This window comes from Camarhynchus parvulus, chromosome 3 (assembly GCF_901933205.1).
Source record: "Camarhynchus parvulus chromosome 3, STF_HiC, whole genome shotgun sequence".
In the NCBI taxonomy this organism is placed as follows: Eukaryota; Metazoa; Chordata; class Aves; order Passeriformes; family Thraupidae; genus Camarhynchus; species Camarhynchus parvulus.
The window spans coordinates 51,888,283-51,959,621 of record NC_044573.1 but is presented as its reverse complement, the minus strand read 5'-3'; the positions used below and the strand labels follow the sequence as shown (position 1 = coordinate 51,959,621).

The 71,339-nt window shown below is 45.5% G+C and overlaps 1 protein-coding gene across 5 annotated transcripts; it reads left to right on the top strand.

The window, feature by feature from the left end:
* Window positions 1-19,786: 19,786 nt before the first annotated feature.
* Window positions 19,787-65,519, top strand: TAGAP (T cell activation RhoGTPase activating protein). Of its 5 annotated transcripts, none has more exons than XM_030945517.1 (12): window positions 19,787-19,859; window positions 27,537-27,625; window positions 56,980-57,021; window positions 57,449-57,533; window positions 57,622-57,696; window positions 58,284-58,350; window positions 59,765-59,937; window positions 60,984-61,145; window positions 61,581-61,690; window positions 62,377-62,572; window positions 63,098-63,215; window positions 63,405-65,519. In XM_030945517.1, the coding sequence occupies exons 5-12, from the start codon at window positions 57,667-57,669 to the stop codon at window positions 64,580-64,582; spliced, it is 2,034 nt and encodes a 677-aa protein (XP_030801377.1). In that variant the 5' UTR covers window positions 19,787-19,859; window positions 27,537-27,625; window positions 56,980-57,021; window positions 57,449-57,533; window positions 57,622-57,666; the 3' UTR covers window positions 64,583-65,519. The 5 variants fall into 5 exon arrangements, with proteins under 5 accessions (XP_030801377.1, XP_030801375.1, XP_030801376.1 ...); XM_030945515.1 differs by having other exon boundaries at window positions 19,793-19,859; window positions 57,643-57,696; XM_030945513.1 differs by lacking the exon at window positions 19,787-19,859 and adding an exon at window positions 20,048-20,164 and having other exon boundaries at window positions 57,643-57,696.
* The last annotated feature ends 5,820 nt before the right edge of the window (window positions 65,520-71,339 follow it).

The window sequence follows — 71,339 nt, the reverse complement described above, 5'->3', positions numbered from 1 at the left end:
CTTGTTCTGTCCCATGCTACATTTGCCAAGCCAATAATTGCACCTTTCCTGAAGCACTGTCTTAGCTGAACAGTTTGGTGGACTGGAGAAACTTCCACATTCATGTAACAATACTGGGCAGTTGGACCTTGACACTACTTACTGTGGAGCTCTTCAATCACATGAAATGGCAGTCTGCTCTTTCACCTCTCCTTGTGGAGTTTTCTGACTCTCCTCTCATGTGTGCACTGATGTATCCACCAGGCCTGGAGACTTGAGGGACTGCAGCTGCCAAAAATCGTGTATCCTACACATCGTCACACACTGTCTGTATAAATAGAGCATGGAAGTCACACATGGCTTTTATGAGTAAGGTGTTCTGGTAGCTATTTTTGAATGGCACTGAGTCCTAGAACCATTCAGCCCATTTGCTAAATGTTTACAAAGCACTCATGCTATATGCAAAAAAAAAAAAAAAATCTGCAATGACCTGAGCCATCGGACTCTGTGCCATCTGTCATGGAGGACTGGGAATGTGAGGATGCTCCCATCTAGAGCTCCAAAACAGCAAAACTGAATTAAGGTATTTTAAGGTCCAGAAAAGGGCAACGAAGCCGGTGAAGGGTCTGCAACACAAGTCCCATGAGGAATGGCTGAGGGAGGTGACGTTGTTTAGCCTGGAGAAGATGAGGCTCAGAGGAGGCCTTATCGCTCACTATGATTCCCTGAAAGGAGGTTGTAGCCAGGTGAGTGTTGGCCTCTTCTCCCAGACCCTAGTGACAGGACAAGAGGACATAGTCTTAAACTGTGCCAGAGGAGGTTTAGGATGGACATTAGGAGGAATTTCTTCACAGAAGGGGTGATTAGACACTGGAATAGGCTGCCTAGGGAGGTGGTGGAGTCACCATCCCTGGAGGCGTTTCAAGGAAAGACTGGATGTGGCACTTAGTGCCATGGTCTAGTTGACAAGGTGGTGTTCAGTCGCAGGCTGTGCTCAATGACCTCAGGGGTCTTTTCCAGCTTAGTTGATTCTGTGAAGGTAGCCCCTGCACCTAGAGATAGACCCAACCTGGCCGCTCCCTGCCCGTTCCTTGTGCTGCTGTCAGGGGTACCCAGGTGCCATGGCACACTTTCACAGTTAGACCAGCACCAAAGGCAGCTGTGCCTGGTGTCAGGGGTACCCAGGTAGCTGTGCCTGCTGTCACCGCTCCCTTGCACCCAGCTCTCATCACACTCACACCACACCTGAGCCCAGCTGCCCCTGCCAGCCTTTCAGCGCTGCGGTGCCCGACACAGGGACAAGCGACGGGCGGTGTTCTCTGCTCTGCAGGTCCCGCTAAGGATGCACGGCCTGAAGTGCGCCTCTGGCACCCTGCCTGCATGGCCCTGCCAATCCCACCCTCGGGCGCTGCTCCCCTCCACAGCAGCAGCGGGCGGGAGCTCTCCCAGCCGCGCCATCCCAAGCGGGCAGTGCCAGCGCCCGGAGGCGGCAGAGGGGCTCGGCCAGGGACGCGCCGCGTGTCCCCCGTTCCAGCGGGGCAGGAGGCGGCAGGGACCGCTCGGGGCTGTTCGGAGCAGCCCCCGGCCCGCCCCCGCCCCCGGTGCCCGGGCATGCGCGCAGAGCCCGCGGGGCGCCGCCCGTGCCCCCCCGGCGGCGTTGGGGAGCGGCGGGAGCGGCGGGACTTTTGCCCCGGGCGCGGCGGTGCCGTCACGCGGCGGCGCCCAATGGCCCCGCGCGCCCGAAATAGCGCGCTATAAATGGCGCCGCCCGCCTGCCCGCCCTCCTGGCCCAGGTGTGGCGGTGCCGGAGCGCGGGGGCCGCCGCCCCGGGCCCCGCCGCCACCGCCCGGCCCTCTCCTCCCTTGGTCGCGGCTCGCCCACGCCCCGAGCGGCCGGCTGGGCGCGGTCCCGGCCCGCGGGAGAAGCCCTGGGGCAGGGTGTGGCGCTCTCGGGGCCCTTGGTGCCTGGTTTTGTCACTTTGTCCTCCCTTAAGGACTCGCTGGCTCTTCCTGCAGGTCTTGGTTCGTTCCTCCCTTCAAAGCGTGCGCTTCACCTGCCTCTGCAGCAACCGAGGGGAGCCGGTCCTGAAAAACCCAAAGCTGTCCTGGCAGCCGTGTCCTGGGTGTGCTTTTAAAACAGCATCTGTTTGAGACCTGAGACTGCCTGTTCCCAATGAAGGAAGCGGGCTGATAAAGCTTATCGCCTTGGCCCGAGCCCTTCCATCTCTCCTGCATTAGTCTGAGCGCTGGTGCCACGGGAGAAGGCTGCAGAGATAGCGCAGGGCCAGGCCCTCTCTGGGCAGGATGCTGCGGGGAGGACACAGGCCTGCCCTGCCTGTGGCTCACAGCTCCGGGGCTCCCCACCCGATACAGACACAATGAATGCATAAACCCAAAGCCACCCGTGGAAAAACCTAAGGTGGGATTTTCTTTTTATCCCCTTTCCAGCTGGGAAAGATAGGGACGCATCACCAGGAGGTAAGGAGAGCAGAACTGTGAAAACTGAAATGACTCAGAATGAAAGCAAGTAGTCTCCGATTTGAGGATGTGTGCCCTTTTTAAAAACAGTGTTAAAAATATACCAAGTTCCTGACTATATTCAAGACTGCAAGGGCTGTAAGTGCCATGGACTCCTTCCAAGATATGTCCCTACTTGCCTGAGCTGTGCTGGTTTTGTGGACATGCTCATAACACGTGTTCTCAGTCTGCACTGTGCAATTGCACCTGTTCTCACCCTACTACTTGGACATAGTCCTTTGCTACTCTCAGATAAGGTATCTGCTGTAGGATCACTGGGTTTGGATTTGGGGTTGGGTTTTTTTTTTGTTTGGTTGGTTTTGTGGCTTTTTGCTTGTTTGTTTTTGGGTAGGTTTTTGGTGGCTTTTTTGCCTTTTTTTTTTTTGTGAGACCTTGGTAAGATAATAAAGAATATGCATTTCCTGTTGGAGAAGAATATCTTACATAATTTTTATACACACACACGCACACATATATATGTATGATTGCATACAGCTGAGTTCTCTAAATAGGAAGTTTATTCTCTTAGTTTATTCTCTTTCTCTTGTTGCCACTGGATTCAAGGAGAGGTATTTACTGAAATGCTTAGCATAACAGCTGGGGAAGAAGAGTGATCATCAAATGAAACTATGAGGTGGCAGGTTCAGAAGAAGGTACCTCTTCACACAAAACAGATCTTGGAAGTTACTGCTACAGGACGTCAGGAAGCAGTTTAAAGAGCAATTAAGCATGATCACGGAAGAAAAATCTGCACAGGGATGTTCAGCACAAACAGCTCTGATTCAGGAACTCTTTGAGGTGCAAATCCTCATCCTGCGGAAGCATTTTGGGGAGCAGCCTCCCCTGTGCTCATGCTGTCATTCAGCAATTCCTGTTGGCTGCTCTGCCGATAGTCCTGGACTGGACTTGAAGTGCTGCTGTTCTGACCCAGCACAGTCATCCCTACATTTAACTGTCATTTCATTCAGCATGGGATTTTTCCACAATCTTTACTAAGTCATAGGCAGCAATTCTTGCAATAAATCTTTGTGACACAGAAATGCTCTTTCTTTATGTTCTGTACCTCTCTTGTTCTTTCCTGTCTGTTACTTCGATTGAGGGATGGAAGGTTGCTTCACTTTGTGTTTGTATAACACCACATTATCAAGCTGAGCGCTGGTCTGTGCCTGTATTTCCTAGTTAATTATTTGATATAAATAAATATTAATAATCTGTATTTCTGAAGGTGGCCACAAGCCAAAAGGCTGGCTGCTTGTTTAAACACTTGAAGTAAGAAACTGTGGAGCTCCAGTCCTCGTGTGCTGGCAGAATGAGACAGATGGGTCATTTGAGAAAGTGATTAAAATACCAGCAATACCTGCCTAAACAGTTACAAATTCCACACTCCACATCTGCAAGGGCTTGTATTTATTATCTAGGGCACAGGACCAGGCCTTGTGAGCCTGCTGACACTGAAGGGTGAGAGCAAGGATGAGGTGCCAGTGCTGTGGGGGGCTGACTGATGCTAGCCCCCCACCTCTGCCCTGAGCTGCCTGAGCCTGGCTGAGGGCCCATGGGCAGCTCCTGTTCCAGCCTTGCTGCTGGAAGAAGGTGGATTGCCACCTACACTTTCTGTTGAAGAGTCAGTTTGGGCATATGAATATTTGCTGTTTTTTTTTTTTTGTTTTGGTTTGGTTTTTTTGTTTCTTGTTTTTTTTTTTGGTTGGTTTTTTTTTGTTGTTGTTGTTTGTTATGTTTTGTTTTGTTTGTTTTTTTCCAAAAACAAGAGAAATTTTAGTGCTCAGGAGTGGAAGTGCCCTGAGATCATATGGAGAAAAGGAGCATGATCATTCCATGGTATTGAACAATATTCAGGCACAGGTCTCCTGAAAAAGATTCCTTTCCTGTCAAGGCTGTAGAACCTCTATAGACTCTCATGTGCTTTTCTAAACATAGTGGAAATCCAGTGTGTCAGTCATAAGGCAGGGGGGAATTACCCAAGGGAAGGCCGTTTCCCTAAGGAGAAGTGAAAAGAGGACCTCTTTCTGCTGAGGAGAATCCTTGCCATATGGATTGGATTTTATAGCAGTGTACGGCTCTTGGGTTGGAAGCACAACTTCCCATACTTACAAGGGTCCAGCTCAGGATGGATGTGGGCAAAAGCCAAGTGGTAGAGCTGTTGTTCTTCCTGTTTGTCTCACCTGTGTTCCCATTGCTCTGCTGATTGATGGCAGGTCAGCGAGAGGCTGCATATGGAATGGGAGACAGCAGCTGCTTGCAGAGATTGACCATGCAAGCCCATCCTGCTGGGAAGTCATGTTTCTTTTATATGACTGCTGTCTGTTGCTGATAACCATGCAGATTGTGGCTTTAGCAGCCCCTCAGAGACAGCTGTTTCATGAGGATGAGGAGTTCTTCAAAAGCTGTTTAAACATGAAACTACCTTGGGCTTTGTATAGCGCTTTTCTCCAGAAGTGAGTTAGCATATACTGTAAATAAAGACCGTAAAACTAAATTTATTCTTTAGTTGGAGGACACAGGCCTGGAAGGGGTGGAATAAGGAGCTCAGTCCCACAGAACCAGCAACAGGCATTGGGCTTCAGCCCAAAAAAAGGGCTGCAGAACAATTATTCCACCCACCCCACACTCAACATACATTTATACCACAACGTCTGCACTGCCATAGCAACCGCCTGTACTTCCCAGTAACTTTTTAATGAACCTCAGACTGCTAGTAGGTGTCCAAAAGTCCCAAGTCTGAAGTCACACAGGAAGAATGGAGAGGTCAGGGGCATTGGCACTGAATCCCTGTGGTTGATGGGTTTTCCAGTCTCAAGTCCCACGCTGCTGTGGCACCTCCTAAGCTCATACAAAGTTCTCAGAGTACTAGGGAAGAGCTCTCCTGATTCCTGTGAGTTTCAGCTCCTGAGCAACACCTGACTTAGATTCCCTTTTAGTTTTTCTTCAGCTCTTCCAGTCCATTCCCACAGACACTGCTAAAGCCCTGTACTGTATGCAAGGCTGGGCAGCTCCTGCAGCCCAGGCATGAGGTGTAGGTTGTTCCCACGGGGCAATTCATCAGCACTTCTGTAGGGACTGCAAGTCACCTGTGACTGGGATGGCAGGAGATCTTGTGTCTCAATAGCATTTGGAGGGCAGCATTGTTTTCTTGGAGTGGGGCAGTGGCTGAGACTCTTTGGAAGAGGAAATCGAATTGCCTAAAGGTACAGAGGTGGTGCCACACAGGCATAAGGAAAAAAAAAATTTTTTTTTTTAATTTTCCGGAAGAATGACTTATTTTTATTCACTGGTATGTCTCCAGACAGTGCTGATTTACAGGCACATATATAACATTTTCATTCAGTCTGTGTTTTCCACTAACCAGAACTAGACAGTGCCTATCATTTGGGCATTTATATACATGAAAATACATTAATTTGAATTTGTAATTTTTACATTTTAGTAAATTATATTTTTGCTCTTCATTTGGTGTGTCAAATCTGCCAGGGGACCTCAGGCACAAGCACTGTGCTGTAAGAAGAATGTTGGCAGAGGTGGCTCCCCAGCCCCATGGAGAGCATGGGGATCAGGTAAACTCATGCTGGAGCTTTCTCTTCTTCCTTAACCTTTGGCCATATGAGGGTTTGGGCAGGCAGCTTGCAAGGTAGGTCACCCTGGAGTAACCTCACTTCTCCAGCCTCAGGACATTCACTTGCCTCTGCTGCCCAGCAGAGAGCCCAGGGCCAGCTGTCACCTGTCAGGCACAACTCTTGTACCCTTTGGTACCCCCAGCTCCCTGCCCACTTGTCAGCTTGTCCCTGCTGCATGACTCTAGTGCTGCTTTGTGCAAATGTTTTGGGGCAAGTGGAAGGAAATGCAGCAGAACCTGCCCAACCACTGATCTGTCTACTAGCAAGATGCCCTCTCTGGGTCAGTGCAGTGCAATTTTATTGGCATAGGAGCCTGTCTGGCTCCTAAGTAAATTCTGTTGCCACTGCTATCTTTAAGTTAGAGCAAACTTAAATAATTCCCACTCAGCTGAAGGAATGTGACTGCCAGGCTGACTGCAGAGCGCAGTCGTGTCCTTTCACCAAGAGTCACTTGCAAAAGGTGTCTTGGGAATGGCCATTATAATAGTTTTCTTTTAAACCTGGGTACACCTTATCCATGTGAAGAAATATTTTTCATCAAATAAGCATTCCTGGTGCCCATGCCGCTGTTATCATTAAACAAATATTTCATTTAGGGGGTATGGAAACAGATTTATGAGGTTTTTTATCAAACACAACCATTAGCTATTGACAAAAGAACACAGATTGCACCATATTTTAGGGTTAAGAGAATTGGCTCTCCTATTCTAATATATTCTGCAAATTTATTGCAAGGTAATTTTTACAGTGCAGTAATATTTTCATGACACTTTTTTTTCCTTAAGTACAGATTTTGAAGTGTGGGTATTATTTACAGGCTTGGATGTATTGTAAATTCTAGTGATGTAAAAATGGCACTCATATGAATGATGCTAGAGGAAAAATATCTACATGTAAATTTTCACAAAACTTTCCACAAGTGCCCTCCACCCATACTACAGCAGGTGAGGTTGAAATCCCAAGCAACATTAGCTGAAACACCTTAGGCTGACCTTGTAGTCTCTTGACAATTTCCACAACATAAAAATCCAAACAAACTCTTCATGTTCTACTTTAAAAAAAAGAAAGTGATATGAAGTCAGGAGCCTGTCTTTATAGATATAACCAAACATGTTTTCTTTTCTCTACTTGCGAGTTGTTAATATCACTTCAGGTAGGTAAGGACAGGGACTCTCTGAACAACACTTTAATGTTATGTGAAGATTAGCAGTGATGTACAAACTTTGGAATTTCTCTTCAGAGTGTTCTTGACCTTTCATAAACCAATATTACTGAATTATTGCAATTGGTATGAATAATTTTTTCTTACAACATTTTAAGAATAAAAATAACATCACATAATTTAAATACTACAACTCAATACCCTCTAATTAAATTTTCCAGCCAGAAAAACACAAGGAAGAAATGGCAGAAATTAAAAGCTTCCAGTTGACAATTGTCCCTTGGATAATTCCTAAAATAAATACTAAAGTCAGCATTCAGTGGCTTGAATCTTTTTGCAAATATCCACAGCAATCCTCCTAGTGATGCTAAGTCTCTTGTAAAGGTACGAGAGGACATCCAGTAATGAGTAATCCCTAAAACTGATATTTAATATTCCACTAAAGAAGCTAACATATTTACGGTTCTCACATGCCACACCTTAATGTCCTTTTTATTTATTTTAAACCAGATAAAATAGCCGTAATAAGACTAATTTATATGAAGTCATGATAAGAGTCTCCGTTCTCATGAAAACAAAACCGTTGTAAAGCCCTGGTCCCATTGACTTCAACATCTAAACCAAATTTTCACTGCCAGCCTTTGACTCCCATCTTGCGTGTCACCAAAAGAAACAGAGCAATTGTTCTCAAATACTAGCAAGCAGGTGAGGTGAGCATGGAAGGTTCTAGTTTCAGAGAGGTGACATCTATTAGGATACTTTTGGGAATTAATGATAAATGAAACATAGAGCGCAGTATGTTGAATTACTGTGACATAAACCCCAGAGTTTACAGAGGACAATTTCACCTTTAAAAGATATCTATGCTATGCTAGCCTAATTTTGACCTCAAACCATCTGACTATAGACACTCAGTGTAACACATTCAAACCTGTGTTTAAGTGTGTAACACACTTAAACCATCGTGGTTACATCTCATTGCTTCTGATTTTTAGCCATCCACAGAGAGGGTGACACATTCCAAGGGAGCTTTTCCATCTAAGCAAGAGCTGCCCTGATTATCAGTGAACAGTTCTAGCCCAGAATGGGTGGAAGGCAGGGCCTGCCTTTGAGGTCACATATCTAGGTGGTCCAGTGGGATCCAGTGGACCCTTTTGAGGGTGTGGGGTGTGGCTCAAGTCCTTGAATGGTGTCATTCCGGATATTCCACTCTCAGACTGGGATCTACCCTGCTAGGTCAGCGCATGTGGCAGACCACACTCTGATGACCTTTCGGAACAGTAGCCTTTGCTCCATTGCCTGCTGAGGCGCCTGTGTGAGACTCTGTCAGGCCTGAAGAGGCAGATGTGCTGATAGCTTTCCTGTTAGTAATTTCTCAGCTCCCTGTCAGCCCTCAGGCCCATCCTAGCTGGTCTGTCTGTTCCATCTGCCCTGGGCAAAGGGGAGAGGGTGGCTGCTGGCAGCCCTGCAGTAGCAGGCACATCAATCTCCTTAAAGATCTCTCTAAAGATTATCCTAATCCTCTGTTGCCCATTTGAACTATTTTGGTCCAAGCCCAATGGTAGAATTTTATTACCATTTCCGTTTTCATGTTTTTGATTTTTACCTTAAACTATGGAAAATGTGTTTTTTGGTACCTTGCCAGGTTGCATCAGTAAGCCTGACACTGGTCTTCTGGTCACTGCCACAGCTGTACATTTAGGGAAGCCCAGTCCCTAAGCCTGCAGAGATCTGGAGAGAAATATTATACAACCCAAAGTGTATGATATGCAGAATGAATGCCAGAAAGAGCTTTACACTGAATAACCTCTGCATGACAAATGCTAAAGTAATGTCTGCAACGTCAACCACCCACGGCCATGGTACAGACTGTGGGCAACAAATATGTGGGTGCGCAAGCCTGCCTTTGAGGGAAGGCTCTAATCACAGGTAAAGGTGCTTTGCTTAGTGTTATCAGTGACATCTGGTGGCGACAGACAGTAAAGTAATTTCAAATCTTAAAGGTTATGTAGGAGTTTGGATGGCTCGTCCCAAATGAAGTATTTTTGACAAGGATGTTTTTCCCAAAGTGTATTTCTTTCTGACAAAACGACATGGTGACCATGCTCCATGCCAGGAGCAAACACTAAGCAGATCTGTATGTAGAATGGGATCTTTTGGTGGTGGGAAACACTGGAACCAAGGAAGCCACCAAAATATTTAGTGTGCCTGAAAAGCGGTTGATAAATACCTGTTCTTTGTTACTGTTAGCTACATAGAGCCTTGTAAGTGTTCCAGATCTCACAGCCCTTCTGAATCAATGAACATGGAGCAATTCAGCAGCTGTGGGTGGGAGACCAGTGTCAGCTAAGGCAGAGAGAATCATGAGTGCTGCTGGGGGTTAAGTGGTGAGTGGGCTGGACTGAGACAGCACAGAGCCTCCCACAGGCCCTGTGGGGACTGCCAGGGAGAAGCTGAGCACTTATCTGGACCCTATTTCTGTCTTCCCAGCCCCTTCTTGGGCTGGACACCTTTAGCAGAGGACAGCATTTCTCAGTGATGTGGTTCTTAGCTGAAAGCAGCAGAACCAGTGCACATGGAGATACATCTTCCTTAATTTTGCACTTAACCTCATGGTGTAAATGGAAGACTTTTTTTGTTTCAATACCTTCTGTGAGGAGAAGTTCCTTTCTGATTTTGGCCCAGTTTTGCATCAGAAGCTTTGTTCATATAGGAGACTTGTTTTGACAGTGGCTGGGGAACTGCTCCTCTCCTTTTCCTATCTGCATGGCCACGTGTACTTTTCGTTCTTCTTGGGTGAAAAATGGAGAGGGCTATCTCTCCAGAAAAACACCTTCTCACTCCCTGTGTGCACCTCACTTCCTGCTCTTCTGAATTCAGCTCTAAAAAGCAAAACTGCAGGACTTTGCTGTGATTTTTAAACTTGACAATTCAGTAAGGTAAGCATTATCCAATAAATGAACAGTGAAATGAAACAAAACCCAAAACTCAAAACACAACTAAAATCATATATGAGGCATCTGTGCATGTTGTAATGTCACATTCTCTGTGATGTGTTTTGCTCTTCTGAAATGTTCTCTCTTCTTGAGAGGATGTTTCACATCACAGATTTCTGAAGCCAGCTTTGAAACTTTCAAGTTTCATCTCACCTTGAAGAACAAGCAGTTCTTGAAGCAGTTAACTTTGATAAGGCAAGTTCAAAAAAGGACAAAGATAGGATATCAGCTATACTGAAAATGTGTCTATCTTTTCATAGCCTGTTCCTCCTGAGAAGCAGTGACAAAATAAAGACCTCTAGATTTGTTAGGTTGGGAGAATGATCCTCTCCTTTAAGCCTGCCAGAAAAGTTCTTGAAATCTCAGCACATCTGTAAAAAAATGTGCTTGAATCAGATGTTTAACATTGAGATCTAAGTCTGGATTGTGAGTGTTGTAATTTTGAACTACTGGAAGGCATTCCTATAGAAAAGCACTTCATTTACACATTGAACTGTCAGCAACTCTCTGTGTTTCCACAGATATATTCACATATCAAATTCAATAATTTGGCCCAGTTGGCGACATCCTCAGTCCCTTCTCATACCTGTGGAGCTGTCTGTGTGCTCCAGTGACTCCTCAGCCAAGGCACAGGCTGGGAAGGCAATGTCACCCTCAAATATTTCCAAGCAGTTGTTTATGAGGAACTCCACCAGCACTGTCACCTGCACACACAAAACAGCCCATTTCAGTCAAGACAGATTGAAGATTCTTCCCTCACCCTGCCTGCTATCTTTGTAAGAAGGACAGCACAGAGCAGGTTGGCTTCTGCCAAAATCCTAGCTTGAAGTCTAAGGGTGAGCCCACCATGGGGGATAAGGCCCGATGCTGCAGACAAATGGATCTACCCCAATACAGACAAAACACCATCAGCCACAGCTTTGGCCTTGCTGCCCGAGGGCCCAGGGCTGACAATGGCCACGGGTGCCCCTTGCCCTCCACATGTGAAGTCTGCAGGAGCTGTGCTGTGACTTTGGGTGCTGCAGGGCAGCTGCTACCTTTGCTCAGAGGAGGCAAGGTGAGGGGCAGCCTGGCCCATCCCATGGCAGGCTGAGGGACACCTGAGCTGAGGGGCACCCCCAAGGCCCAGGAGCGCTGCTCTGTTCAGCTGCTGCAATGGCAGTGGGATGGATCCCTATGGATGGCTCTCAGTTGCCCCAAGGAGCGGCTGCTCGGTGAGTCCAGCGCACCTTGTCATTCATCTCCTTCTGCACTTCCAGCGGGAGCGCGCTGTCTGTGCCTGGGCTCAGCATATTTGGGCCAATGCAGATGGCCAGGTTGCTGGAGTCCATCCTGTTGGTCTCAGCATTTTGGCTGATGTGGTGGAGCAGAGAGAGCAAGAGCTTGAGCAAGACGAGGTTTGGTCTCGGCAGCTTGTCAGCCACCCTGCGTGAACATAAACAAAATGTCACGTTAGTTGATGGTGCAGTGGCCTCTGCTTCCTGATTTGAGCAAGTCTCAATTAAACTTAGAGCAACACCACTTCCTCCAGAAAGGGGCATGTGTTGCTCTCTCTGTATCTTTCAGAAATCCCCATCTGCAGCTGAGTGTGGGGTTAATTATGAGACCTTGAATCACAAGGTCTTGACTGAAAGGCAGCATTGCAGAAGCCCATGTCCTGGAATAGATGAGGTGACATCAGGAGATGTCACTGGAGGCTTCCCAATGGCTGTGGTTGTGCTGTGGGGCTTTCAAAGCACTCCCAGTCAGCCCCCACACCTAGCGTTCCTAAAGAGCAAAACACGGAGGTGGTCTCCATGTGCCCAACCTCACCCCCAGCAGATGTGGAGGCCCCGTGTCAGTGCCTGTCCCACAGCACCGTGACTGTGTTAGCTGAGGCACTGCAGCCTCTGCTCTGTTCCTATGGGGTTCTTTTTGTAGGGCAGCCACCAGCAGGATCTGCCCTGGACAAAATGGAGTGACTGGCAAGGCTGTTTTCCCATCCTCACCAGTTAGAGGCTCCTTGAGAGTGTTACAACGTTTTCAGAGACACGTAGATAAAGCAGAACACTGTAAGCCAGAAATTCATGAAGCCAGGGGATAGGAACATGGAGAGGGATAGGGACATCCTCTTCAGAAAGCCTATGTGCTGCCGCCACTAAGTCCAAAACCAAAAAGTCACTCAGACCTTCAAGATGCTTTAGAAAAAGAGACTGTGATGGTGTGATCCATCACCCCAGAGCTGAGGAGATGCAGAAATGCAGGTAGGTGGTTGGATGTAGGTATTGGCTTCCAGAGGGACTGCTGCTGCCCAGCTATGGGTCTGGCACATAGCCCCGACTGCTCGTGGGGCTGCACAGCCAGGCTCGGGTGTTACAGGATGCCTGGCTGCTGCAGAAGTTGTCAGCTGCAGGTTCTTTTGAGCATTGAGGAAAACTGCATTCCTGGATATGTCAGCTGGAAGGAAACAGTTTGGACTTTGTGTTTGATAAGAAGTCTGCCTCCTCTGTGGATTTGATAAGAAGCCTTTCACTTTCTCACAGGACTTCTCCTCCAGTTTGGCTCTGCACTCATCATCGCACAGGGGAGGCCACGGGGCTTTCCAGTTCCTGTTCCCTGCTCGGAGCCGCAGCATCATCCATTGAGTGAGTGAGCGTGTGCGCGGGGGAGCGGAGAGAGGCCAGAGGGAGCGGGCGCTGCAGGCACTAGAGGGCAGGACAGCCCGCGGCAATCCGCCTGGAGAAACGGGTGCGGAGACATTAAGGATGTCACCTATTGCACATTGCACACCTGCGCTGGTGACACCCGTCTGAACTTCCCTCCTCTGCTGAACGCCAATGGTGTCGACCCTTTGCAAAATCTGGCCACACTTTAACATGAGGAACCAAAACTTAGGGTCACCCGACCCTGTCCACAGTACAAGCACAGACTCAGAACGGTTTGGATTGGAAGGGACCTTTAAAGATCATCTAGTCCAATGCCCCTGACAAGTCCACACGTCCTCTACTCCGTCCACACCACAGTTGTGGATTTCAGGGCTTTTTAACTGCAGCTACCAAATGTTTCCACACTACACCTCAGCTTTCAAAAAGTTCAGCAGAGCTGTTTCAGTCTGTCCTTTGAGATTAGACGAAAAAACCACATTATCCTGTCTATATTCAGGCATCTTTTTGGATGTTCCAGTAAGTAGCCCTTGTCACCTTCTTGCCAGAATTTAGTGTTTGAGTCTTCTGCCACCATTATGAGATGACTAAGCTGAGGGTGGGAGAAATTGTGTGCCACAGCTCCAGCACACTTTGTGAGAGTGAAGCAGAGGCTTCAGCACACAGATTGGCAAGATGCTGAATTTCTGGTTTTTTGTTTGTGGTTGTCACAGAAATCTTTCTGCAATATTAATGAAGAAAAAGGATGTGGCTAAATTAAGCCACTGAAAACCAGAAGTTGTTCTTTGGAGCAAATTTTTCAAAATGTTTGTATCCCACATGGGCTGCAAAAAAAACCCAAAAAACAAACAACTGGGCAAATTTTCAGAAGAGCTCAAGCTCCTGGGTGCTTTGAAAATGTGTCCAAGAACATTGTCCATGTAGAAATCTAGTCCCACAGTCCAGTGGAAATGACAGGACACCCCCTTCTTTCTACTGCTTAACTTCTGAAATCAAATACACGGACTCAAACCTCAATTACATGTAGAGCACCCTGTATAAAAACAAATTAAACACTCAACAGCCACCTGAAAAATGCTGTACCTCAAAAAGCACAGATTATCATGGCTTATTACCAAACCCTGTGCAGGGATCAGCCTTGTTCTATTTGCACACTGCATTAAACTCATTTAGTCTGCAGTCCCAGAGCTGCCACTGGTGATTCATTTCCTCCAGCATCTCTGGCTGCTTTCCCAAGAGCAGAGCTCCCGGCACAGACCCTTGACACTGCTCCTACTGCAGTCCCCAGCTAAGTAGCTGTCTGCATTAAACACCAACATTTTCTCCTCATGGCGACCTGGAGGGAGAGCTTAGCAAGCATTATGCAATACACTTGTAGCAGTGTTTCCAGAAGGAATGCATTCCTGCTAGAATTCACTGCTCAGGATTCACCAGCAACTCCTCTGGTGCTCTTTGGCCTCAAGGGACAAATTCTGCCTCATCCCATGCTGCCTGATGCCAGATTCCCTCCAGACTGTGGGACTGCTTTTGCAAGCAGCTCTTGCCAGTCAGGGCTGGAAATATGGAAAGGATGCAGATGTGCCTCTTTTCCAGTGCAGATGTGCCTCTTTTCCTTCAAGATACAGTTCCTGAGCAGTGTTGCAGGACACCTGGCATATGCAGATCCAAATCATTTGCAGTGCCTGATCTATGTGCAGCAGTCCTGGGTATGATCCATGACACACCTCCTCCTAGTTAGCTCACCTGAACAGGAAAGTCCATCTGGGGATGACGTGAGCTCTGGACTTGGACAGAAACACTAGAAGAGTCCTTCAAGAGCAACTGGAGAGCTGAGCAAACCAACCCAGGCACAGAGGTTGCCTCACCCACACTACAAGGTGCCAGCCAGCAGCGCTGCAGGGAACATTTCCCCAGCTGTAAAGTGTTCATGTGGCCCCATGCAAGAGTCAGGTACTCTCTGTTGCTAAATCTCCTTCCAGCAGAGACCTTCTGGGCTGCAGAGGTACACCCCTGCCCCAGCACACACATGAAGTAAGATACTCCTTCCCTGCACGGTCCCTGCCAAGGGCTCAGCAGATCCCACTTCCCAGCCCTCTGATCAAGCCCTCAGAGCAAACAGCACACAAAGGAGAGGCTACACCTCTCTTTTAATAGAAGCTCAGGGAAAGCAGGATTATGGTGTCTGTCATCCCAAGTTACAATTCCACGAGCTGAGGCTCTCCTTCCCAGGGTGTAGTTGGACATCTGCCTGCTGATGAGAAGCAGGGAATTAATTCCTTTTTCTGCTTTAGTCACATGCACAGCTTTTGCTTTTTTTATTGAACTGTCTTTGACCCTTGAGGTGTTTTTTAACCTTATTTTCTCCCCCTGTCGAATTGAGGAGAGGGTGTGAGAAAGCATCCAGGTGGATGTCTGGGAACCAGCCCAGATCAACCCACCAGTCCTTTTCCTTGGGCACAAGATAAAGCCAGTTTTGATCTGGGTGTACTGTAGCTGCCCTAGGTGATAACTGGCAGGCTTCTGCATGGCTCACAGGGCTTGCTTGATTTACAGTGTAACAGAGCCTCGGGCTCAGCAGTGGCTGCTTTCAGCTCCTCCTGCTGCAGTGTTTATCTCTGTGTTTCACCATGCCTGGAAGCATTCTGATAAAGCAGCAGCCCTGCCTTGGCTCTGGCACGGGCACTCCTCCTGCGCCAGGAAGGCTGTCCTGTGGAGAGCTGAGGGATCACACCTCTCTCTTCCCCTCTGGGACTGATGTGCCTGCCTTCCTCTCCAGAGCTCCACATCCTTGTCTAAGCTGCTTCATTAATGTCATCTTGTCATTTGCATAGAAACTACTTTTGGTCTGGTGTTACAGGGAACCAGATTGCCAGTGAGGTGACAAGGCTTTAGGCCACTGATCCCTGGGTGCCTGCATGGTGTGTGGCAGGACTTGGTGGCCGTCTGCTGGGGTTATCACCTCACATAGCCTGTGATCTTGCACCTCTACAGGCATGTTGAGCTGGCACTTGATGGAAGGGTGCCTTGCCTGCTCCAGTGAAACCCAGCAGCTCTTGGCACTACACTGGGGCTTTGCTTGTGCTTCTTGAGCCCCCTTCAGCACCATCAGGGGAATGTGATCTAAACCACATGTGGCAACACTTAGCAGTCAAAAAGAATCACTGGATGCAGAAGTCAATGGGTCCATGCCAGCAATTAGTACAGGAGCAGGAGGACGAAGGATCTGATCAGGCAGCTGGTCCTTCAGCAAGGCAAAAAGAGGAGGAAGTGAGAGAAATGACCAGCTCTGAAACTTGGGCAGACTTCAAAATATGCTGAAACATTACAGCCACTGGTCTGGCAAGCAGATTGCTGCCACTAGCACTGAAGAGGGCATCCAGTATGTGAGACTACTAGCAGTGCTGGAAAGTCCCTATGGTGACCTGGATGACAACCATGTCTCCAAAGATGGCCACTGTACATGAGCAAGTGCAGAAGGGTGGTCTGAAATTCACCAGCATTATATTCCATCTGCCTGGAGACAATGGACTGACCAGGCTTGAATATATCAGCTGTGGAGGGAGCATCCCACTGACTCTGACTTTTGCAGGAAACCTGGCTCTCTCCCCATCCCCACAGGTCAGGGCCTTGGCCATCAGGGGCACTCAGACCCACACTGTGTGCCACTCTGGTTCCTCCTGAGTGATCTCACAAGGAAGTGGGATGGTGACCCTCCTCTGAGTTAGGAGCCCATGTACACAAATTGACTGGGAAGAGGTATGATAAGGAGGGCCATCCATGACTGCTGTCAGTTCAGCTTCTGTTGAGATGGTGGAAGGCAACCAGCAGTCTCCCTGATATAGAAGAGGATTAAGAGTGCCTCTCTTGATTTTGGTGAAGGAACTTTTGGTCTGATGCTGCAAGGGTCTCCAGCCTAGAATAGAGGGTCACTGCCTTTGATCAGGAGGAGGAGAGGGGTGACCAGCTTTACTGGGCTGTGTGGATTTGGTGGCCTGGCACACTGGATCCATGGAAGTCTAAAGCATTGCTAGACACTGGTGCACAGCGTACCCTAATGCCGTTATGGCATGCAGAGAGGAACCCATCTGGATTTCTGGATTGACAGGGAGATCCCAAAAGCTGTCTGTATTGAGGGCTGAGGTGAGCTTTACAGGAGACAAAAAGTACACTGTTGTGATCAGCTCAGAAGCCCTGTGTATCCTTGGCATAGACTGTCTCAGGAGAGGGTACTTCAAGGATCCAAAAAGGCAGTGATGGGCTTTTGATGCAGTTGCCATTGATTCAGAGAAGTTGAAACATCTGCTTGCCTTGCCCAGCCTCCTGGAGGATCCCTGTGTCGTGGGATTGCTGCACGTCAGGGAATAGCAGGCGGCCATGGCTGCCACGATGGCACACCATTGGCAATACACATCACCCAAGGCTCCCTGGTTCCCATCCATGATTCACCAGCTCCAGAGCCAAGGAGTGATCAGGAAGACTCACAAGGTTTTCTTTAAATCTGCCTTTGTCCCCTTGGCCTGCTCAGGACGGAAAATGCGAAAGCATCTGGGTGGGCATCTGGCAGCCAGCAAAGGTTAACCCAGCACACTCCCATGCACATGCAAACTCACAGGCTGGTACATATGCTCATGTACCTGAACATACATATGTTCTCCTCTGTGCTGATCCCCTTAATAACAGCAGGCAGAGGAGACCGAGTCAGCTTCAGGTGGTGCAAATAAATGTGGAAGAAACTTCAGGTTGGAGAATTTACATCAACTCTTTGAACTAATTAAGATTGTTATTATTGTTAATAAAAACAACAACAACAACAACAACAACAACAATATTGCTGCTGTATTGCATAAAGCTTCCAGGAGGGAGAAAAAGCCGTGTTGAGCAAATGTCAGTGAAATGTCCCAGTCCCAGGGAAAACCCGGGAGCTGGCACAGGTCCTGCACTGTTCAGGTGGTCGGAGCAGGGCTGCTGGGGACACCTGAGGGGAACTGTCAGCACAAGCGATGGCAGCAGAGCCTGGCTCTCAGTACATACAAGACGTGGCAGATGGAGTGCAAAAGCAAACGGGCTGGTGAGCAGCAGGCCCTTTGGTAATGAAGCTCACAGGAGCTCGCAGACTCGCTCTGATTTTACTGGGCTGCGTTCCAGAGTGCATCTTCACCTTTTTTTTCCCCTTAAGTATCCGCAAATGAAAACCTGCTAAGCTCTTGGATGTGTCTCTTTAACTTCTTGGTCTCTTTTGAATTTCATTAGCAGTTTTTTATTATCTTAATTGGTGAGTGCCTTTTAATTAGGCATCCCAGTTAATCTTAGTCTGCTAAAACATATGAGGCTTTGTGCAGATCAAAACTGTTTCTTTTTTTAGCATAAGTATCAAAAGAAATATGAACTGTAAGAAATAAGATGACCATGTTTGCATTTCTGATTTCTCTCACTGTAGTCTTCAGCTGTCACCTTTAAATTAGCCAGTATTTTACATGCTGAAACATCCTGCCCAAGATGCTGTGTGAGCTTAGAAAAATTTCTTCCCTTTGCAGCAATACAGAAAACATTTCTGATCTAAACAGCAAAGCAATGGTCTTTCTTACTCCTCTGGAGGTCTCTTATCTGTCCAATTTGAGCTAATGTAAAATAATAAACACATTTGTAAATGCAGAAATCAATCACTGCTGATCATGCTGTCCAGGAACATATTGCAACTTCCTGAAAATCTGGCCTGATTTCATGTCCTGGAGGGCTTAACTGAGCCTTCACAATAGTTGCAGTGAGGATGCCAAATCTCATGTAATTTCCCTGTTGATTTTTTGCAGGCTGCCAGAGGATGTCACAGAGCGGACCCAGCAGCTTGAAATGAAGTTTTGTTAATATTTGGTAGAAGTGATGTTCTCAGTAATAAAGCTGAAAAATACAAGAAGAAAAACCCAAACAAACCAAGAAGCCCTCCAGAAATCCCTGAATCACACAGAACCAGGAAAGGGAGGAAAATGCTGGCAGAACTAGGTGGCTGATTGGCAGCAGCTGGCTGTACACAAGCAGAGGGAGAGCTGCTGTCATTCGAAGCAACTTAGTGCAGGGATCTGTATCTACCTGTCCTTTCAAGGGGTCTGAGTGGTTTTGAAAGGCGCTGTATTTTGCTGTTTTGTTTTTTTTTTTTTTTTCCTAAGGAGTGCCTTGTGAGCAGTCAGGGACGTGATAATTTATCCCTCCCCTTCCTCAAGGACAAACTGGAGCTCTTATTAACCAGCCCAGATTTGACAGGACATTTGTCCTACTCATGGGAAAGAGCAGTTCCTATGCTTTTTTTCCTAGTGAAAATACCATAATCCAGACTGCAAGAGCAAGTGTCCCATCTGGAGACAATTCATCATTACTTGAAACAAATCCTGCAAATTTAGCTGCCAAGCAGCACAACTCAGTGAGAACAGGTCACTTGTAAAATATGATGGTTAAGTACAGGCAAATCTTACAAGAAATAATCCACTTTGAAGTGATAAAACTTCCCAGCACTTGGGTCACTTAGATTTCAATAAGAATATGGAGAACATTGGGTAGTAGAAAGCCAGTCTCAGTTTCTTAAGAGCTTTGTGCCATTCTTACCAGAATTAAAAAGCTGATTCCCCAAACCTGTGCCCAGGACAATGAGAATGTCCTAAAACTTAAGTGGACACTTGTACGGATGATGAGAGCATTACAGTCTTTACATCCAAGCCAGTAGTGACACAGACCCCTAGCCCTTATGCCACTTGGTCCCATACCTCATCCCTTCATTCCTGATGGACGCAAATTTCGTCTGCAAGTTGCCCAGCCCGGGTGCTCGCTATGTCTGACACCCTGCGATGTTGCATTCATACCTGCCACGCTGCCTCAGGAATAAACCAGGCAGGGAGGGCTTGACTGTGAAAGGTTGGTGTGAAGAACCCGCGAAGGGTTTTCTCTTTGTAAGTCACTTTTCACTTCATTTCTCCCCTCGCCTATTGATTTTTGCCTCCCCTTATTCTGCAAGCGCTGCCCGCGGCCCGCTCGGCATCCCGCGGACCCCCGGGGTTTGCTGCGGGAGGGAGCGGCTCCTCCCTCGGCGGGGAGGGCCGGGGGCGGCCGGCGCGGGGTCTCCGCTCACTCGCTGCGGCTCCGCGCCCGAGGCGGACCCGGACTCGGCCCCTGAGCGGGGGCTGCTCCGGCGCCTCCCGGGGCCATGCCGGGGTCGCAGGCAGGCGGCGGCAGCGGGGACCCCGCGCCCGAGGCGGTGAGTGCGGGGCGGGCGCGGAGCGGGGCAGGGCCGGGGCAGCCGCGCTCCTTCCCGGTGTGAGAGGGGATGCGGCTGCTGCTGCTGCGGGTGACACGGGCATAGAGATAGCTTAGGGTCTGCCGGGGGTCTGAGCCTGGTCCTGAATCTGGTACAAGCAAACCCCAAACCTTCCGGCGCACTGGAGATGCGCTCGCAGGGCACGGGGCCGGTGCCGGACTGCTGGGCTCAGAGGGGTTCGTGGTCCCTGCTCCGCCTCGCAGAGCTCTCCTCATCCCGAGAAAGGGGTCACGGGAGCGGGGTGGAGGCAGGTTCGGATGAGCAGAGGCCAGGTCGACGCGCAGTTCTTCCCTTCTTGCCAGAAATGGAATTTAAAGAGAGTTCTTGACGATGGCACTGCACTGTCAAACTGCTCTGGCACCGTGTTAAGGCAGCAGTCTTGAAGAACGGAACAAACAAAACAAACATTTACTCAGCCACGAGTAAATGGACATTGGTTAAAATAAAGCTGGTGGGTTTCTTGGCTATATCTATGTGAGGGGAAGACTTTAAGATTTTTTGTTGTTGTTGTTGTTCTGGAAAGGTTTAACATCATTGTAAGAAGCATGTTTCACTTTAGTGCATGCTGTGAACGCTGTCCCATAGCACCTGATAGTGTGGTGTGAGCCCAGGACCAAAGCCTGGTCCCCGAGGGGCGTCTCAGCTGCAGCGGACGCTGCTGTCAGCAGGGAGAGAAGCCCCGGCCATCGGCCCATCGATTGCGAGGCCAGAAGGGAGCGTTACATCATTTAGTCTGACCTCAGACACGAGCGAGGTGCTGGCTGGAAAACAAAAAGAATATTGCCGAGGACTGAATCTCTGCATTGAAAAGTGACGTTTCTTCATGACATTGTTAGCTCTGACATATAGACTTTTCTGCAAAAAACGAGGGGCTCTCTGCATGGCTCCCTTACACAGAGATGCGTTGATCTTAAGTGGTAGCTTCAGTGCTTCCAAATATAAAAGTTTATCATTTTACATGACAGCTGATCTGGTTTTCCATTGTTCCTCCTGCTCTTCAGAATGAGGGCTGCTAGCAGAAATGGGTTTTTTATACAATAAGAAAGAGTTTACATTAAAAAACTAAACCAAAACAAAAATGAGTTGAGGAATAAAGAGAAACAAATAATAGTTACATTTTCTTCAAAGTTGTTTGTAGAAACATTGTAAAAAAAAAAGAAAGTTTCAGATATGCGTATTTTCCTCTCTCTTCTTCCCATTTCTTTCTTTTTAACCACTCTTTATTTTTCTGTTTCTGGTGAGAAAGTAGACAAGAAATAAAAATAAAAGAGCAGGTGATTGTTTAGCAGAGAATGTTGGGATGCTGGTGGCACCAAGATCAATTTTTACGTAGCTTTATTAAAAAGTAGCTTTTCAATATACATTGAAAAAAATTGCTATTTTCTTTAGACATAACACAGTCCCAGTAATTGCACCTATAGCATGGACATAGTTCCATTTTGCTGCACTTTGACACTTCACTTTGAGTTTTGTGGATCTATTTTTCTTATGCCTGATGCTATTTCAAAATAACAGTGGCCTCTGGAAATGGAATAAGATGGTACCAAAAAAGGCTCTTCACCTTACCTCCCACTTTTTTCGATATTAACAACATCCACAAATCTCTTGCAATGGCACAGGAATGGAGCATCACAAGGAGGGCCAGGCTCTGCTGGGACATGATCCCAAGGGGCAAGGAGGGTGACTCACTCCCCCAGCCCTGTGCATCCATCAGCCTGGTGCACCATCTGCCACAGACCTGTGGGTCCTCCTGGGAGCCTGAGAAATGTGTATCTGCTGCCGATAGTCATGAATTGCATGGGGCGGCAGGAAAAGGGACGGCAGGGTTTGTGGCTAATGAGGGCCAGTGCAAAGCTGCTTCCCGCAGTAATTTATTACCTTGGAAGGCAGGGGTGTGATGCCAGACAAATAACTGGCCCCGTGGGAGGTCAGGACACCAGGAAGGCAGGATCAGGAGGGTGGGAAGGTGAGGGGGAGGAACAAGGTCCCAGAACCACAGCCACTGTGTCCAGCAGCAGTGCCCAGCAGAACTTGTGGGGGGGGATTTGTCACAGCTGGGTCTTGGAGAGCCTTCAGCAAGGCCCCTGTGGAGGCTCTAAATCACACTGATTGCACAGTCAATAAAGGAAATCTCATCAGTCCCCATAACCAGGCTGTCAGCTTTTAAACCTATTTAGACAAAAATCTGTTTATTGCTGTGTTGTTAGAAGCCCAGAGTAACTGCACTGATTCGAGTGATGATAGTGGCACAAAGTAGCTTTGGAAGAGAGTTTTACTGTAGACCAGATAAAGGCAAATTCCAGTCTGGTTTATTCTATGTAAGCCTGGACCCACACCTTGGGTTGGTTAGTTTAAATTGGCTGCTGCTGCTTATTTCAGAGGGACCACTCTGCCCACACTGATACAACAAAGACCAGAAATCCTCCTCTAGCATGTATTTGTAAGTTCCTTCCCAGCCTGCTTGACTGAGCCAAACAAATGCCTAAGGGAACATCCACGGGGCAGCTCTCATGGGCACTGCTGAGGGCAGTGAGGCGGCAGAGCACCCAACAGATCCCAGGGGGGTACAGAGGTGCCCTGGTCCATGAAGGACAAAGGAGCCAGACAATGCCACCCATCTGTGTGCCACTGGGAAATACTCACAGAGGGCTGCTCATCTGAAATGTCAGCTAGTGGGACTGGCTGCAGAAATGGCCAGTGCATGCACCATTCAGGGTTTGTCTGCATTAATGGATTAAGAAGCACTTGAGAGTGTTGCCTGGCACTGCAGCATAATTATCTAAAATCTCTGTGAATTATAATATCACACATAAACTGTTAAAGCCAGCCCTGAACCCTCTTTGGCCCATGACAAATAGTACTGCCATGCTCAACACCTGCCCTCTTCAAGGCAGCAGCATCCAGGGATGTTCCCAGTGGGAGCAAACCCCTGCCTCAAGATGAGCAGCACTGGCTCACACAAGCATATCCTGAGCCATGAAACCAGGGGCATCTGCAGGCGGTTTGGTTTGGCAGTGCAGCAAAACCAATGTCTTGAAGAGTGTTTGGATGGCATCCTCACACCTCTTGTCACCTCCTTGCTAGTGACCTCAGGTGAGAGACAAAAGTGGGAAGAGATCCAGTAAAAAACTCATTTAAAGTACTCATTGCCCTCAGAAGCCCCATTTCCTCCCCTTTTTTGGCAGCCTGATCTGCTGGGGTGGTCACAACTGCCCCTGCCCCCGCCTCCTCTGCATGTGCATGTACCTGTCATGACTGGGGAAAGTCCCTGGGAATTTCATTGTGTTCCCTGGGAAAACTTGGTCGAGGAAAGGCAGGTTTACCTGCCACCACACCTCCTGGAAATCCTCTGGGCTGTCCTCTCTTCTTCTGCTTTTAGTGTCTTGTGGTCTTTGGTTTAAGTGTTCACTTCAAGTGAACTGATGTTCACGTTCAATCTTCCTGCCATTGATGGATTTTTTCGGGAGAAGAAGGGCATGAGTTTGCTGTTTTCACAGGGACTCTCACCCATTGTGGTAGAAGAGGGCAAAGAGCCTTTTTGTTTTCCCTTAAGGACTGTAGAAGCATGCTCGTAGATGTGAGGGCATTTCTGAAAGTCATGAAGAAACAAAAGTCCAAGGTTTTAGAAATGGCATTGGTTTTCAGCTAGCACTGGCTGTTATTTGCTGAAGAAGCTGGCCACCCAAAAATCTCTTCAGATGGCAAAATCATGTCCCTGTATACACACTCTGAAAGGCTTTCTGAATGAGTGAAGACAAGCAATGCATTTGTGCTTATAAACCAGCAGGATGTGGTTAGCTCATCTGAGGAAGGATGACTGAACTCTGGATTTTCAGGGTTTTTGGTGGAGTGCTTTGAGATAATAAAGGAGGTTTGATTTTTGTGTCAGTTGCAAAAAGGAAATAATTTGGTGCAAGGGTTGTTGAGCACCCTCAGTAATCTATATCCCACTACAATGTGCAGAGCACTGGGATACTTTTCAGACTTTCCCTGCTGTTTTTCTGGTTATGGTCAAGTCTTCAGGCAGATCTCCTTGTGGATGCCTGGCGAAGCCCTTGCCTGGGGTGAAGCCCTTGCATGGTGTGTGTAGGTGATTTCCTGGAGCAAATGGCTCCCAGTGAGTGCTCCTGAAATTCTGCCATCTGCAGATGACATCCTTGCATTATTTACTGTGTGCCTCAGAATGAGAACAGGTCACAGGCAGGAGTAAGAAGGGCTGGAGCTAAACTTGTGGCAGAAACTGTGATATCCTCCATTAAGCAAAAAAAGATTTCTGTTAAGTGGAGGAAACCCCCTGAAGAGAGAAAGTATGATGTAATTGATAGTGAATACTGACATAACTGTGTTCAAATTCTCCCAGGTCTTGGAACACAGGGCAAAGTTAATTTGTCCTCTCTGCACCTGCTGCAGTGTTAAGTAAAAATGTAGTATTTTTCCACCAAAGTAGCTGCAACACTGGGGAATAAAGTTGTTCTTCATGACATGACATTACCTTGTTCAATAAATCAAATAATAAGTCCCTTGTATTCGGAGTGAGAGGAGGAACATCAGGTCCAATATTTTCACTTGTGTCAAAGTGTGTATGTGTATACATACATCACTTGAAATATACAGCTTATTTAATCTTGTCTATATGCATTTGGTAGATGAAATTGTGGTAACTCTACAATAGAGTTAACATAAGAATAGCACTAACAGAAATAATTTGCTTTACACTGATTTGGGGAGAGGAACAAAACAATTTTTCCCCACAGTGCAGAGCTTGTTCCTTGCTGTCCTGTGACACATCAATCCAGGCATCCTGAGTATCCTGCTGCCACCAGCTGTAACCCCCATGCCCATTCTGGGTGGGTGCTGGCAGGGTTGCATTTCCCCGAGCATTCCCTGTCTGCTCTGCACAGACAGTACCTTTTGGCTGGTCCTAGGTGGGCTCAGAAAAGAGTCCTGGCCAACCTCTCAGAAATTGCACCAGATTAAGAAATGAGTGTCTGCCCTCCCAAGGGCATCTTGTTTGGGAGTCTGCACTAGACAGTCCTTGTGGATTTAAAAGGAGGCAGGATGACAGACAGCACTGATGGTGTTATAAGCCGGTGTGGTCAGAGCTCAGGATACAACAGAATAAGCTGGGGAGAAAATGGGCCTCTGCCTGAGTCAGGATTCATCCTCACTTCCCCTGGAGGGTGCAGCTATTTCCATTGCTTTATCACTTGGCTGGTGTTTTATCCTGATACTGCAAAACCAATGATGAATAGACCATGCCTTCCATGCATATGGTATTTTCAACTGGAGCTAGAGGACTTTCCCGAGACAGAGTCCCAGTGGGCTCAAACATAAAGACAACACGCTACAACATCTTAAGATGATCTTAGAAGGATAACCTTTCTCCAAAACACATTTAACTCCATGAGCTCAGCAGTGACTGCTGTGAGAGCAACATAGGCTTTGTCATGTACTGACCTTTTGCTGAGCAGCACCTGCAGAAGAACTTCTGGTAATGATGAGTCAGTACCTAGAAAAGACTTGATGCTCTGATAATGTATGTAATTAGCAATTTCAATGTTCATTTCTTTGACTTCAGATTGCATATATTTAGGTATTTGTCAAAGGTAGGCATGGACCATGATAGTGCTTCTGAAAGCACTGCTTTCAGAAACCAGCTCCCCTGCAGGCATGAAACAGTGTCACCTAGTCCTGTCACACAAGGTCCCACATACACTGGGATAAATACACCAGTGTCAAACTGGTATAAACCAGGAGTAAATATACAAATCTCTCCTGTCTTTCACTGTTGCCAGGAGGAAGTGGTTTTCTAGTATCCCAGTGCAGTCCTGCTGCAGCTTCATGGCCATGCGTGCCAGCTATTTCCCTGCAGCCAGAGCAAGGTGACTTCTGCTGCTGCTTTTTTACTTTTTTTCTGCTGATAATAACAAGGAATATCACCCATCTCCTCTGGGAAAGTGCATTTGCTTGGCTTACATGGGCCATGGCACCATGGGGTGGCCTCAGCTAGCTGGGCTCCCTGTCACCCTTCTCAGGGTCTCAGACACCTTCAGGGAGCACATGATGCCTCCAGCTCTGCTCCATGTGGTGCAGGTGCCTGCCCTTTGTGCTGGGCTGCTTTGCACTGACTTGGTGAGATTGTGGTAGAGGAGATCTGCAGACTTCACCAGCAGGGCTTGTTTGCCATTTGTATACTGCATGGGGTAGTATGCTGCTAACATACTTTCAGGAGCAAAAATCAAGAGTTAGAGGTTAAAGCTGATTAAATTCTCATGAATTTGAAACAAAGTTCACTAAAAAGCAGATGGTGTTTTTAATCATTCCTTTTCCACTCAGTTAATATGGCCAAATGTTCAGAAAGTTCTCTGTAAATATATCACCCTGCTTTCCAAGTATCTAAAAAAATTCTGTAACTACAACTTTAATAAGACAGGCATCCTCCCAAAAGGGCAGTAACCTGCCCTTTATTGGCCTGATGTCAACACTTGGCAGCAAGGAGCCATTTCTTGCCTCTGATGTTCCTCTGTTGTCTCACTTGTTCCTAAAATAGACTCTTTCCTTAGCACTCATACTTGTGTTCAGATGGCAGGCAGCCACACAGAACCTGCTGTCCCGAAGCACAGATTGCAGGGATTTTATTTTCAAGAGGCTGGGAGCTTCCCTGTGGATTTGAAGGAGGCAGCTTACCCACCTCTAATTGAAACCAGCTTGGTTGCCTCTGTATGGTGGGCTCACCAAGTGCAGCCTCCTCACACCCTGCATTACAGAGTGTGGAGGTCTCTATCCAACCCTTTTGGTTCAAGGGCCTTTTACAGTCAGGACAGAGAAGTGGGCACTTCTGGGAAAGGACGTGGCTCCTGTTCTCCCAAGCCTGCTGCAGAAGTGGGGAAGGAAGAACGGTGCCCTGCAAGTGTCCATGTCTCCCCACTCCCTGTAAAAGGAGCCCGGGTTGAGCAGCCCCTGTGCAGACACTGGTGCCAAGGTTGCCCCAGGTGGGGCAGGCACCTGCTGGGGTGCTTCAGCTGGTGGCCCCAGGGCTCTGTCCCCAGTCTGTGGCTGTGCACCAGCCTTGGCCAGTGCCCCCGCGCTGAGCTGGCCCTGTGTGACAGAAGCTGTTGTGCCGACCACCGTGAGGCTTGGAGCCTTCACACTCAGGGGGGAAATTTGGCAACATCCAGGAGTTAAGAGCACAGACACATATTCTCCTCCCATACACATTTTGTAGCAATGACTCCTATAAATGCTCAAATCCCTCACCTTTGTGGGAGCTTTGTAGGATGGAAACTGATGACAAACTTATTCTTGTTTTCAGCCCCTCAAGACTGTTCCTTCCCGCCGGTGTTCAGCACCATCACTCTTATTCAGCAAAGGTTTGAGCAAGCCATGGCTACCTTCAGCCAGGTAGGTACATTGAGTGGCTGCACAGGTGTTTGATGCCCAGGAGCAAGGTGATACACCTTGGCTTGCCCATGCATGTGTCATGGGGCTCTGCTGTCAGTGTCCTGCACTACAGGACCCCAGGCGAGTTGCAGGTGTGGGAGTGTACCTATGGTGCCTGGGGTGGCTGAGCTGGCAGAGTCCTGGCTGTAGTGGGGGCTGCTGGTGTAGATGGGATGGATGGGAGAGGTGGTGGGAACTGCACTTCCTGGTATTGCATCCAGCTGCTCTTCTCGCCCTCCCACCAGGCCTGTGCAAGCCCAGCAGGAGATAAGCCTATTCCCTCCATCTCTCCCACTCTGTGCCAAGGGTTGCCAGTGCTGGCTCCTTGTTCATATTACTGCCAGTAGCTTCTGCTAGTGCTGTTGAGAAGCCCCCATTGGCAGTTTCTCATTGGTGCATCCTGATTCTTTGTTTTCCTCCTGTTTTTCTTTCTTTTGGATAGCAAAGCCATCAAAACAGGCAGAAGAGTTGGTTGTGATAGCATTTATTGCCTCATTTCACTACGTCATGACTTACCTACACAAACCAATGGGAAAAGCCTGCTGATGTTAGTGGCAGTGCCTCCTTCCTTGATTCAACTATTTCCAATGAGCAGAACACTGTTATTTGAATTGCAGCTATTTCACCTCAATGCCCTGATTTCCCCTTGAATAAACCCAGTGCAGTTAGTCAAACAGCTCTGCTAACTGGGCATGGTGGTGTTGCAAGTGGGCTCATTATGTGTTACAAAAAAATCTTCCAGGAGAAAGGCAGAAAGGGTGCCAATATCTTGGGTTCTCATTTTTCAAAAATTCACGGCCTTGAGTGTTCCTTGCATGGGGAAGGGACAAGTTGTGCTGTGTGAGCTCTCATTAATTATTTGGCAGTTATGTCTCTGTTCAGCAAGAGCACATTTTTTTGCATTCATTTCTTGACATGAACATCAGGAGCTGTCAGACTGTGAGAACGGCTGAGTTTAACACATTTTCTTTTGCCGGAAACATTCCTGATTGAAGTCTGTGAAGTGGCTCTGTGTGACGCCTCCTGGCTTCCCATATGGCTCCATCTCAGAGCCCAGAATCATCCTACAGCCCAGGAGGACAGGAGGAACTCAAATACTGAACGAGGGCCTAGGACTCACTGCTCTGTTTTTGTTGATGCCATAATTTGGTAGGTGTTACGAGTGAAAAATACTATCACACACCCCACCCTACCCTCCTCCCCACAATAGCTACAAACTCCAGACACCTGCAGGAAAAAGGGGCTGTTAATGTCGCTGTAGGAAGGAGACAGCAGCATCCCTATGTTAGCTGGTGATAGGGGTGATCAGCTGAAGGGGCAGTTGTGCCCCTTGTCCAGCCCTGAGTTCCTCCATCCTTCAGCCTTTGGTTTTGGTTTTTGGACATCTGTCTATGAAAACAGAGTGTTCTAGGCAGGAAAGTTGTCCCAGTGCCTCATCCTCACTTCATGCTTAGTATGGGCCCTCCCTTTCATTTCTGCAGGAGGCAGCATTTACCAAGAGCTTCTGCAGGGCATTCTCAGTGGTCTAATCCACATTGTTGCTGGTGCCATCAGCTAATTTGCAGCCCATGCCAGCCCCTAATTTTGCTCCTCCAAGCAGTGGTTCAGCAGTAGCTGCCACCTCCCTCTGTTCTGAGCCTTGCCTACACATCCTTCTCCAGACAGTGTGGGCAGGAGAGCTGTGATGGTTTTCACACTCTTTGCTCCTGTGGGTGGCTGCCTGCTTAGCCTATCCCTCGAGCTGTGCTAATCCCAGTAGCCTGGACAGAGCCCCAATTTATTCATCAGCACCTGCCTCACAGCACTAATGGCCATCAAGGCCTTGAATCAGCTCATCTTACAAAATTAAGTATCATTTCTACTGAATACATTGGAGTCAATGAATACACAAAACCTCTGAGGTGCAGAAGAAAGTTGTGAAAGTCAGGTCAGACCCAGCTTCCTTTGTGCTGCACACACAGTCCCTCCCTAAGAGCTCACAGCCCGTGACCAAGCCACTGGTGGCTTCACTGTGACGTGAAGCAATGGAAAAGGCCCACAAAGCCCTGTGGAAAGTGATTTTTTGAGTGTCTGTGATCAGCACAATCTAATCAGCCTTGAAACAAAAAATGTCAATTGTGTCTCAAAAAATGCTGTCATCTTGGGCAACACTCCAGACTTGCTGTCTGCAGACATGGTTTAAAGCCCCTGCACCTAGAGAAGCATAAAAAGAAAAGCCTCTATTACACTTCACAGCAGGAAGGTGGAATTGTTACAAGTAACCCACCTTCATGAAGCTATCACCTTTTAGGATGGAGAGCAGTCACAGATGGAATATTCCCTGATTTTTTCCTGTGCAGGCAGTAAGCTATGCATATGCCATGGAGCACTTACTGGAACACTGTCCTGCGTAGCCACTATAAAGTGAGAATGAATTTCACATGGCAGCAATAGCCTTTGTGAGCTGGTTGCCAAACTCTGAACCGTCCAGTCTTGACTGTTCTCAGTCTAAATGTGATTTTTTTCTTTCCCCTTTGGAACTTCACAAACAACTAGACTGCGTTAATGCAGGTGATTGGCAGGACTGAACCTTTAGTAATTTCCAGAAAATTGATGAATTTATTCATCCTGCAGGTTCAATGGTTTAGAAACTGGTATCATCCAGCCCTCAAACCAATTTCTTATTGCAATAGCATGCAGGTTATATTCTAATCAACCAGTGCAGACCCAGACAATGCATGAGGAGTTGGCTCATGAGATAAAAGTCACTGAAGTGTTTGGTTTCTGAACCTATTGAGAAATTATCAGTAGCATTAGGAAAAGGTAACATAAGCATAATCCTGTGCTTACTTTCTGGGTATTAACCAACAGGCCGATCAGAAATGCTTTGGATTTATGTTGGAAAACTACCAATGACAAACTTCAGGCAGTATATAAGGCAAATCTTTTGCTTTAAAGGAAACAGCCTCCATAGCAAACTGAGACCCTAAAGAAACTTATTCCTTGGGATGTGTAGAGGATATTTTCTGAGAATTGATGTTTAATTTGTACCAGATATCTTGTGTACCTGTGAAGGTGAGATTGCATATTGCTCATTTGGTGCTATCTTGATTGCCCACTCCTGACAGGGAAGACATTAATTAACGTGCACCCTATTCAAATATTCATAGGGGCAGGATTCCTACCCCACAGGTTTTTCACTGAGATTTCCACTGATGTCATGTTAGAGGTATCAGTGGACACAGACTAACCCTTGCCATGACTGCAGACGCAGTTGCAGGAGCTGAGAGGAGCAGTGTACTGAAGCAGCACTTCACTGTCTTTCAGGAAAGTGAAGAAAGTCTTATCTGCAGCCCTTAGTGTGAAAACTGGGAAAGTAATTTAACTAATGACTCTCTTGATTTCCCACCTGATAATGAAGGTAGCACTGCATCTTTTTGGGGGGTTCTTCACACTGGGAGAACAAGGAGTGGGAGAGCTTGTGCTCTGTGTGGTCTTTTCTGTGTTACCCTTGCTCCTTTTCCTGCCCAGGCAGCCAGGTCTAAGCAGGGAGGCACGGCATGTGCTGAACTCCCCTTCAGAGGTTCTGGATCCTGTACCAAAACTGAAGATGTGATTCCTGTCATCATGCAACCCCATTTATTTGCCTTTTTATTCTTGCCATGGCAAACTGAGAAAGCTCAGGCAAGTGTGTGCAGAGATGCAGAGGGGGTGAGTCATGCAGAGCCTGGGGGCTGACAGCAGAGACCCTGGTGTGGAAGGCTGTGGTTAGGGGAGGTAGGAAGGTTTCTGGCTGGCCACAGAACTAAAGTGGGCAGGTGTCAATGAAGGTTACTGCAAAACACAATCTCTGAAGGTGAAATCAGTGAGGTTGCTGGTAACACCATGGAGTTTTATGGGTCAGCTTGAAGGTTCGATTTCCTTTCCATACCCTCCCACGACTCCTTGGCAGCTATACGGCTCCTGCCCTTCACTTTTGCTTTTCATTCACTTTTATTAGCTTTATTTTTCACCCTTTGTGCACTTATAGTAGCTAAATGTTTTAGCTCTCTTGTGTAACCAGCTGATAACATACTGTGAGTTTTCTTTCATAGAGTGACCAATGGGAAATTAAGGAACAAAAATGTAGTACTATCACAGGACCAGCTGAATGGAGGCATAGCAGTCAGGGTGCTGCTTTTAGGGGAAGAGTGGGCATCCACTCCCTGCTCTGGTTCAGACAACTTTCAGCATGACATTTCACCTCTGCACCACAAGTCCCCATCTGTAACACAGGGTGAATGATGCTGCCTTTCCTCATAAGGATAATGATATTGTGAGGAATGGAGAAGTTAAGAACTCAACAGAGGGATGGGGATGATTAATTTGGAGGTAGGCGTAAGACAATCAAGGACTGCAGAGACCTGAGCAAACTCAAAAGATGAGGTTTTTATCAGGGCAAGATTTGTCTTATTATTAACTCTTAGGATAACAGGGCTCTGATCCATGCAGGATCCCTCTCTTTTTATAATACAAGTAATAAGTGAAAGTACTTCATATTTATTAAGAGTAATTTCCTTGAGAAAGAGTTTTGTGAAAACAGACCTATTTATAAACACAGAATAATGTGTCCAGCTTCTCATGTGGGTTGGTTCAAAACAATTCATAGAAATTGTACTGCTGAGAAACACAGAGGCTGGTTGACATTATGATAGAATAATATATATCTGCTTTCTTTGGAAAAGTTACATTTGTGTTGAAAAAAAGTAACACTGAAAATATCACCCAAACAAAAAAGTTTCTCATTGGGAAAAATATGTCATTGTTGTTGGTAGAGATCTTTAAACTTTTTTTCTACCCATGACCTAACTTAATGTGAGCTTTAGAAACTTGGCCTGTGATTCTCCATTGTGCTTTTGATAAATTACAATTTCATGAAAGCTGCAACATAAATGTATTTAATAAACTCCAAAAACATGGGAAGTAAATATGTTTTGAAACAATATTGCCCCGACACTGGCTGATGTTGCCACAAACACATGTGTGACTCCAGGAGCAGTGCCAGTGGGCTCTGATCAGAAGAGTTCAGTGGGGTGAATTGGGAATGTGTCCCACCAGGGATCAGCCCACAGTAGGATGGCCTGCAGAGCCCATGCAGCCGTGTGACCAGAGATGTCCATAAAGGCATCCACATAGCTTTAAAAAGACTGGAGGGTCTTCAGGTATCACTGCCCAGTTCCCACTTAACACCATTCCCTGTCTGGGGGTTACAAACAGCAGCAAAGGCTGCTGGGCGCTGTAGTACCAGCTCTGTTATTTCTGTATTACAGTGCTGCATGATGGGGCTTGAAATAAGCTGGAGACTTCCCACTGGAGATAAACTTGGGAGAACTCGCTCTGTTTCACCTGCAGATTGGTGGGAGCAGAGTGCTCATGAGGTGGCCAGTGAGAAGCCACACCCAGGACTGGGCAGCAGCTGCTGCCCTCACAGATGCTGACCTGAACAGCTCCTCCATGCAGGGCAGAATCTGTACTTCCACCAACACATCTTGTTAAAAACAGTAAAACTTTTATTATGTGTCCAAGCCTCAGTCATAACCAGCTCATCTCTAAACAGCTAATAATTTCATTTTACTTCTAAATGAAACTCTGAGGTTTTCATGACCTTTCTGCACACACAGAGCTATTCCTATCGACATGCCACAAGGAACATGCAGCAGCATGTGCAATGTTGCCTAGGACTTAGCTGAGTCCATCAGCACTGCAGCCCTCTGGACAAACTCCATAAATGGCCAGTGGTGCTCATGGGATGCTAGTAGAATACAGGGTTCTTCATTACAATTAAAAAAAATTGCACCTAGAGATGACCTCAGAGGTATGGGGGCTTTCAGTGCTGTGACCCTGTTAAAAACTGCGTCTGAGCAGAGAGCCTTAAACCGAAAGACGCACTGAGGGAAATCGGGAGCATCACGTTGCGAGATAATGAGCACCCATGACAGCTAACATCCTGTGTGCTGCTGGAAAGGAAACACACTGTGGGTGTCCCCAGGCTGACACTCATGCCTGCCATCTCCCCCTGCTGCTGCTGCAGGCTGGGCAGCACAGCCAGCAGTGTGCCAGACACACAGACCACTGGCACCATGGGCACTCCAGAGCCTCCATCCAGGACCCTCCCATCCTCTGCAGAATGAGGCAGCCCCAAAGGTCTCCTGGGGCTCACCAGGGCACCTGCTCTGTTAGCAAACATGTTGTTGTCAAGGACTTTCCCCCATCACTCAAACAGGATTGTCCTTCTCAGAAATTGCTCAGGGGTTCCTAGCACAGCACAGCTCGGTCCAGGCCAGCCAACCCTTGCCAGCAGCATCTTGACACCATCTGGAAACTGGCACAAGCTGGACAGCCCCAGCAGGCAGCTTGGATAAGGTCTCCTTTGCTTGGCAGGATGATAGCCTTGGACAGCAAAAATGTGGACTGCCCCATGCCAGGTCACCACAGAACCAGGCCAGTATTGCCATGGTCAGTGTTTAGCATCTCCCCAGTCACCAGGTGAGGACACTGTGAAGAACCACCCTCTGCCCTGAGCCCAGGGTATGGGCAGGGCCCAGCTGTGCCAGCAGTGCAGCCCTGGTCTCTTTAGCTCCCTTCTCCACTTCAAGCCATGAAAGGACATTGCAAATCTGCATAGATCCGCTCCAGTGCCCCAAGCTGACCTAGGTGGGATTCCAAGCTAAAGCCAAAACAAAGCCAGACTAAATGTTTCAGGCTTAGGAAAACCTGGAATTTTCCTTTTCCACATTACTTCCAGTCCCACATGATTTCCTGCATGCCCAGAAACAATTCACTTTGTTGTCCTCCTCAGCATCCTCCCAGGGAGGAATACTGAGATTTATGGGTGAATGAAAAGCAGATGAGAGCTGAGTCCTGTTGTTCTTCAATGCAAAGGCACTTGGCGTGTCTTTGTGCAGCCTACTTATGACAGTGTCAGTGGGCACCTTTGAGGTCAGGAAAGACAATGGGCTGCAGGGCCATCTCAATGCTGTGAGAAGCACCAGGGCTGAACTGAGCTACATGACACTCATCCTTCCCTTGCTCAGGTGTGTCTGAAGCAGTGCCCATTCCCTGACAGGGAGTCTTTGGTGTTTATTGAAGCTAGGAGAGCTAGGCAAGTCTCATGTCATCAGGTGAGGTGTCTCCAGGTTTGTTTGGAGATCAACTTCGAATTGTGCCATGATGTCACCAGAAAGAGTGGAACCAGAGGGTTTCCTCCCACTCTCTGCCTGTGGTCTCACATTTGGCAGGGTTTTTAAGTTCAGTCACACAGTTATGCAGTACCTCTACTGCCAGGCAATCTCCTGCTAACCAGGCCCAGGAATACTTAGCTCCCAGGTTTGCCCACACATGGGTGCCTGTAGCCTCACATGGCTGTGAGGGACCCAGAAGGGCTCTGTCCTTAAGACAGCCAAGGTCAAAATGCGTGAACATGCTCAGACAGCTCTTACTGGATGACACTTGCTACTCCCACTCTTTCTCCTTTCTACACATCACCTCCCACAAGCAGCACCTTTCCTTTCAGTCTCCACAAAATTGGTTAATAGTTAAATGTCAACCAAAGCAGCAAAACCTTTGCAGTTCTTGGCACTCCTGAGCTCCCTGCTAGCACTCAGCTGGCACAGCAAGCAAGGGCAGGAGAGGAAGCAGTGTGTGTGTGGGTGCGCTCTTGTTGCACGAGAGAAGGGGATTAGTGGAGCATCATCTGTGTTTTTCATTCCACACGTCACCATGTCACCTGCCCTGCAGGGGAAGAGGGAGCTAGGCAGGCAACAGGCAGATGAAACCAGCTGGCTGCTGAAGGAGAACCTTCTTACGCCTTGGAGGTGTGCTTCACACTGTGTCTCACTCTGATTCTGCTCTCTTTGAGGTCCCTGGAGATTTGAGTGTTACCTGGTATGGGAACCAGGTGTAAATGAGATAGAAAATACATCTGCACTTCTTAACCCTGCATGAGAGAGGGCGGAGTGGAAGGCACAAGATCCTCAGTTGGTCTCAGCCCAGTTCACTTGAGGATTTGCAGCCATGGAGGAGCCCGCAGCTTGCAGAGGTGAATGTTCTTTCTTCCACTCCTGCAAGTGCAGGTGTCTGTAGGCCACCCAAGCCAATGGAGGGCCCTGGTATACTGCAGACAGGACCAGGTGTTTGGGTTTTATGTGGCAACACAGACCTGTTAGAGTCTCAAACCCCATCCTCTTCTCCTCTCTCATCCCAGGCAGCAGTCACTTCCTATTGTCCCCTACTGGAAAACTAAGTGGCAGGCCTCCAGCCTACAATTAGACCTTTTAAAATCCAGGCACTGAAGGGACCAGGGCTGGGGTGCAGTCACAGGAGTTCTACTGCTCCACATATATTGGTGGATTAATAAGAAGAGACATGGGCATGGAAATTAATGAATCCCATAAAGGTGTGACCTGAGGAAATGCTGCTGGTTTTGGCACATGAAAAAAATAGCAGTTGCTTAGATTTCAAGCATCCAGTGAAAAGCGAGTGACTTGAGGAGCTCCCAGGGGAGGATAAAGTATGACTTGATGCTTCCCATGCAACACTCATACATCAGTGGGTGGACTATTTAATTTTAAATCTGTCACAGCCATAAAAGCAACATTCCACTTACTTTAATGTCAAAATGGAGGCTGAGTTGCCCACCTCTGGCTAGGAGGAGGAATTTGAACCAAACTCATTGCATCTATTTCCTAGCAAACAGTATAATTTCCTAGTAAACAGTATAAACAGAATATATATATAAATACATGTAGTCAACTATTGTATTTCTGAAGCCAAGCCTCTTGTACTGTCTGATCCCACAGAACTCATCCAGGAGGATGCCTTAATCCTGTCCTCACTGTGCACCCACTGTGTGCAAGCCCTTAAAAATGTTCTTGGTCAAAAGGATGTCTACTCTGTGAGTCAATCTCTACACTCTGTATCTGTATACAGGAGTTTTATCAACATTATTCTGCTAGGGTATGAATTTGGGTTTCCTTGAGACTGCAGGTATAAAGTTTTGGAGAATCCTGGCATCCCCAGAGTCATGGGAAAGATGTCACCACCTCTCCTGCAGCCAAAGGTCCACAGCACCTCTGGACAGACCTGTCCACCAGTGTTGGCATGGCCCATGGCACCTGGCCTCAGCTCTCCTAAGGAATAGCAGAGCTCTTTTATCCTCTGGGTGTCCATGGTCCATATCTTGCTTTAATTAAGGTGGATGATGGAAACTGGAACAGGTAACTTGTTTCAAAGCATCTTTCAGATATTTATTACTCAGACAACCACTTTTAATGAAGCTTTTATTTACTCAAAGCTTGATGTGGCCTTTGGGTATATACAAAGCAATTAACAGAAATAAGAAGATTAATTTTAAATTAGAAAACTGTTTGAAACAGTGGGACTGAAGGATGTCTGACATATTGGTGTCTGAGTTTTTTAAACCATTTGAAAACTTGATGAAACTGTAGAAAGATCCCTTAAAAACTGCGGAAGAGTTTGAGAAAGCCACGCAGAATGAATCTGAAGGATATTAGCCTAGGTAACATGTAAAAAGAAGATCAGAAGATGATTTGGGTTTGTGTGGGAGTGTTATTGTAGGGGAAACAACTGCAAGATGGGGCTCTTGGAAGTAGGTGAAATTGGTATTAGGAGAAGAGGTAGCTGTGCAAACTGGGAAAAATAAAAGGTGAAAATAACCATGCTGTCAATTAGCCATTGGGGAAGTTTCAATCAGAGTAAATCACACATTGCTGGCTGGGTTCACTCCAACACTAACCAGATGAAATTCCAGTGTGGACATGCAGCCAGACTAGATGATTTAATGGACTATCTCCTGGCTTTGTGGATGAACCTATGTGTTCATGTTACCTGTTTTCCTAAGGAGAAAAGAAGAATGTGTTTCTTCTGATAGACATTTCCTCATCCTGCAGTCCTCACCTAAGCATAGTTTTCACCATCCTCTTCAAAGTGTTTTTCTGTAAGGCCCAGGCCAGATCTCACCCTTGGCCCTTCTTCCAACTCAGAACATGACTCTGATGTGTCACTTCCAGAGCTTCATTGCAAAAATCAAGGCCTGGTTTCAGGATGGCAAAAGAATAAGCATCTAAAGGGACAAAACCTATCCAAGATGCATCTAGAGAGACAATTCCTCAGTTTCTTAGGCAAGCAGGAATATTTAACTACAGCCAGCCAGCCAGCCAGCCAGCCAGGTTTTCCACAGTTGTAAGTTTTGACCCATGGTGACCCTGGATCACAGCTTCCCAGAAACCCAGCAATGAGAAACTATCTCCCCTTTGCTAATATCAGTAACTCTACTGATGATGTCTCATAAATATAAAATAAAATAGATTTTCTTAGATCTTATATTTTCTTTTCTTCATATACCTAAAAATAATTCCGGAAACCCCCCATTTAAAGTGTTTTTTGGGAAATAACAAAAAACCCCAAGACACCTTGTAGTCAGTTATAAACAGACAATGGGAAAATCCTACACTTGACTAATTGTAGTACTGTGGCTAGGCTTTGTGTTTGGGGATTTCTCAAAGTTTAACTTCTGCACGAGTGAGCTCAGAGCCAAACTGAAAGTGAAAGTCGGTCTCTGCTTGGAGTCGTGCTGAGCCAACCACCGGTGAGCTGGGTAAATTTGCAACTCTGCTTCTGACCCATGCCAAGCCAATCAAACAAGTATTTTTGGAGCTGGCTGGAAGAAGAAACTTGAAAGGAGCTTGATTTCTTAAGAACAGCTGCTCAAAATCTTATTTTTGGCAGGCTGCTGGGAACTTTGGTCCTGAAATTGGAAGAAGTGTAAGAAGTTGTCTCACATTTTGAATAGCTGGTGTTCAGCTGAAGAAATGCTATTTTTTCAGTGAAAGAATTTTATGTTCAGTTAAACTTTTCATAATGCAGAAGTCATTTTTAAAACAGTTTCAATCTTCCCTTCATTTTGTGGGGGAAAACCTATTTTTCCTCAGCAAATGTACCACTTTGGCCCTGCTGGAGGCTCACATACGGATAGGTCTCTGGGGGAGCAGCACAGTCAAGCGGCTGCAGCTTTGTCCTCAGCACCTGGCTCATCAACCTGGACCTGCTAATGGGCATGTCACTGCCCCCAGGGGATCTGCCCACATCCTAACTTCAGAGAGCCTGCTTAGGGCACAACTCTCCAGGCTGTTATGCTTAGGTTATAAAAACATTTCCCAGGGAACTGGTAGCAGGTTCTTCGTTTGAAAAGCTGGGAACCTTCTCCTTGCACAGACCCCAGGTACCTGCTGTGCCAGGCAGAACCTGGTCCCTGTGTCACCTGGGGTGCTCTGATTTGGCTGAGCCCAGGCCCTGTGCTATAATAAGCAAGGTCAATAATAATCATGCTGATGGTGAGATCAACAACAGCAGAGTCAATCAAGCATGCCCACCCTCACACCATAAACCCAGCCTTTCCATGTATACATAACATACTGACACAGTAACTCTTCCTTATCAAAACAGTCCACTGACTCTTTGTAGAATCATAGATTCACGGAGGTTGGAAAACACCTCTAAGATCATTGAGTCCAACCCTTATCCTGATACTGCCAAGCCCACCACAAAACCATGTCCCCAAGTGCCCCATCTACACATCTTTTAATTACCTCCAGGGATGGGGACTGCACCACCTCCCTGGGCAGCCTGTTCCAGTGCTTGACAACTTTTCAATGAATCTAGCACTTAAGCATTCATCAATCAGTTTCAAATCAGCCATCTGATGTTTCTAGATATACATGAAGGGCACAAGCTTTCACTTCAGAAGAGCAACTTGCATAAAATCTGTGCTCACCTTGAGGAAATCATTGATATCCACTGCTCTTCCCCACTGCAGTTCAGCCATGGGCAGCTTTCCTCCTTCTCCAGCTCTACTTTTCTGGTTCAATTTCTCCACTTAGATCCTGGTAATACAGTCTCTGGTTCAGATGCCATCTGATGAGCAGATCCTTTGAAACAAATGGAAATGAGAGAGCCATTATCTCTCTTTAATTTGAAGAAACTGAAATATAATCATTCAGGAAGACACTGAAGGCAGAAAGGGAATTTCCTTGGGCAGTCTTAGTGTGAGGGGGGCTGCTAGCATAACTCTAGGGAAGTCCACAGCACATAAAAGATTAAGTTCAACATTTAAATGCATTTCATCTGCTTCACATATCATAAATGTTTCTCTAGCCCATTTGCTGGGTAAAGTGCTAATTTCAGGGTCCCAGCTCTTGGTTTGGTTTTTTTTGTAAGCTTCACAGGAAAGAGAAAAATGGAGGAGACCTGGCACCCTGAGGGGAACAATGGTTTTAAAGTTCTTTATCCTCGAAAAAAAAAAAAAGCATCAGGAATCTAGGACATGGTAGACCATTATTCAGAAAATGCTGCCACTGTAAACAGGATGCATTGCAATCTAGTGTGTAAATCAATCTGACTAGTGACTCTTAGCAAAGCTTTTGCCCAGTGGACCAGGACATCTCCTTTGTAGCAACAGAAGGAAAGGTTTTCTGTACCCTAGCAGGCACAGAATATGTTATGAAGTACGATGTTCCTGGCACCTGCTGTTTGTTTTTTTTGTCAGGTTTTGGGGTTATTTTGTTTTTTCCTCTAACTGTTCTGCCGGCATGCATCTAAACTCTGTGTAGCTCATACATGTAATAAAGATGATGGCATCCTCCTGCCCAGGTAATCGTGCTGCATATTTAGAAAAGCACCACTACAAATCAGACTTATTTTCCTTTTCCTGTCAGTATTGGAGAAAGGGACCTTGATCATTCTCCAGCACCCAAAGAATTTGGTTTGGTTCTTAGAAAGACGCTTTCCTTGGCTAAAATTGTCAGCCTAAGCTCTAAATTCTTGGGGAAGAAAATACACCATCTTTTCTGAAAGACTTGCTGCTACAGTGTTAAACTGCAAAGACCCCTGAACACCCTTTCTCTTCTCACAGGCAAAACATCCAGCCCACCTACAGGTCCGTCAGGCCACTGCACTTCACTGACTTTTTACTTTCCTCCTACATTCTAACAAGTTGGTACTGCTTTGTAAAGCCCACACTCGTTAAATTAGTCAGAGGATGAACTAACTTATCAGTCTGAAGGGCTGAGAAATAGCAAAGGCTGCACCTACTGATTCAGCCTCAATTGCAGTATTTGTCATACTAATGGACAAAGAGCATCTTCTGCTTCCCATCAATGCTATTCACGTCTGCTGAGAAGTGACTTATCAGAGAGAAATGACTGAAAAAGAACAGAAAGGCATAAATGCATTCTTATTAATTTCTTCTTAAAGCCAGTTCAGATGTAGTTTTTAATTTCCATTGTTTAGAGTAATTAAAAAGTTTCACTAACTGTTCACTTTTTGTATTACTGTATCAGATGCACTTCCCATGAGAAATTTCTCTAGAAGGGACCCAAAGGCAGAATTCCTAAAATCAATTTGCAATGCCACTTTTGTGATACCTTGGTATAGGTCTGTGTTTTGGTTTGTTGTTGGTTTTTTGTTTGTTTGTTTTTGGTTTTTGGTTTTTTGTTTGTTTGTTTCGTGGGTTTTTTGGTTTTTTTTTTTTTTTTTTTTTTGTTTGTTTATTTGTGGTTTTTTTGTTTGTTTGTTTTCTGAGAAGCACAAGAGAGAGCAGCAGTCTTTCCTAGTTCTTTGGAGTTTGTTTGGTGGTGGGGTTTTTTTTCCATTTATTTTTTTCCTGATAGGGTTACTGGAAATTGGAAATCTTGTCTTTATTTTTCTTGGCTGCTTCTCAGGTGGCTGACGAAAGTGAATGGCAACCCAGCTGACACTCAAAAAAGAAAGGCTGTGCCTTTAATGGAAATTTGTTAGCAGACAGCACAAAAAAATACCATTTAAAGGTGCCTTTGAGGAAGAAATAGAGTAATTAAACAAAGAATTTTGAGTGTAGGCTCATTCAAGCATTTTTCATCTTGCTTTTGTTGCATGAAAAGACTAATGCAATAAAAGAACACATTAAATCACTTAGTGAATGTCCCCATTTTTTAACATAACTGTATGCTGCTTTGCAGAGAACAACCAAGGTAAGGATCTTTCTGGATATGGCAGAGAGAACAGAGTGCTGTGAAAAGTAGAGGCTCTGGCACAAAAAGGTTCTTCTCCCTTCAAGGGTAGCAAGCTCATAGTCCCACTGCCAAGACATAATGCAAAAGGGCAGCATATGTGGGACAGCTTGCATGGATTAAACAGAAGTTTGTAAAGTGATTCTACTTCGGAGAGTAGAAGGTGCCCAGAAGAATGCTCCAACTCCCTACCAGCAATCTTTCCTTTGAACTCTCTGCTCTTCTGCTCACAGGGACAGAAGGTGATGTATTGGTAAAACTGGAATTGTTACCAGGGTACTATTATTCAAACTTTTTATAGGAAAACCGTCTTTAATTAAATGAGAAACTAAATCAGCCTACTCCTATATGCTTTTCTCAAGAGTATATAAAATTAATAAACTAGAGACTTGGAAGAAAAACCTTCTTATAAAGGTATGAGATCTGCAACTATTTCTGAAAAAAGTAGCATCATTTTCCATTAGAGATAGAAATCTGGATTAGGTGGTTCAGGAGAATGATCCAGCCTGCTAATTTCCTACATTCTTATGTTTTTATGTACACTAGTTTTCTCCAACAGAATGGCCCAAGCTGAAAACTCAACTGTGTTCAAGGCTTCTATGAGCCGCTGAATATTTGGGTGTGGAGGTTTGCTGTGGTCATCAGTAGGGGCTTACCACCACCACACATCTTCACAGGTCTTGGTTTCAATCACAACTACAAGCAGAAGTTCCAAAATAACCCATGAAAGGAAGTTCCCCAAGTTGTTTTTAAAATCAGGAAGTAGAAGGATACTACTAAAGCCTCCAGAGCTAATACAAATGCTAGTCTCATTCACAGGGTATGCCATTCTTAATGAATGCTTCTGTAACTCTGACTTTTTGGGCTTCCCCATCCTTGAGTATATTTTAAAGACAATGTAAGGAGACTGTGTTTAGCTGTTCAGAAAACCACAGCCCTGGATCAGAGGACCAGACTGCAATGAAGAAGCTTCAGATTAGGATTGCCTGGGGATTTGCTCTGTAGACACCTCAATACAGTCAGCATAGAGAAAGGACAGGGTAGTCCCCTTAAACAGACACTGTATGGCTCAGAACTATTATTGATGCGAATTATAAGTGTAGTCTGCAAATCTGCCCAGGATGTCCCTATTTTTTTCCCCCAAGTAGAAATGACAGAATCATGTAAGTACACTAACGCTGCCTATCTGTGTATATGGATGTCTGCAATTGTTGGGATTGATCCTGTTAGTTTTTTCCTCACACAGTGCACTTTTATCAGGAAATAAAAGTAATAATACTCAGAGAGACTCTGGCCAGCCTCCTCAAAATGCAGGTTTTCTTGGTCAGTTTGGGATAATTTAGAATACCATCAGCTCAGAGTAGTGGCCAGGAGGTTGTCTGTTGCTGTTGCTGTGCATCCAGTGTTGTCTTATAGCCATGGAAGACCTTCCTAAGGCTGGGAGCACTGTCTGCACTTCCCAGCACAGAGTACACATGCTGATGGCAGCTGGTGTCTTGAGAACCAGCTAGAGCTCCCTGACGCTCCCTGACTTTCCACCTTGCCCTGAGGTTTGGGGGTCTGGCTTCAACATCTTCTAGGTTAGAAAACATTTGCAAAAGGTTAAGTTTCCTACTCTAAAAAGAAGACTTGTTTGTTTGATCACTTTTGCTCTGCCTCTGATGATGCCTCATACTGCAAAGAAAAGAAGAATCATGGAGAGGTCTGTGAGCTGGCTAACAGTGGTTCTGGGGACCAGTCAGGATCTGGGGAGATCTGGAGAAGAGTGAAGCTACCTCAGGTCATGTCTTTCTCACCTTGCCTTGCAAAACCCATACTCTCCACCTGTCTTTCGTCCTGGAAGTGGGGAGGGTGGCAGAGGTCCTGCTGTTCTAACATTGCAATCAAATGAGGCTCTCATCTGATGGGACACTGAGGCACCTGAGGAACATGGCCAGACACAGAATGTGCCCCAGTGACTTGGACTGATAAATGACGTTCAGCATATTTAAAGTGCAACCTAGATAAGCGTCAGTGTTATGTCACAGACGAGTTACTTGTATTTATGCTGATGGATACAGGTGTTAGTGTGTGTGTATGTGTGTGTGAGTGTGTGTGTGTGCGCGTGCGTGTGTGTTTTTGAGTTTCTGAAGGTCTACAAAGGAAGTCATGTGTGAGAGGTTGAAATCCCCCAAGAGAAAAATGTGAAAAAAAAAAAAAAGCTTGAATTCACCCACAGGTGGTATTGACAAATAACTGTTTCCCAGGGGTCCAAGAGAATTTTTGCCTTGTTTTGAGCTGACTGAAGGCTAGTTAGTGAGGCATGATTGTGACAACCATTCTTCTCTGTGTTACCAAATAATCTGAAACCTTTCTCTGACTTTTTCAAGTGTATTGTGGTTTGTAATCACAAACCTAAGTCAGTCAGCTGCTGTGAGGCTGATAGAAGCAATGGTTATCTCAGCACTGGGGAAAGACCCAGTGAGGCAATGATGACCAGCATGTCCCAGAAAACAGAGAATTCTGGTCATGGGAATGATCAGTTCAGCAAATTTCTCAAACAACAAAATGCATACAGTTGCTTTCAAGAGAAAAACCCAAGTCAGGCTTGACTGGCAACAAAGTCAAGAGCTCATTAAATAGAAGTTGAGTGTATCTGAGTTGTAGAAACCTTTCATGCTTGCATCTGAGTTGTAGAAAACTTTCATGCTTGCACAAGGCACTGAGTGTTGAGGCAAGAGACCGACTAGCTGACACAGATCTTATGATGCTGTCTGTCACGTGAACCAGGTTTGCAGAGAAAATCCCTCTGATGTGCCTTTGAGACAGTTACTCAGCCGATCAGCCGCCATAGCCCTGGTGGAAGGCTTTCTATGGCCCTCACTTTGTATCATTCTGAATGCTTAAACCTTTGCTCTCAGAAGTCCCTAGCAGCCTTAATGAGACAAATGGGCAAAAACCCCAGTCTCAGCAAGGTGAACCTGGGCAAACTCTTACCTTTCTGTACTCTCTTGTAGATTGTTGCAAGTCTAAAAGTTACTACAACTGGTCAGATTAAAGGGACTGTTTTGTCCCTGCTTCCTTGTTAGTTCATTGCATGGAAGCAGACCCCACTTTGTAGTTTTATCAGCCTCCCACACACAAACCTCTCAGAACCTGCCAGTTCCTCTCTGAGGAGGAGGATGATGTGAAGAAATGTCACCAGCGATTACTTTTTGAGTGCACAGTGGGCTGGAACATCCTCTCACTGGCACCTGCTATTATGTAACCTTCACAGGAGGCCCTTGCTGACATGTGCAGTCCCATCTGCTGATCTGCCTCTGCTCTCACTCCTCTTTTGCCTGCTTTCTGCTTGGTCTGGAGGCATAAACCCAGCTCTTGTCCTGGGAGAGTTTTGCACCCTGTGCCCTGGGCAAAGCTGAGGATCTGGACCCAGCTTAGGGCATCTCCAATGGCAATGGCTATTACGAAACCATCAAGAGAATGAGACATGGGAATCCCAGTCTTCTTCTGTCATAAGGGAGGCATGAGAATGGTATGGACTCATGCTGCTGAAGGGAACCTAGGCAGGTAAATGAGATGCACTTCAGGGCACAAAAGAGCAGAGTGAGAGCTTCTGCTGGGAAGAAGTGTCTAACAGCAAGGTACTACTGCTGAGTACTGTGAGCAGTATGGGTGGAAGGAAAACGGTGGTGTTATTTCCTAATTGTCTTTGACAACATTTGGTACTTTCTACCTCCCCATAAGCTTAGTGGGCTTGAAGAAAATAATGCAAGGGTATTTGTATCACTGCCTTCAGGCCCCTTCTACAGAGAGCTGCAGTCAGCAGGTACCTCAAAGGTTTGTTACTGTCTGCTCTTCAATTGAAGTGTAACCATTCCTGGAGGTGTTGAGAGAAGTGTGAGCATACATGCATTCTCCCATAGGATAGCTGGTTAGTAGGATTCAGGTTAGCCAGCATTAATGGGGTGAGGCTCAGTGACAGCTGGGGAGTCTGTAGTACAAAATCAGCCATGATGTGTGCAAGTGCCACTACCCATAACAAGATGATCCACTAGGATGGCTTCTTGGTTTTCTCTACCCTTCTGTTATTGTTGTGTATTATATGGGAAGATCCCAACACCTCTTGAATTCCTGCAAGATCTTAATGGGATTTGTATTTTACACTTTGCAGTTTAACACTGCTCATGAACGAAAATTATACCTTCCTCATTTTCCTGGGGTCATGTGTATCCTTTTTTTAATGCAAGGTTTGTGGAGAAGGAATGGTTCCTGCCTGTGCACAAGATTATTAGCATGCCAAAGTCCTGTTAAATGCTTATACACATGGTACCATGGTGAGGATGTGCCAAAGGATATCAGTGATTCAGTGCCCACTTACAGTAAAGGATACTGCACTAAAGGAACAACTCACTGTGGCCCCATAAGTTATTCCAAGGCAGAGTTCATTCAGAACAGTTCCTCTAGGGACACAATGAAATCTCTTCATTCATAAGATTTTGGCTGGAACTAGATCTTTGAATCATGCTCATTTTTTTAGAGACGAGTCATTGACTGAAAGCATTATTTAGAGCAATTCATCTCTGAATCCCAGCTTTGCGATGCTTTTGTGCCATATTTCTGTGACAACTCAAATCAAAACCTAGATGCTGAGCCACATCCCTTTTCTCTCTGTGTCCCCAGACCTAGAATTCCAGGCAAGCACCCTGATACTAAATCCATCCTCTGTATTATCTGGTACAGTCTAGGTCATGGTTACATGTTTTTACCATCTATTTTCTATAGAGATGATTTGGGGGCTGCATCAGGTAGACTCCCTGTACCTTTCACTGGTACTGAAAATAAAAATAATCAAATGGAAAGCACTGCCTAAATGCAGGTTAGTTTTATCTCAGCCATGCTTAATGCATAGTAGTCATGAAGAGCAAACTGCAAGGAGTAATACCTCAGGCTGCTGGAGCCTGCCTGACCTCTCCCTGACACTAGCCTCATCCAAAATTTGCCAAGGCAGTTAGATTCTCAGGTCCCTTTTTAATTCAGGGTGAATGGGTGATTAAAAAGGCAATAGGTCCCTAAGTGTCTTTGAGGATCTGGTCTTTGGCTCCACTTCCTTACCAGAACCCCCAATGGTAACTCCCCAGCACAAGGATTCCCACAGCCACCAAGGCCAGCTCCAGCCCGCTCCCACTGAGATGGTGCAGAAGCTGGGGCAAAGGAGATAAAATCCCACCAGTGGGCACGTTTCCATACCCTCTTCTCTTCCAAGGAACAGGTACTAGGATGATACCCATACCATACAAAGCAGAGTGCCCAGACATGTATCATTGTGAAACCCCCATTCTGTGGTTCCTAATGGAAATTCCCCATTTTGAGAAGTTTTACTAAAAATAATAGACTATTTCATGACAGCAGGCTTTTATAAGTGCTCTCTCATATAGCCACAATCCAAAACCAGAGGCCTGGGATTTTTCCCCATTTTCTGTGGAAACTTATCCCTGTTTAATTTTGAACACCACCTAAAGAGAATGGTGGTATTTTATACCTGGGATGCCTGGAGAGCCAGGCTGTAGGAATGGGGCCCTATTTGGTTATTCCTACATGAGTACAGAAGCAGACACACAAACCACTGTGAGAGAAGGCAGTTTTGGCGGGAAAATTCATTCTGCAAGACTGGTGGTATCTTGCATATTGAGAAAAAGAGAACAAACAAAAACTGAATTTTGAGGAACTAAAACTTGGATCTGCTAAGCAACTGTAAAGAATAAAAAAGAGAAGGAAGAGAAGAGAACAACCAGTGTCTGACTGTAATTTCCTTTTAATGAATTATCTCTGTATAAGAAATTAGGCAACTACTTTCAAGCTGGTGAAACTTTTTGAATTTTTCTTTTTCAGTAAGTACAACATCAGCATTTAGAAACTAAACTAGAAAATACAGGCATGGGTTTTTTTCTTATTTTCATTAAAATCATCTTATCTACACAGAACACTGGCCAAACCACATCCAAATTTCACTAAGAAAAAATACTGGTTGACCAAAGAGAGGGTATTGTTCCCATTTGTTATTGGATTCTTCCCCTGCTCTTAAAAATAAGCAATATGTGGGGTATAAAATGAGCCTTGTCTCTCGATCAGGTACTCCAGTGTATTGAAAATGAAAGAGCAGAATTTCAAGCTGTGAAATGATACATTAGCCCAAATGCAATGATTTTCATTGGTTCATGATAAGAGTAGAGGAAAGGGACAAATCTACTAATTATAAGGATAAAGCAGTGATTTCTGCCTTGGTACCAAAAGTATTTAGTTCATCCTCCAGCCCAGCACATTCAGCTAAGCACTTGTCTGTGCACTTTTCAGCAAAGTGATGAACTGAATCAAATACTTTGGCATATGGAACGTCTCAACACTCACAGAGATAGTGTCACAGTAGTGGAAAAGAGTGTTCACTGGCTTGTCATTGGGATACAGAGCACGTAGTCAAGCTCTATACATACATCTATCCAGTCACTGTCCCAGTGATTTTTTGAAGATTAAATATGAAGTTTATGGAATTTGCAGCTACCTCTTACCTTCAGCACTTCTTCTATGTTGAATATATAAGGCAAGGACCTTCTTATGGGCTTGAAGATACAAAGTAGTTGCAATTACTTCAGTGCCATGCAGCTCTTTCCAAGCTTGTATTGAAGGAAGCAACTCCTCAAAGAGCATGCAGACATCAGGTGACACCATTTCCACTATCAGGCTGATGATGAAAGCATAGCCTCTGCTGTGACCATGTTGGAGCCCCCACGTCAGAGCCCTTGCCAGAGGCCAGGCAAGAGAGGGGAGTTCATGCTCAGAATATTTCTAATTACACAATCTAGATTAAATGGATGGTTCAGTCACCATACTGAATGTTTATTTCATTGGCACATGATAATATGTTGTCACATTTTCATATATTATCCTACCATAAGCTTCATGCTTAAAATAAATGTGTATGTGACATGGCCAGAAGGTGACTGCTACATTCTGATGTGGCAAGTAGAACTGCAAAGACCTTGGAGGGACAAGCTTTTGTCCCAACAAATAGTGCCCAGACAAAAACGTATTTTTCTCATGGGTGATGCACTTCAAAACATGCTTTTATTTGTCAAAGGTTTGCCAGGAGGGCAAAAATTAAGGTCTTCTCTTTGCTGTGTAGAGCAAAGGAGACAGGAGAGGGAATAACTGCTGAACTATTTACAGGCTTCTCCTGTATGTACCAGTTTTCACCAAAAGATATCAAAGCACTTTATGCAGTGCAGTGACCTTTTATTTTCAGCCCATTATTAATAAGAAACTGAGGCAGAAGGAAAGCAGGCTACCTTTCAGATGTTGCATGGAAAATCAAAGGGCAAACTGAAGCATCTCCCAGAGTTCACCCACAAAATCCCAACACAAAAATGCAATATCTGTCTTTGGTTAGTCTGAAAATTCCCTAATAGGGGGATAACTATGTTGTAGCTTGTTTACATTTAGGGGTTGATTACTGAGTGCTGAGTAAGCATGTTCCATTGTTAAAATAATGACTTTTTCCATGCTTGTGACGTTCATTAGGACTGTTCCTTTAAGGCCAGAATGAAAATATTATCTGCATTGTTTATTCATGTCAGTCTCACAGTTATGACAGGTTTATGTTGCAGCACACTCTCATCCAAAGAAAACTGTGGGAATATTTGGTTCTGGAAGCAAATAGAACCAGGGAGGAGGAACAACCACTGGAACATAAGAAAGGCCTTGCAAACTCCTCTTCCAGAAATGCAGCTCTCCTAAAACAGCCCAGACAGGTGTCAATTACTATGATATGTTGTATCTTCAAACATTGTTTTGCTGAGTATAGCACTGGAGGTGTTAATGTAATGATTCCAAGAGGTTAAATTTGAAAGATAAACTCTAGAGATTTTTGTATAATGCAATGATAGCCGCTTTGCCCTGCCACCTACTAAATGGAAGAACAACTCCCTGACACATGCACCATCATCTTCAGTTTGGCATAACTTAGGGGCTAATGAGTGTTCATGTTTATTCTCTGAATACTAAGTTTAATTAAGTTACACAAGGAAAAGACCAGTTCACAGTGTTGCGCAGGCAGAACTAAGCCTCTGTAGCAAACATGGTCTCTGGCTTACTCAAATGTTACAGCAGTTGCTGAACAGTACATCTTTTGGCTTAGCATTTTGAGATCTTTTGTTGCCTAAAGGAAAGAGGATTTCATCTCTCTTTGAAAAGACCCCTCTTGAGGTACTTCTGGGGTATCTGATCTTTTCTTAACAAGTAACTGATCAATGGATCTGGTAAAATTCAGAGCGTTTCTTCTCAGCTTGTCCTGAGAGTGAAGACAGACATTTCTTTTCAGACCCAAAGAATGGTTTTGTAGCTGTATCATTTGGCCTGACTAAAGATATATCCTCCCCTCACAAAATTTTTGCTATTTCTCAGTAAAGCAGTTTGTGACTGTAAGAACACACATAGGTACTTCTTTCAGAGAAAAAAACTCCCAGAGAAACATCCTTTGCTAAATGGGAGAAAAGATAAAGCTCAAACAAAGCACAAACAAACCTTTAAAAGGAAGTGGAAATGGAGAACAAATTCTTCCTTTCAAGCCTCCACCATCACTGAACAGGGAAATGGACATTGTGGCATGCAGAGTACCTTCTCTACATCTACATACTCCTTAGTGTCATCTCTGTGCAGTGACTGCAGGACTGAAAGCAAATGCAGGGTCCAGAGCAGGCACACACAGACAGAATGAGTAAAGGCACTGCAGCAGCACCTGGTTTGCATGTCAGCAGCATAAATTAATGGCTGCCTTTGCAGGAACGCAGGCCTGAAGGGAACAGACTGACCTTCAAGCTGGGCCCTCTCCAGCAATGGGTCAAACAGCTGAACTCAAAAGCTTTTTGTCTTCCTCTGACCCCACTCTCCCAAGGGGGAGATCCCAGCTCCTTCTTGCCCTGCAGGGTGGGAATTTCTCCCTTTTTCCTGGCCTGGAAATGTCACTGTGCTTTTGCAGATGTGAAGGTGAGGACCTGGCTGCCCTGGCTCTGGGTGTGGCAGCCCTCAGTGCCCTCCAGTTGTGCTGGCTGGAGCTGGTGCCAGGGGCCAGCCTGGCCTGCCCTGTGGGCACCTCCACTCCCTGCACGTCCCTTCCTCCCAGAGACCTCGTGATGCTCTGCAGCAGGAGGCAGAGCCCGTGCCATGAGAAGCATTTGCTCTCAGAAATCCTCATAAGGTAGTCACGCTTTAAAATGGGATAGCAGCACAGAAGTGGAGTGTTTATTTAAAACACTAACGGGGCAGCTGTTGCTAATAGCAACAATATGGCAATCACCAGCTAATATGGAGATGTTTGTTTCAAATTTATCATCTTGAGTTTGATGGGTGGCCAAAACTTCACAGAACATTTTATTTTGCAGTGTGTGGATGTGCAAGGACATGGACAGCACATGACAACAAATAATCCTTTCAAAGCATGGGGTCAAATGTGCTCAGGGGAGTTCAGCTGTAGTTAGCAGAGTTGTCCCTGGAAAGATTTGCTTTGCCTGACACTGCTTTTGCCCAGAGAATGGAATCTAGATGTGTGCTCATAAAAGTTCCTATTCCTGGTGAATTTAGTGGTGTTGAGGACCTGGTTACTGCCAGTTGTACTTATTATTTAGGAAGCAGGTGACAACACAGGAATGACAAACTCACAAGGGCAAAACAATGATGGAGAGTTTAGGAATGTACCCATCAAACCCCTGGGGCTCAGAGCAAGCCAGCTGGAGAGAAATGACGGGCAAAATCCAACTACTTCTGCTTGTTTCTCCTGGGCACCTATGGTAACAGCTGTGTTCATGGCACTTGCAGTGCCTGGAGCAGCTCCCATGATGCCAGGGCAGTGGCATTACATTGCCAAGCCTGCCTTTCTTTTCTAGTCTTTGTATCAACAGGACACACATACAATGAAACCCCAAATTACATTTTGGCCAGGTTTTCTTGGTCTTATTCCAGACTGGCTGCTAGGCCAGTGCCAGTCTACAGATCATATTTAATGTGAAAGTCAGATGACTTATGCCTGAAAAATCACATGAAAGTTAGAAGTCAATGTCAAATCCAGGTTCTTTTTTGTTTCCCTTAATTCAAATTTTGAGATCTGAGATAATTTTGATGCTGAAATTCAATGCAAAACAGAAGGTGCAGAAACAAGAGATATACAAGCCTACATAAAAAAAAAATCTAAAAGAAAACATTAATGTTAATCCTGAAAAGCAAAATCAAGATTCGCACCACTCTGTATTCAGTAGGAAGCATAATCAGTCCCTGACGGCAAATAAGCTTGGCAAAAAGTCCTATCTCATGTCTGATTTGCAAACAAAGAACATAAAGAAGCAAATTAAGTGAAAAACCTGGTGGAGTAACAAAAAGTAAGCATATCACTTTTCAATGTTGTTTGAGTATCTTCAATCAGAAATTTTAAAAAGAACAGATTTCAGACTGAATTACACATGTTCTCTACTATTTTTGTGTAAGTAAGCAAAAGTTTAGATCTGCATCTGCTCAGTCAGAAACAATAGGCAACTTCAATTCCCTGATTCCTTTGGGCTAGTCACCTCAGGGAACCAAAGGAATGAGTAATTCCCAAGTGCCACAGAGATACAATACCAAGCTGAACACAGACACAGCCAAACAGCAGCACAGACCCTTTGGAAAAATGGCCCATATACACCTGCCCTCCGCAACTGAAAAAACACGCACTGGACACAGTCACCTGAGGATGAGGAAAAATCTTTCGAGCTGCCAACTTAGTCTTGGGGGAAGCACTCATGAGAGAATAAACAAACCATACTGCAAAGCAAATGCAACTGAAATGGTGTCACGGGAAGGGCATAGAATACACCCTGTGCTGTATTTATAGTGTTATTTTTGATTTGTAACTTTTTCCCATGCAATAGGAGCACAGTGTATAGAAGGGTGGTGCAATCTAACCCACACTGCAATCTAACCTTGCTATCTAATTTAGGATAGAAATCAGCTAAACAGAGCAGGGAAAAACTGACAGTGCATTTCACTTTCCAAAGGCAGGTTTAGCACGAGCCCAGATTCTACCTGACTAAACCTGTAGGAGTTCAGCACCAGCTGGGCTGATGGTTCTTGTTCTGAATTGTTACAGGTAGGAAGCAGAGACAGATCTGATCAAAGGTCTGTCTGACCTCTTTTCTGTGATCAAACCCTTAACCATGGCTATGCATCCCACAACAGACTCTGGAGAGTGGTAGGAAATCAGAGCTGCCTTCAGAAGGCATCTATAAATGTGGCCTGTTTCCAGGAACCCACTTGCCACTTTGTTCTTTGAGTTCATGGACAGCTTGTACAGAGCTTTCCCTTCCAAAAGGCAACCAACCCAACAGCTTTCTGAGTTTGGCACAACTGCTTTCCTTATTTTGGTAAATGTTCCTATTGTTCCCTGGGGAGACTGCAGCTGTGGCAGTGAAGACAAAACTGGAATACAATCCCTTTTCCACATGGAGAGGCGCTGATGAAGGCTCTTTCTGCTCTATATGGGCTTGAAAGGATCCCTGCTCCAGGCTCATCCCACCATACCCTTCTCACAGCTATGCTCCTGCTGCCTCCTTGCTGGTATGATAACAGGGCAAAGGCGAGTTTCAGGATTCATTCACACACTTCCTCCTTCCTAAAAGCCATGCTGTCAAACATTTGCAAAAGTAAGAGAAATAAACAAAAGTGAGCTGTGGCTGGGGTTTTCCCATTTGTGGTTTGATAAGGAGAGAAGGAAACAGTCTCCAGTCACAGCAGATTTATTCTTTATTTCTTTTTTCACTGTAAACTCCTGACTTCTTTCTCATGCTAATCAATGTTGTTCTTTCATTGCTATGGTCTAGAGTCCCTCACATAGCCACAGTGTAAGTGTAAGAGAAGAAAAGAGGAGAAAATGCCTAGCTTGCCTGGAGCTCACACAAAGGGGAAAATCAGCAAAAATCACCATTGGTCCATGTTTGCAGCAAGTGCTATATAAGCCCTCCCTCCAAACACTGGCTGGGCAGAGGGCTTGGGAGTGGATCACAAAAGCAGTCATGGTGTGGGAGCAGAAAGGGACTGGCTGGGATCAGCCAGTGGAAGCAGAGGCATCAAACTGATGTCCTCGCTTCTATAAGGAAATGCTTCACATCTCAAGGGGCAAATACAGCCCTTAAGAGGGCTGGATCTACCCAGGCTTGTCTGCTCTGCAGGATGTCCCTGCTCCTGCTTTCTTTCCAGTAAATGTAAAACAGTTCAGCAGAACTGAGGGAAGCATCCTGGTGCACAGCAGGGGAAGAGCTTCTACACAGGCTAGTCCTACAAAACCCTTGCAAATCCACTGCCTCTCCCAAGCCCTGGTCTTTGTGCAAACATCCAGTGTTTTTGAAGGACAGTGCATGCACTTAGTCAGGGATTGATTGGGAGAAACACATTGACTGCAAACAACTCCAGGTGTACCCCAGCCATTTGCCATCTGTTCTCCTTGCCCCAGGGCAGTGGCTGTGGTACAACAAACACATTCCTCTGATGCATCGTGCTGTAAGATCTGTACCAAACTGAGGGAGGAGTGGACCACAGCAAAAGTTTCAAGTCTGCAAAGCAGAACTGGGAGGTAGAGATGGAATCAGCCTCCTCAGGGAGAGAGGTTGTTCATATAAGGGAACTTAACTTGTAAACATCTCATATGACAGGCCTTTTCTGTTAATATTCAGGGTGGAGACTGGCTTTGGGGCCTACACCTGTGTTACCTTTTCCATGCTGATGGGGAAGCTGTGAAGCTGCTCTGGCAAGTAGGTGTGAGAGCAGCTCTTCTGACCCTGGAAGCCTGCACACAGCTCTGTGGTGTTTGGCAGGAATCAGCATGTGCTTGCTTACTGCTTTTCACAAAAACAGCCAAGATTCCCTCTGTGTTGCAATACAATTACTCTGCCAAACCATTGCATTTTAGGATCCCTGCTTATTTGTAATAAAATAGGCTGCTTTAAAGTAATTTTGGCATGATTTAAGTGTTTGTGATAGACATCATAAAAGAGCTATTAAATAAAGAACAATATCAGGAGGGTAAAAAAATCAAATTGTTTTTCATATGAGCAGGCAGGCCTATACACACACCTTCCACATACAACAGCCATTATATCCCCACAACTGTTAATGGATAAGAGCGAATTGGATAGAGATACAGCATTGTGTGCCAGTGGACAGTCTGGTGATGTGCTATCAATACATCACCTGTTACCATATTGTCCCCTGGGAAACTCCAAGCCCAGTGCTCTGTGTACAGCTGGTGCCAGAACTGTAATCTGAGCTTCTGGCCTGACTAAGCACCAACCATTAAACTCACATTTTCTTCACAAGTCACACATTTTCCAGATCAACCCCATGTCTTAATCGTGAAACAGACTGAGCTCAGAAATACACCTGTGCAGAGTGCTGGACGTGAGGGGAAGGCAGAATTGAACTGCATAGGTGCCCTCTGAGATGCTTAACAGACAGGTATGTTTGGATATACATTTAACAGATGTAACGAAAAATACATCTTTCTTGTTGAGGAATCCCACTGAAAGTATCAGCAGTGGTGCTGCAGCTGCCAAGGAGCCTCAAAAGAAATTCTCAGTGACGTAGGATGACAATATTTCTGCAAGCAGCTCATGGAATTTAGTTGGGAAATTACAAATGTCATGGGACTGATAATTAACAAAAAATCAGCTAGAGCAGTGAGTAAAAAAATCAGTGGTAAATGCACAGGGCTGCAGATGAATTGATTGAGATTGCTGTAAGTTTCAGCCCTAAAAAAGTCACCAGACCAGCGCCACTACAGTAACATGGAAATGATGAGCCTCAGGAGGACTTAAAAGGTGACCTACAGCAACTCCTCCCATAAAACCAGAAAGTCTCCATTTGCTCTTCTGGACACATCTCTATCGAACCAAAAGTGAATTTTGTGCTTTGGATTTCTGCCAGAATCAAACAGAGATCACCCCTCTGTTCCTTTTCTGTTCTGCATAAAACAGGGTCAGTACTACACTGGCTGGGTCTGATGTGGTTACACAAAGAATGGCTTTGAGGGTGAATTCAGCAGCAGATGTAGCCATTACGTGCATCTGCAAAGAGCTGTGCTAAGACAGCCCCATCCTCTGCACATGTGAAACAGAGCATCCACAAGGGAAGCAGCAGAAAGGCCACAGTTTCACAGGTGTGCTTTCCACCTAAATCCACTACTGAAGAATTCCCAACCCTGACTCTCAGCCTTAACTCCTCCTTTTCATAAGATCAGTAGACTGGCACCCAGAACAGGGTTGTAATTTGCCTCAGTCAATAAATCAATATAAATAATACCATGTATTTAACATCAAATCTTAATTAATTTTCATAATGGCCTGGCAGAGTGAGTGCTGTATTCCTGATATGCCCAAGTTGGGGTGCAGTCAGCAACAGAATGATACAGGTCAAGCAGAGGTATATTTTTCTTAGTTTTTTTTTATCTCTTTGGTTGAATCAAATTTTAATATGTGCACACAAATATGTCTTATTGAGATTTATTTTAAACAAGACTTTTAATTACATATTGTCATACATTACTAAATTACTAACACCACTTTGTCTATAAATGTCCAGTACCTAGATTCTCAAGAACTACTTAGTACCAACAAAATGTGTGTCTATATCTGCCTGCAGACAGTAAACTGTTGCAATTAGCTTAAAAAAAATTATAAAGAAACATTTCTCTGAATTTTGTCTATTCCACCACTCTGTTGTTTTCACTGTTCTTAGTGTAGCTTGATCTGGCAGTGCGTTTTAGAACTGCCAAATCTAATGTCTCTGAGCAAAGGACAGACTGTGCCACTGCCCTTTAATGGTAAAGAGAAGCTGCCCACACTGCAGCCCCCTCTGCACATCTCACCTCATGCTGGTGATGATAGCTGGAACCTTTACCTGGCAAGCGTCTCATCTTTTCCATCCATAACAGCTACCAGAGTTTCTTTTTTTTCTTTAAGGGGGGGAAAACCCAGAAAAGCATCTCCTCTAAAAGGAAAGAGGAAGCCAGAAATTTGGTAGTGTCTTGGTCCTGCCCCATGATGCTTCTTCCTGCCTGTGAATTTCCACCTGCCCCTTCTGCTATATAAGGCAGTGCACATGGTATGCACTGTTTAGTCGCCTGCCTCTGTCCAAAGGATTAGTAGCAGTGGGGAGTGATGCTGTTTCTCCTTTCCTCTGCAGTTCACGGGAGGTGAAGGAGCTCTGGCTGGATTCACTTCTTGGGTGAGTACTGCCTTTGAAAAAGTCTGTGGCATCATGGTTGAAATCAGTGGAGAGCTTCAGATGCAGCTGCACAGAGATGTACAAAAAAGTACATAGGGGAGAGGTGCACCCACTAAGCATAGCTCATGGGCAGAGCTGACGGAGTTGCTCAGCCTCGGGTGTGCAGATTAATGACCATACATAGCTGTCACCACTTGCTCACTTTTTGCATGGATTAAAAATGGAAAGCTGCTTTTATTTGGTTTGTATCAGGAGGCAGATAGGGCAGCAGGGCTGAATGCCCTTCCGGAGAAGGGCTTTATAGTTTCCTTGTGTGGGAGATCTTGCTGGTTCAGGATCATACACACTAGATTGGCTTGCAGAGGAGAAAAGCCAAGAAGGGTGCAGTTTTACAAGACTCTTTGTCCATTCCCTGTTCGACAAACAGGCAAACAAAAGGACTGAAGGAAACCAGATTTGCCAGAGCTCCTCCAATCAAACTCCTAATGAAAGTGTTAAGCAGCTGTAATACTGTGAGTATCTTAATTATTTCAGCTCTGTCAACATAGTGACTTTGAAAAGCTCTGATTTCTAAACCATAGGATTCAATTACTCACACAGGGTCTCTGCTTTCTTGCCTAGTCAAAGACGCTAAATGCTGGGAACATGGAGAGTCTGATTGAGTGCCAGACAGAGGTAAGCAGCCCTTACATTTTCCTGGATCCTTCTTGGGTACTGGTGTGAGATACCTTTGCAAAGTAGGGGTGATTCCTTCAGTAGCTGCTGGCTGCCTACCCTCACCCAGGAGTGGGCAGGGCTCTTCAAAGGCAGCTCTGTGCCGCACTGAGCAGAGGGAGCAGGGTATTGCTGTGGGCAGTCTGTGCATTCCCCTGGCTCACCAGGAGCTTTGCTCAGGGATCTTGAAGGCTTCAAAGCCATCAAGGCTCCCCAGAGGAGTTTGGGAGGAAATTTCCAGTGCCGGGGAAGGCACAAAAAAGGAGGCTGTGTCCAGCTATGGCTTCTCTGGGGATCAAAAGCGCAGCTTGAAAGAGCGCAGGGTTGTGACCTGCCAGCACGACTGCAGTGTCTGGCTGCAGAGTTTAACACAGATCCCTCTACCAGGCTGCAAGGCAGAGTCAGTCCTGAGCTGAGGCACCTCTTTAGCAGGTGTTGGGCTTGTCTGGTTATTCCCCAGAGCCTCCCCGGATTTCTGAGGAGCTGCAGCAACTTGCTGGTGGCTCTCACTACTGTGGCAGCTCTGTAACCTAGCATACTTTTTGCAGGCTGATGCCAAGAAATGTCCTCTGTCAGTCCCAGCAGATACTGAAGACAGACTCTGCCTCTCCAATGGTGAGTTTCAAAAACAAACTGAGGAACTGCCTTCTTATATAACGCTTGCAAGCCGGCACTTGTGCAAAACACCCGAAACTGCCTGCTCCCTCTCCTGGAGAGCAAGCCACAGTTCCCATCCAGGAGAGGGCTTAAGCCCTAGAATGCCACTCATTTGCAAGCTACTTCTTTCCTATATGCTCAGTGTCAGAGTGCTGAGTGCCAGTGGTCTTGTATTCCCGTTCCCTGGTAGCAATAGGAAGTAAATGTGTTTCTTTCTCACTCAAACATTGCCTTTGAGGTGTGGCACTTCAAGTGAGTACTGAGTACTGTACCAGATGTTGTACACCACAGCAAATAAACCCTCTTGGCAGCAGCACCAGCACTTGTTTTTTCTCACCATACAAAACCTCAGCAGCTGTAAACAACCCAGAGCAGACCATTAACAGGGCAGGGTCAGATTTGGAGCAGCAATCATATCAGATCAGTCTTCAGGAGTATCAGAAGCTAATATTTTAAATTACACAATAATGTTAGGTGACTTTCTCAAAATTTTTAACCCCTACCTACCAAGAGCTTACGCTAAATTGCAAAGAGAGGTCCTGAGAATTTCTCATCTGGGTAAGACAACTTCACTTTGGAGTAGAAGGCATGACATTTATTGCAAATTTGCAGAAGGCAAATCCTTTAGAAATCTTTCTCACAAAAGATTCCTTCTCTCACTGTTTGTGAAAGGGGAAAAAAGGTGCACCCCACCCCAATACAACTATCCTCTTAAAATTCCTGGCCCTCCTCTTTATGAAGCAGATGCAAAACCCATGCTAAGAGATTTCTAACTGTGAAGCCAGTGAGCACTTCACATCCTCTGGAGCAAGTATCATGCTCCACTGGCTGGAGGGCAAGCACCATCTCTAGGAGCATTGTCAGTAGAGCTGGCTGCAGAGCTGGCAGAGCTGGAGCCACATGTTTTCCTTTCAGGCTGTGAAAGAGGTCAAAAACCAGGAGCCCCTACTTCTACTCCTGCCCTAAGGCAGGGGCACAACCAGACCACATAGTGAAAATTGTTGTCATTGCCAGCTGCCAAAGCGGTATATCTGACTCAGAGTTATCAGAGAAACTACGGCAATATCAAAAATCTCTATAAATGTTCCGTGCCTTGTATGTTCCCACTCTCTAAGAAGAAACAGTGACTAGAATGTAAAAAGCACCCAACCCCAAACAGGAAAGGTGGTGGCCTTAGGGGTATGGCCACAGTTTTACAGTTTAGGCAGTTGTTTCCCTAGTAACCACTTAGTTGTCTTTCAGTTTCCCCCAGTTTGGTTTGTTTCAACATACATCTCTGCACTGCACACAAATGAAAGATCACATAGTGCTCTGTTTTTTTGTTCTTTTTTTTTAATTTTAAATTGATCTTTTGCTTCCCTTTTACTTGCAGCAGATGGAACAAAGAAAAGAAAGAAGGTGATATCGCAGTCATTTACTCTGAGACAAAGCCTTACCAAAAGAAATTCCTCAGGACAGCTAGACTTGGGTGGCAAAATGGCTCTGTTTGGCCATCCTCTGGCACTTATCTGTGGGGAAGATGACACATTGCCCCAGCCAGTCCAGGTAAGGAGGTACCATTATAGCGGAACTGTTTACAAAGGCCTGAAGTGTCAGGACAAGGGGGAAATGGCTTCAAACTGACAGAGAGCCAGGTTAGACTGGACATTGGGAAGAAATTCTTGGCTGTGAGGGTAATGAGGTCACCCAGAGAAGCTGTGGCTGCCCCATCCCTAGAAGTGTTCCAGGCCAGGTTGGATAGAACTTGGAGCAACTGGGTCTAGTGAAAGGTGTCCCTTCCTATGACAGAGGTTGGAATGAGATGATCTTTAAGGTCCCTTTCAGCCCAAACCATTCTATGATTCTGTGATACCTCTGACTTAAGTGTGAGGCAGGATACTCAGTACTTCTGCTGCATCATCCAGGAGATGATTCTGGTGTTTCCCAACACACACGCTCCTGATAAGCTCAGGGCCCATCCCAGATGTAGAAAGACTCAGATCTGAGGGTTTTGTCCAGCTCACCCAGCTTTCATTGGCAGTAACTTGGAGTGTAGAGAACCCAGGACCAGGAATGAAAGATCTGCTTCTTAATATAATCATCTGTGATTTTAAATAAGTAATTTAAATAAATCTTTCAGCAGCATAAACATCCAAGGATTTCTGTATTTCCATGAAAAACAAGTGTTCAGCTATGGACTGTCACAAAAAATACCTAAACAATAACTTCTGAATAAAAATGGTCTTGTAACAGTTCTTCCACTGAACTGGCTTACCCAATAGACATGCATTTGTCTCTGCTAAGTAATATTTGCCTGGCTTGTGAGAGAGGGGATGTGAACTAAGATTTAAGCCATCCCTTGCTTCCTTCTAAAAGTAAGCAAGGATGACTCCAGTGAAGTTAGTGGAATTCGTCAGTTCAAAAAGAAGGTGGATTAAAGGAAAATCAAGACTACTTCCCATGTAATGTACTTGGAACAAGAACTAGGTACTGAACTAACCACAGTACAGTGTACCTCCAGACAATTTTTCTTCTATTTCTAAACACTCACCTGCTAACTTCCTTCATCCATGTAACTGTTCTTCCATTCCTGTCTGATTTTTTCCCTGCAGGATCTCCTAGCTATATTATATATGAAAGGACCTTCTACTGAAGGGATATTCAGAAAAACTGCCAATGAGAAAGCACGGAAGGAGTTGAAGGAGGACCTAAACAAAGGCGGGAATGTTGATCTGAAAAGCAAATCTGTGCACCTGCTGGCAGTAGTTTTGAAGGTAATTCTGAGCAACAGTGGTGGGAGGATATTGCTAATATGCACAGACCCAATCCAGTGCTCCAAGCTGATCTAGGTGGGACTCTTGGCTAAAGCCAGAACTAAGCCAGACTGAATTCTTCAAGCTTAGGAAAGTTTGGCCTTTTCTACCTGATTGTCAGTCCTACTTGTTGGGCTGCTGATTTCCTGAGGAAACTCACTTTGCCCTCTTGCTCAGCATCCTCCCAGTAAGCAATAGTGAGATTTGTGAGTGAAGGAAAAGCAACTGAAAGCTGGATCCTGTTACTACACAAGTGCAAGTGCACTTGTGCATTGTACTGCTCTGTCAGTGCTGATGGTCAGGTGGCTCAAGTCAACCTGCCAGAGCCCAGGTGACAGTAACACTCTGTGCTCAGGGATAGCGTCAAAACTTAATCTAAATCTCTTGGCCTTGCAGGACTTTCTCCGAAATATTCCCTCCAAACTTCTATCAGCTGACCTCTATGAGAAATGGATGCAAGCTCTAGAGAAGCCAAGCAAGCAAGAAAAAATTGAAGAATTGAAAGAGTAAGTTTTTCAACCAGGAGATTTTGCAACCAGTGCCAATGTAATGGAGTGGCTGGTAGAGGCCAACAGTGTCTTTTGAAACCAAGAGTCTCACTTAAAAGCCTGTCATTTGTATGAGCTTGCTATTGCTCTATGGGGCTTGGTTTAGAGGGCTCCAGCAGCAGCACTTCCTGAAGTTACTTCAGATTGCGTTATGAAACCACCAATGCAGGAACAGGGCAGAAGCTGCAGTGCCTTAGCTAACACAGTCATGGTGCTGTGGGACAGGCACTGACACGGGGCCTCCACATCTGCTGGGGGTGAGGTTGGGCACATGGAGACCACCTCCGTGTTTTGCTCTTTAGGAACGCTAGGTGTGGGGGCTGACTGGGAGTGCTTTGAAAGCCCCACAGCACAACCACAGCCATTGGGAAGCCTCCAGTGACATCTCCTGATGTCACCTCATCTATTCCAGGACATGGGCTTCTGCAATGCTGCCTTTCAGTCAAGACCTTGTGATTCAAGGTCTCATAATTAACCCCACACTCAGCTGCAGATGGGGATTTCTGAAAGATACAGAGAGAGCAACACATGCCCCTTTCTGGAGGAAGTGGTGTTGCTCTAAGTTTAATTGAGACTTGCTCAAATCAGGAAGCAGAGGCCACTGCACCATCAACTAACGTGACATTTTGTTTGTGTTCACGCAGGGTGGCTGACAAGCTGCCGAGACCAAACCTCGTCTTGCTCAAGCTCTTGCTCTCTCTGCTCCACCACATCAGCCAAAATGCTGAGACCAACAGGATGGACTCCAGCAACCTGGCCATCTGCATTGGCCCAAATATGCTGAGCCCAGGCATAGACAGCGCGCTCCCGCTGGAAGTGCAGAAGGAGATGAATGACAAGGTGCGCTGGACTCACCGAGCAGCCGCTCCTTGGGGCAACTGAGAGCCATCCATAGGGATCCATCCCACTGCCATTGCAGCAGCTGAACAGAGCAGCGCTCCTGGGCCTTGGGGGTGCCCCTCAGCTCAGGTGTCCCTCAGCCTGCCATGGGATGGGCCAGGCTGCCCCTCACCTTGCCTCCTCTGAGCAAAGGTAGCAGCTGCCCTGCAGCACCCAAAGTCACAGCACAGCTCCTGCAGACTTCGCATGTGGAGGGCAAGGGGCACCCGTGGCCATTGTCAGCCCTGGGCCCTCGGGCAGCAAGGCCAAAGCTGTGGCTGATGGTGTTTTGTCTGTATTGGGGTAGATCCATTTGTCTGCAGCATCGGGCCTTATCCCCCATGGTGGGCTCACCCTTAGACTTCAAGCTAGGATTTTGGCAGAAGCCAACCTGCTCTGTGCTGTCCTTCTTACAAAGATAGCAGGCAGGGTGAGGGAAGAATCTTCAATCTGTCTTGACTGAAATGGGCTGTTTTGTGTGTGCAGGTGACAGTGCTGGTGGAGTTCCTCATAAACAACTGCTTGGAAATATTTGAGGGTGACATTGCCTTCCCGGCCTGTGCCTTGGCTGAGGAGTCACTGGAGCACACAGACAGCTCCACAGGTATGAGAAGGGACTGGGGATGTCACTGACTGGGGCTGCTGGGCCAAGTTATTGAATTTGATATGTGAATATATCTGTGGAAACACAGAGGGTTCAAGATTGTTGAAGCCCTCTTCTGATCTCTCTCTGTGTCATTCTCTTTCATCCTCTGCTGGTCATTGAAAACTAATGTCTGGTTTCTCCCCACAGAACAACTCTGTGCAGCTCATCAGAATGACTCTGCCTATGACAGCCCAGATCCTGAAGCAGAAGGCAGCCCCTGTACCCCTGAAATGGAGCAGGCCAAAGGGAGGAGTGCTACTGTGAGCAGAAAATATCCAACAAATATTTCTGCCCCTTCCCTGACTAATTTCAGAAATGACATCAGCACAATGGACAGGAGGTACTCAGAGTCAGACCTGTCCTTCCAGAACTGCCTTGATGACACAATAAGGAAACAAAGGCTAAACAAAAGTGAGGACAATTTTCCAGTTCAGCAGAAACTGCTATGGATGGAGGCACTGGAGGAACGTCTTGCAGGCTTACCTTCACAATTATCAACTGACTCTCTACCCAAAACATCCTCCAGTTGCTCCCTGGAGAGCTCTGATGGCTCAGTTTTCACCAGCTCCCCCATAGTTTCGCCCTCTAGTCCCAAAAAAACCTTTTTAAATAGGCCTCAGTCCTTTTCCACCACGGCCACTGAAGACAGCAGTACACCTAGCAGAGAGATCAAAAAACATTCCTTGTCATTCTCTTTTGCAAACCGCAGGAAAACACTAATAAAAACCCAGACTTGGGGGCCTGGAAAACCCATGTTTTTTCAGAGGGACAGTCTCACAAAGAAAGAAGATCAGTTCTCCTGTAGAATTGTCCAGGAGGGCAGCTGTAATGATGACAAACAATTGCCTATGGAGTATCAGCAAAGGCCCCGTCTCAGGTCAGTTGATGAAGTGTTCAGAGAGGTAGACCAGAAAAACCACAGAAGACCACCCTCTTATGAAGAGGCTGTTAAAAACTGCCTGGCCGCTAAAGTTCCCTCTCAAAATCTCACAGTTCAGACTCTGAGATTAGCAGAGTCAAAGCAGGGTGTTTTGCTGCCTTATCCATGCAGCCACAGTGCACAGGACAAAACATATATGGATCTGAGGAATCTACGCAGTGCCAGAGTTTCTTCAACAAAGGATTCTGACATGGAAACGGAAACCTTCAGCATCACTGTAGGAGTAAACTCTCGTGTCAATTTACCTGTGACCCCGGGAGTCTACCGGATGAGAGCCATGTCTGAGTCCTGTCAAAAGAACAAACTCGAATATGTGGCTCAGAGGTGCAGCCAGCCAGTTTTTGAGGTAGAGCAGATCCAGTACGCTAAGGAGTCCTATGTATAAAAAGCCTGTCCTTCCTCTTTGCACTGTACAAAGTAAACATTGTAAAAATAGACATCTGCTAGTCATTTGTAGGATTTTACTTTCAAGAGACAAAGAATAAGCTAGCTCTGCATGAACTTTTTTTCTGAAGTGTCAGTCAGCTTGACATGTCACATCCTTTCACCACAAGAGTTGTTGCTGGTGAAGACCTTTGTATCATTATGTAAATATGTAAGTTAGTATGCTGTACATAACCTGTTGTGTGGGAAGAGTAGTTAGCAGATGATAAACAGTGTTGTGTTTGTTTTCCTCAAATGACAATTACAAGGTTGGCAGGTCCAGAACCTGTCTCACCTTCTTCTTGTTTTCTGTATGGTCACAGACCCTGTACTGTTTTTCATGTGTGTATGTGTGCCAGGCTGATGCAGTGCTTTGCTGATTTTTTGCATTAAATGTGGGCTGGCAGTTACCTTAATGGGGGAAGAGCTATTCTGTCATCTAGGTTACTTCAGCACTCTTCCATAAACCCCTGTACCTGCTGCCATTCCATCTTCCTGCTTGCTGGTGATAAGAATGATCTGACCACTAATCAGCATAGTGTTGTACACTGAGCCTGGGCTTAGAGCCCTATGAGGTCATCATGGGAAAGTATGAAGTAACCCACATGTGTCCTGAGGTGCTTTTAAACTAAATAAACTAGACAGGCAAAGAAAGGAAAAGCAAGAAAAAAAAACCAAAAAACAAAAAACCAAACAAACAAAAAAAAAAACCCACCAAACAAAAAAAACCCCAAAAACTCCTACAAGGAAATATTTTGGATTCCAGCTTTAAATAGTTATAGTTAATTGGAAAAAAAAAGACAAAAAAAGAAAATAGTAGGTGGTGTCCTTATAAACTTGTAAAAATGACTGGAAGTGCAATATGCTTTTATGGGTCAGCATAGCCTTAAACCAGAAGCAGGGAGACATTTTTCTCCTGTGTAACTTCACTACAATAAAACATTTTTCTCTATGAATGCTTACGTGTCCATTGTCTGATTTTAAAATGTCCAGGGCCTACTTGTACTGTACCTCCTTTTCTACAGGTACTGCAGGTCTGCTTGAATGATGTAGCATAGCTGAGTAGCAGGAAGCAAAGTAAATGACCAGCAGTATCACTGCTATTGTTGTAAGAGGCTGCAGGCTACAAATCCCTCTCTGACAGGAAAACAACTTATACTACCATGTAACAGCAGCTAAGCTGCAAAGAGGTGATGCTGCTCCAAAAGTGAAACACATTGAAAATGGCACGCCATCTTCTCAGGAATTATGTTTTCCAGGTGTAGGTGTCCCCAGGACACAGAGAAGAGGGAAGGTGGCTGCCTGACCTGATAGAAGAAATGATGAGGAGGACCATATTGGTAGGCTGCAACCAGAGAAAACATCACTTCTCTCAGCCACCCAAACAGTGGCACTCTGCTTCCAAGCAAGCTGAATGAGAGGGCTCTGATGCAAAAGGTGTTTACCTTTTTCTAGAATCTGCATCTCCTGGGTCACACAACCAGTGAGGCTTGAGATCCTCCTGTCCAACCCTACTGCCCAAGCAGGGTCAGATAAAACAGGTTGCCCAGGATTGTGTCCCGACAGTTTTTGAATATTTCCACAGATGGAGGCTCTGAAACATCTCTGGGCAATCTATTCCTGTGTTTGACCAGACTCACAGAGAAGAAGTGTCTCCTTGAATTCAGATGGAATTTGATTGTATTTCAATTTGTGCCTATTGCCTCTTGTTCTATGTTAAGTGGAATTATATTCTTCTTGTGTAAAAAACACAGGCATCTTGTAAAAAACACGTGGCACAACAAGTACAAAGAAATAGTACCTGTGCAGTGAAAAGTTCAGAAGCCACAAAACAGAAAACACAAACCCTGAAATGTAATCAAAACCCAATACAGCTCCTTCTTTGTTAAGTGACTCGCTCTTTTTTGACTGTGAGAAGGCTAAATCTCCCAAGGAAATTCCTGCTCTGTAACCACACCAGAAAACCCAGGGTGAATAAGCACAATCACTTCACCAGAGATGAGGAAAGTCTCTCTTTAGGTCTAAGGTGTCCTAAGGCATATATGACAAACCCACTCAGAAAGCTTACCTGGGCTTAAATATTCAGTATAGATGAGTCTAAATCTTCCAGTTCCTGGATAAGAAGGAGCATTTGGAAAAGATCACCTTCAATTGGTGAAGGAAAAAGAAGAGAGAGAAGCTCTACAAATTGTAAACAAAAAAGGGCTAAGGTGAAGGAGCTGTATAGAAGAGTGGCCTAGTCCTCCTCATCCTGCTCTTGCATTTCTTGAAGTCCAGGGAACACCATAATTAAAGAAAATCTGAATGCAAACAGACCCCAAAAGATACTTACCTCCTCATTGACAGATAACTTTTGACTTCCTTCATCCCTTCAGACTTGACTGTTTAGTCAGCATTATTTTCATGTAATGTCTCTCCACATAAGTGATTTTTCTTCTATACAGGCAGATAAGAGACCTCAAAAGAACAGAATGACATAGGAAGTAGAGAGCTTTGCTTTAGCACTTACTTATCTGCCTTTGCTTCAGAAAACCATTTCATCATGCTACCAGTCCACCCTACCACATCCTAGGATCCAGACCCTAGGAGAGGACTCCATCCAGGACTCCAAGAGTAAGGTCTTTTAACTCCTATATGCAACAAGTGGGTTATCTGTTTTACAAGTGCCATGCCAAAGCTGCCTTTGACTCCTCAGCCAGAAGGATCAAACACCCATTTACAACTGGGTCAGCTGGAGATGAATTTTGGTAGAAAAGTTGAATGATGACAGCCAGCCTCCCACTCTACACAAGTTTCTCCATCATCAGTGTTGCACCACTTGCTTCACACACAGAATTTTCTAATTAAATTTCATTAAGACACTCGAAACGTGAATTTGGAGGTAGGACTGGAAGAGGGAAAAAAGCAATATTAAAGCAGAAAATCCAAGCCATTGCCTTGTAAGGCAATGCTGGAATTAAGGCTGGTGATGCAGCTTGAATTCAGTCCCTTATGTTTGCATCCTGCTGTTGTCTTCAAACACATGGTGCACTCTGTTCTTTCCACAGGATGCACCTGCACTGAGTAAGGAAAAAAGGTTGTCCAACAAAGGAGAAAATTTTAATTCTGGCATTCCCCAGTACAGTTTGCCTAGCAGACATCCAGGTTTTGGACATATAGGTATGTCTCATTTGCTAGGATTTGAAAGAACAATCAGAAGACCAAAGGATTTCCTCATGGAGTACCTCTTTCCATGTTGTGCACCAGGAAGTTGCAAACTCGTTCCCTGCCACTAGAATTAGGATGGCAACTTAACAGAAAAGGGATGATGCTATCAACTCCATGTCCAAACATTAGTGAAGATATAGAGAAACACCATGCCTGCTGGTTTCACAAACATTCAGACTGCAGGCATTCAAACACTCAGGTGCAGAATGCAAATGTAGACGCATACATTTATTTATCTGTATGCAAGGCTTATATTTATGTAAGCTTGTGCTTTATCTTCTGCATAGTCTGCAGAAAATGAGGCATAGGCTCTCTGTGTCCCATTTCTCTGGATTCTTGGGACTGAATTGAGTGCAGGTAGAACACAGTTGTCTGAAATAAGGTGTTCCTTCAAGTCATTTGGATATATTAGGACCATAAGTAATTTCCTAAGGCATCAAAAGTGGATACAATTCCTGATACTTAGGTTGTAAAATCCTTTCCCAAAGTCTTCTTTGTCTGTGATGTAAGCTTAGACTCCTACCTCACACATACATGATACATGTAGATGCCTTGAATGTAGGTCTCTATAATCTAGGGCTGACATTTTTACTGCCACCAGAGAAATAGTAACATTTGGGATTTTAGGCACCATCTAAGCTTCCAAAAGAAGCCTTCTTGAACTTAGGCTCTCATGCTTACCCCCCACCCCAGAGTTCAGTGCTTTCTGCTCCAACCCACCACAGAAAACTCTGACTCAGACCTTTATTTTTTCCATCCCTACCCCTTATCTCTGCCTCATTTTCATTCCCTCTCCGTTCCCAGCCTCCATTCCTGACCTCATCCAGCTATTTCTCTTTTGACTGAACAAGCCCCAACCTCTGACTTGCTTTCAAAGTCCCAATTTCATTTCCTCTCCATCCCTCAACCCACTTTTCTCAGTCAGCCAGTTTCAGTTTAGTCCTTCCAATTCTCACACATTTTCCTGTCTTACCTGCACTGGTTGCTATTGCAATAAGTCCCATCAAAACTCATCTAGCCTCAGTCCCACCCCCATGCTCCGCCCTTGTTTTAGTCTCTGTAAATACGGAGAATCAGAATGAGAGAAGGAAAATCCCAGGAAGCTACAAGAAAAAAAATACAGAATTCGTAAAGTCCGGTGATGACCTCAATTCACAGCTGCAACCATGGAAAGCCTCAGGATGAACCTTCCATGGACAGAGGTCCTTGAATTTTTGGGATTTTAGCAAGTAGTCTGCACATCTCTTGTTTTATGAAAATACAGGCTGTCAGCTAGGATGGAAGGACATTTGGAACTAGGTTAAGGTGAAATAATGAGTCAAAATAATCTGTTGCCTCTGTGCTTCATGAAAGCAATGCACCAACTACAATGTAAGGGATATTTTCAGTAATTTGCCCATGTTCTCTGAGAACAGGCATTGTCAGTAATTTTTTTTCTGCCTCTGCAAGCAAGATCTTGGGGGAGAAGTCCTCTCAGCTGTCTGACCTCTTCTCAGAGCTATTATCTGAAGGGCACTTATTTCTGGGAACTGTGAAAACTAAAGAGATAATGAATTCACACCTGAGGAAGAACAATTTCTAGCTACTTAGCAATGATGCACAAGAGAATTGTTACTGCCATGGTCATTTTCTGTGATAGCTCCCTTACCATAACCCAAGAGCCAGCGGTTCTGTTCCAGACACGGTCACAGAACAGAACCACTGCTCTATGTAAGATCTTTCTTCTGTCTCTTCCTCCCATGATTACTCCCTGTGTACTGCAGGCACAAGATGTTACACTGATGTAATGTTTGCTGGTACAAACCCATGGCAAAAATATTAGTGGACAGAATTACACCAACCTCGTTGCCCTTGTTTGTATTTCATATTCACCTCTTCACAACATGGACAGTTGGCTTTTCCTTTTGTGTGTGCGCATTTGGCTTTTCAGAGTTCCTTATACTGCATTCAGTTTGATGAAATAGGATTTGAAATCTTCTTCTTTGGGCATCATGTAACTGACGGACAAGACTGCATACCCTGCATTGGCAGATAGCATTAGGGAATGTAGAGCATCCTGTTGACCACCCAGAACTCTGCTGCTTTTGAAACTGAACCACTCCGTAGGATGTGACTGTGGTCCACAATTCTGACACTTACAATAAAGCCAAGAACTTTGGAATTTGTTTTTTTGCTTCAGCCTTTTGCTTAGAACTAGATCTCTAATTTCTTCTAACACTAAAGCCAAAATGGATAGTTTAGGGATTCTGCTTGGGTTATGTACACTTTAATGTTAAAAAGCTAACAGTGATGTTAAAAGCTAATAATAAAATTACTGCTTCATATCTCAGTCCCATATTGTAGGGAGTTCCACACAGTTTTTATGTATGGTTCCTCTTATAATATTGCTATCAAATGTCTCCAATCACAGCATGAAGAAGTATCACAGCTGATAAAACCCCATCTACGCTGCTTTTTATCTGGGAATAGGAGTTCGTATTTCTGTACTGACTGTTCTGGTTTTGGTGCTGATACATCACAGGAGACCAGGCAGTTTGCTGCAGCACCACACCACACCACATTATTCCATACACTGCAAGTGACAATTTCAGCTTCCCATCGTACCCAGGCAGGTCTCTTAACCTGAGAAGAGAATATTACTTTTTATTACAGTGAGGCCACTTGGCTATCACAGAGGTGAACTCTGAACAAACAAGAACATGATGCTACTCTGATAGCAATGTGGCAGACCACAGTTAGTGTGGCTATCGTGTGTTACCAGGAGGACAATTTCTGACTACAGGAAAAGGAAACCCACCTTTGGTAGGCTTTCTGGTTACATTTTTCTCTGAATTTTGTTAGCAGTCACTCCTTATCACATGTGTCATCAGAACAGAGTGAAAACTTCAGAGGATCTTCTGAAAGCTAAAAATGCAGAAGAGGGAGCATTTTTAAAATAAAAAGTCTGACAATGATAGAGAACAAGATCCAAGGGAAAAAGGCAACCACTGTTGGAGAAGTGATGGAACCCTCATATGGACAGCTGACTATCATAGAGGTAGCGGTCTGCAAGTCTCCGTGGATGCTAGGTAAAAAATTGCTTTTTCTGCCTCTCAGTTATTCAGAAATGCTAATTATCCTATAATATTTTTTACTATAAATACATTGTTTTCATTGTTTTAATCAGTCTTTACTATTCACTGTGCTAAATACAACAATTTAAATCTCACTTCTGAGTGAAACCCATTCCAAGTTCTACCTGTTCTTCTACAAAGGGAGAGGAAAACAGATTATTTTCTGTTTCTAACCTGAGGTGGCAGCACATAAGTCTGAACAAATGGTTCACAAATTCTAAACACGGCAGACTCCATTGAGCTCTGCTTCCTCTGCTAGGTAATAATATGGAAAGGTTTCTATGAAGGGTTTCACACTTTCTAAACAAAACATGCTCTTCAGCCAACAAGTCTATTTACAGAACTGATCCAACGGCTGCTCAAAACTCTTCCTTCCTACAACCCACAAACCTCCCACCA

Excerpts from the sequence above, each read along its gene's own strand:
- TAGAP (XM_030945513.1), top strand. The coding sequence starts at position 20,114 with ATGCCGGGGTCGCAGGCAGGCGGCGGCAGCGGGGACCCCGCGCCCGAG. Across the intron at positions 61,691-62,376 it reads AAAATTGAAGAATTGAAAGA|GGTGGCTGACAAGCTGCCGA; the intron begins GTAAGTTTTTCA and ends GTGTTCACGCAG. Across the intron at positions 62,573-63,097 it reads AGAAGGAGATGAATGACAAG|GTGACAGTGCTGGTGGAGTT; the intron begins GTGCGCTGGACT and ends TTGTGTGTGCAG.